Below are 50,525 nucleotides of genomic sequence, written 5' to 3' on the forward strand. Positions count from 1 at the left end.
TGAACACCTTATTCTGTGTTTTGATGTTAATCGTCGTAGTACTGTAGGGACTTTAATTATTTAAAGGGACACTATAGGCACCAATAACATCTCATTGAAGTGGTCTGGGTGCAGTGTCCCTGTCCCCCATAGTCCTGTAATGTTAAACATTGTAGTTTTAGAATAATAATTACGGCCTCCAGTAGCTGTCTACCAGAAATCCAGTGGAGGCGCTTCTTGGACTTTCAATGTGTTTGACTCTGTGAAACGACGCTGGATGTGCATTAGGGGAAATCCCCATAAGAAAGCACTGAGGTGATACTTTAAAGGGACACTATAGTCACCTGAACAACTTTAGCTTAATGAAGCAGTTTTGGTGTATAGAACATGCCCCTGCAGCCTCACTGCTCAATCCTCTGCCATTTAGGAGTTAAATCCCTTTGTTTATGAACCCTAGTCACACCTCCCTGCATGTGACTTGCACAGCCTTCCATAAACACTTCCTGTAAAGAGAGCCCTATTTAGGCTTTCTTTACTGCAAGTTCTGTTTAATTAAGATTTTCTTATCCCCTGCTATGCTAATAGCTTGCTAGAGCCTGCAAGAGCCTCCTGTATGTGATTAAAGTTCAATTTAGAGATTGAGATACAATTATTTAAGGTAAATTACATCTGTTTGAAAGTGAAACCAGTTTGTTTTTTCATGCAGGCTCTGTCAATCATAGCCAGGGGAGGTGTGGCTAGGGCTGCATAAACAGAAACAAAGTGATTTAACTCCTAAATGACAGTGAATTGAGCAGTGAAATTGCAGGGGAATGATCTATACACTGAAACTGCTTTATTTAGCTAAAGTAATTTAGGTGACCATAGTGTTCCTTTAATGTGCTTGCTGCACACACGCATTACATCCCCCAATCTGTATATTTCTAAAGCTGGTGTTCCTTTGTTGCAGGGGTGCCCAAAAGTGGAACAACGTATCTTATTTACACAGACTGATTTATTTTCAAATGTTTTTATTTAAAAATCATAATAAGAAGAAACTAATTTTGTTGTCAACATTCCAACAATCAACAATGTACATACATTATAACATGTATATTGACATAGTGAGAAAATCCTCGTTACAGGAAATGCAGACTGAATTCTAAACACATTTATTGTAGTGTAAAAACATTACTGGGAGTATTATTGCTGTGGAGCTCTGTGATACACTCAGACACATTACTGGGAGTATTATTACTGTGGAGCTCTGTTATACACTCAGACACATTACTGGGAGTATTATTGCTGTGGAGCTCTGTTATACACTCAGACACATTACTGGGAGTATTATTGCTGTGGGGCTCTGTTATACACTCAGACACATTACTGGGAGTATTATTACTGTGGAGCTCTGTTATACACTCAGGCACATTACTGGGAGTATTATTGCTGTGGAGCTCTTTTATACACTCAGTCACATTACTGGGAGTATTATTGCTGTAGAGCTCTGTTATACACTTAGTAACATTACTGGGAGTATTATTGCTGTGGAGCTCTGTTATACACTCAGACACATTACTGGGAGTATTATTACTGTGGAGCTCTGTTATACACTCAGGCACATTACTGGGAGTATTATTTCTGTGGAGCTCTGTTATACACTAAGACGCATTACTGGGAGTATTATTGCTGTGGGGCTCTGTTATACACTAAGACACATTACTGGGAGTATTATTACTGTGTAGCTCTGTTATACACACAGACATATTACTGTGAGTATTATTGCTGTGGGGCTCTGTTATACACTCAGACTCATTACTGGGAGTATTATTACTCTGGAGCTCTGTTATACACACAGACACATTACTGGGAGTATTATTACTGTGGAGCTCTGTTATACACTCAGGCACATTACTGGGAGTATTATTTCTGTGGAGCTCTGTTATACACTAAGACGCATTACTGGGAGTATTATTGCTGTGGGGCTCTGTTATACACTAAGACACATTACTGGGAGTATTATTGCTGTGGGGCTCTGTTATACACTAAGACACATTACTGGGAGTATTATTACTGTGTAGCTCTGTTATACACACAGACATATTACTGAGAGTATTATCGCTTTGGAGCTCTGTTATACACTCAGACACATTACTGGGAGTATTATTACTGTGGAGCTCTGTTATACACTCAGGCACATTACTGGGAGTATTATTTCTGTGGAGCTCTGTTATACACTAAGACGCATTACTGGGAGTATTATTGCTGTGGGGCTCTGTTATACACTAAGACACATTACTGGGAGTATTATTACTGTGTAGCTCTGTTATACACTCGGACACATTACTGGGAAGATTATTGCTGTGGAGCTCTGTTATACACTGACACATTACTGGGAGTATTATTGCTGTGAAGCTCTGTTATACACTCGGACACATTACTGGGAGTATTATTGCTGTGAAGCTCTGTTATACACACAGACATATTACTGTGAGTATTATTGCTGTGGGGCTCTGTTATACACTCAGACACATTACTGAGAGTATTATTGCTGTGGAGCTCTGTTATACACTCAGTAACATTACTGGGAGTATTATTGCTGTGGAGCTCTGTTATACACTTTGACACATTACTTTGGAGCTCTGTGATATACTCAGACACATTAGCAATATGGAGCTCCTAGAAAAGAGGGACATTAGGGAAAGCGAGAGAGAGAGAGAGAGAGATTTGGGCCAATATAGGGACTGTCCCTCCTAATTAGGGGCAGTGGGAAGCATGCATTTCACAAGTTCCAAGCAAAAATAACATCTGATTCAAACCGAAGTTTGTTTTTCTTCCATGACAGTGCCCCTTTATGTTCCTGTAACATCCCATGCTGCTGGTTATTGGTCTGAACATTTATTGCACAATGAGCGCCCTCTTGTGTTCTTCTACAGATCTCCCATGTGACAGCTCAAGCTCACCACTAAACCAACTGCACAACAATGTAAGAAAGCAATATAGAGCATTATAAACACAGCAACAAAAACAAACCCCCCTTCTACGATAGCATTCCCAATTAGTTAATTCCAAGAAAAAACTAAGCTTTATGTGCCCCTTAAGGCGGGGGTTCCCAACCCATGGTATGCATACCCACAGGTGTACAATCAAGTGTCAGACAAAAGCTGATTGGTAATGGGCATGGTGAGATAGTCAGTGGGGTATTTTGAAACTGTGCTGCCCTAGGCATGAAGAAACTCGGGCACCCCCTAATTTAAATTTGCCCCACCACTTCCTCTCAAGGCCACACCTCTTCCTGTTAAAGACTAATAGACACTTTGACTGACAGACACACACTCACTGATTTGACACAATCTGACAGACACACTCACTGACATACACAGAATGACACAGACACACACACTCCCCCACTGACAGACACACACACACTGAGAGGCATTCACAATCAGTCAGACACACACATTCACTGACAGGCACACACACTCACCGACACACAGGCACACTCACGGACACACACTGACATACATACACACTCACTGACACACACTGACAGACACACAATCACTCAGACACACACACATATTCACTGACAGACACACACACACTCACTCACAGACACACACTGACAGACACACAAGCTCCCTCACAGAAACACACTGACAAGCATACAAACACACTCACAGACACACACACAATCACTCAGACAGACACTGACAAACATACATACACTCACTCACAGACAAACTGACGAACACACATTCACTGACACACATTCACTGACACACACACTGACAGATATACAAACAGATTCACTGACAGACAGAAACACACACACTCATTCACTCACACATTCACTGACACACACACTGTGCGCGTTTGATGTCATTTATCAGCACAGAGAACTATAGTCAGGGATACCATATCCACCATGTTTTCTGGGACACGTATAATTTATACACATTGATGGGCAACCTACAGAAAGTGCTGCCCTGCAGTATGTAGAATTCATATACTGCAGGTAGTAACTCAGGTGATAAATGAATCAGGAATCCTGCGGCATATGCATTATCCATAATACAGGGCAGCCAATCAACATGATAAAATGAGGTGTATCCCAGGAAACATGGTGTATACGGCAAGCCTAACCAGAGCCGCCATGGTTTTCAGGGCTGACATCACTTACACATAATGATAGGCAGAACATGGGGGCACTACGGTACAGGATGGCGAATTCAAGGACTGCCGGTAAGAAATCAAACCAAGTTACCCATCAACAGACGCTATGTGTGTCCATGACTCTGGAACCCAAAGCGAAGTGCCATGGACCTGCTACACAATGGAACCCATAGCTCCTGGAACACCAGGATTGGCTGAGAGCCATGGTCCTGCTTCACTAGAGGGCATTTTGGAACCCATAGTATACATAGGGGCTGTATACTGATACTGGTATAGCAGATGGATGAGTAGTTTGGTTCGTTTTAGAGGTTTGTAGAGAAAGTATATAGTGATCATGATTTTTAGCGATATCCAATATTTTTAAGGTGGTCCCAGTGCCACCACTCATATCTGGTGTCACAATAGCTTGCATTTAAAAAAAAACAACAACTTTTTTGTAATATAATAGCAGTCAGTTTCCTTCACACGTGTGCGTTTCAGGGCCTGCCAGGGCACAGTGTCACACCAGTGCAACTCATATCTGGTGTAACAGTAGTGTACATTTAAAAAACAAATACAGGGGGCTTGTTGTCACCTTTCGGGGACCCTTGGTGTTGTACGTGGCTGGGTGGAGGAAGAGAGACCTTCAATTACATCAGTGAGGACAAGGAACGGGACATGGCTAGCTTGGTATCCAACCTTGTGCAAATGGGGAGTTTGCGGTTGTGCAAATGGACTGTTTGCGGTTGTTTGCGGTGCGTTAAACGGGGAGTTTGGTCTGTCACTGTGAAGCGGGCGTAACCCTTACACTACCTGATCGATACAACATCATACCTGATGTTTAAAAGCACGTTATTCCAAACAATTTAGGAATGTTAGGTGATTTATGCCCTTTATGGATTAAAACCAGACTCTGCATCAACTGTGTAATTTTCCATGGGAGTTTTGCCATGGATCCCCCTCCGGCATGCCACAGTCCAGGTGTTAGTTCCCTTGAAAAAACTTTTCCATCACTTTTGTGGCCAGAAAGAGTCCCTGTGGGTTTTAAAATTTGCCTGCCTATTGAAGTCTATGGGGGTTCACCGGGTTCGCCCGTTCGCGAACATTTGCGGAAGTTCGCGTTCGCCGTTTGCTAACGGAAAATTTTATGTTCGCTACATCCCTAATACTGACATGATATAAGGGCTGTATACTGACATGATATAAGGGCTGTATACTGACATGATATAAGGGCTGTATACTGACATGATATAAGGGCTGTATACTGACATGATATAAGGGCTGTATACTGACATGATATAGGGGCTGTATACTGACATGATATAGGGGCTGTATACTGACATGATATGAGGGCTGTATACTGACATGATATGAGGGCTGTATACTCACATGATATGAGGGCTGTATACTGACATGATATGAGGGCTGTATACTGACATGATATAGGGGCTGTATACTGACATGATATGGGCGCTGTATACTGACATGATAAAGGGGCTGTATACTGACATGATAAAGGGGCTGTATACTGACATGATAAAGGGGCTGTATACTGACATGATATAGGGGCTGTATACTGACATGATATAGGGGCTGTATACTGACATGATAAAGGGGCTGTATACTGACATGATAAAGGGGCTGTATACTGACATGATAAAGGGGCTGTATACTGACATGATATAGGCGCTGTATACTGACATGATAAAGGGGCTGTATACTGACATGATATAGGGGCTGTATACTGACATGATATAGGGGCTGTATACTGACATGATATAGGGGCTGTATACTGACATGATATAGGGGCTGTATACTGACATGATATAGGGGCTGTATACTGACATGATATAGGGGCTGTATACTGACATGATATAGGGGCTGTATACTGACATGATATAGGGGCTGTATACTGACATGATATAGGGGCTGTATACTGACATGATATAGGGGCTGTATACTGACATGATATAGGGGCTGTATACTGACATGATATAGGGGCTGTATACTGACATGATATAGGGGCTGTATACTGACATGATATAGGGGCTGTATACTGACATGATATAGGGGCTGTATACTGACATGATATAGGGGCTGTATACTGACATGATATAGGGGCTGTATACTGACATGATATAGGGGCTGTATACTGACATGATATAGGGGCTGTATACTGACATGATATAGGGGCTGTATACTGACATGATATAGGGGCTGTATACTGACATGATATAGGGGCTGTATACTGACATGATATAGGGGCTGTATACTGACATGATATAGGGGCTGTATACTGACATGATATAGGGGCTGTATACTGACATGATATAGGGGCTGTATACTGACATGATATAGGGGCTGTATACTGACATGATATAGGGGCTGTATACTGACATGATATAAGGGCTGTATACTGACATGATATAGGGGCTGTATACTGACATGATATAGGCGCTGTATACTGACATGATATAAGGGCTGTATACTGACATGATATAAGGGCTGTATACTGACATGATATAGGCGCTGTATACTGACATGATAAAGGGGCTGTATACTGACATGATAAAGGGGCTGTATACTGACATGATATAGGGGCTGTATACTGACATGATATAGGGGCTGTATACTGACATGATATAGGGGCTGTATACTGACATGATATAAGGGCTGTATACTGACATGATATAGGGGCTGTATACTGACATGATAAAGGCGCTGTATACTGACATGATATAGGGGCTGTATACTGACATGATATAGGCGCTGCTGAAGAAAAATGGCTGAAATAGGTGTAATAGGTTAAAGACAAGCAGGGGAAAGGATTACATAAAAAGTGAATCAATGTTGCGGTTTCTTTAAACTTGTTTAAACACTAAGCTACTAAGGCAATGCCACAACCTATTTATTTTAACACGCGCTTAACAGTTTAACTGCAGGAAGGCAACACTTTGATGTCCCATTTGGCAACAGAACTAGTTTGATAATGTTCTGCAGGTTTCTATGAATAACCTGTCTTTGTGGATAAGTGCATGCTGTCCAGGCGGCCACAAACAATGAGAGGGCCGGTTAATACAGCTCTGTACAGAGGAGCCCATTGTTTGAATGGGAACCAAAGGTTATTCAAACCTAAGTGAGCCTTTGTAAAGATGCAAGGATTCTGGGTTCCCGGCCTGGGTGCTTGTTTACAGTTTAACTGCTTTATAAACCCTTTATGTGGCCTAGTTACCCATGCACTGGGTCATGGTGTCTCTAAACATGCAGTATATAGAACGGGGACATACAGCGTGCATAATCTACAAAATGATGGAATGTAACAATGTGTGGACTGTGTAAATCAGGCTCCGAACGGGTCTGGATTTGGTCAGGATTTTAGCTGTACTGAACATCACCGGATGACTGAAATCGGGACCCAATGAGTTAAAATGGAGGCTTCAACTCCAGGCCCGGTTTAAAAAAATTAATGGATCGGTCGGCCTGTTGGCAACATTAGCAGCAGTAGGTATGGCTTAAAAACCCTTATCATCACCCACATTATTCAAATATCCTATGGGGTCAGTAAGACCCCCATATTATTATAATAGAGGTATTAAACCTCGCTATGCCATCCGGTAGGTGGGGGCATGTCTGCTAAATGCTTAAACACATTACTAGCCAACCAATCATATTGTCATATTGCAAACTGTGGGAATGTTACCATGCTTTGTGATAGTGAGGGGAATCCTATGTATCGTCTCTTTCTGCTATCAGAGCTCATTGGGCGGCAAGCCCTCTATCAGTGACGTTGGATTGATTTTTTTTGCTGGCTTTTTTTTTGCTGTAATTATTGCCACCAGTTATTATAGATATTAATTTGGCTTTGTTTGAGGCGGGGGGAGAAGTAGATTTAAAAGAAAAAATACTTCTGGTGGTATAATTCCTTTTTATTTTTTTACAGATTTTAGATTTATTGCCCCCTTCGGCTATTATTAGGGGAAACAGGTAGGTATGTCTACTATATATGTCTAAAACGTCTCCCTGTCATTTGACAGGCCCCAGGTCATTTTTAAACATTTAGCAGACATGCTGCAGAAGGGGGCACAAGGAGGTACAATATCTCCATTGTAGTAATATGGGGTCTTTCTAACGCCCGCTCTGAAAGCTGGGCACTGATCCCAACTAATCTACTCATAGTGTGACACTGATCCCAACTAATCTACTCATAGTGTGACACTGATCCCAACTATCCTACTCATAGTGTGACACTGATCCCAACTATCCTACTCATAGTGTGACACTGATCCCAACTATCCTACTCATAGTGTGACACTGATCCCAACTATCCTACTCATAGTGTGACACTGATCCCAACAATCCTACTCATAGTGTGACACTGATCCCAACTATCCTTCTGAAAGCTGGACACTGATCCCAACAATCCTACTTATAGTTTGACACTGATCCCAACAATCCTTCTGAAAGCTGGACACTGATCCCAACTATCCTTCCGAAAGCTGGACACTGATCCCAACAATCCTACTCATAGTGTGACACTGATCCCAACGATCCTTCCGAAAGCTGGACACTGATCCCAACAATCCTACTCATAGTGTGACACTGATCCCAACTATCCTTCTGAAAGCTGGACACTGATCCCAACAATCCTACTCATAGTGTGACACTGATCCCAACGATCCTTCCGAAAGCTGGACACTGATCCCAACAATCCTACTCATAGTGTGACACTGATCCCAACGATCCTTCCGAAAGCTGGACACTGATCCCAACAATCCTACTCATAGTGTGACACTGATCCCAACTATCCTTCCGAAAGCTGGACACTGATCCCAACAATCCTACTCATAGTGTGACACTGATCCCAACAATCCTACTCATAGTGTGACACTGATCCCAACGATCCTTCCGAAAGCTGGACACTGATCCCAACAATCCTACTCATAGTGTGACACTGATCCCAACGATCCTTCCGAAAGCTGGACACTGATCCCAACAATCCTACTCATAGTGTGACACTGATCCCAACAATCCTACTCATAGTGTGACACTGATCCCAACGATCCTTCCGAAAGCTGGACACTGATCCCAACAATCCTACTCATAGTGTGACACTGATCCCAACGATCCTTCCGAAAGCTGGACACTGATCCCAACTATCATTTTGAAAGTTGGACACTGATCCCAACAATCCTGCTCATAGTTTGATGCTCATCCCAACCGTCCCACTTAGAGATGAGTACTGAGTTCAGCTATCCCCACTCTTAGTTGGAAACAGATTCCAACTATCCCTCTCAAGGCTGGGCACCTAATACTTATAAAAGATACAGCATTTTAGGTGGATTACCCCACTATTGTTTTAGTAGACATTCAGGGTCCATGGAAGAATATCTGCAGGATTTTCCTATATTTTGGTGTCATACGCAGGGTGAGCCTCGGCTGGTGTACATTATGGGCCAATCAGTGTCCTGCAAAGTATAAATATTAGGTATATATTTCACAGCACCCTGATTGTGGGCCACTTGGCTCACGGATCAAGTGATAAAAAGTAACCAGAAAAAACGAGGAAGAGCAATAACTTTCTTTCTTTCTGCCTCTCTCTCTCTCTCTATCTCTCTCTCTATAGGGTGCTGTTTGGGGCCAATTAACACCACATACAGAATTCAGCGCCCTCACTCATTCACTAACACTTTAACATTCACTAGCAATTTCTCAACTCACAAAATATTTATTTTAATCACTTAACTCAGGCAAAAATAATGGGGTTTTCGTTACAGTATCTGATCGTATAATCGTGTTTTCTTTCATTGTGTGAGCTCTGAAGTTGCTCACACAGTTTAGTGAGTGCCCTGGATATGGGCGGAACTCTGAATCACAATCAAATGACCAGGTAGACCCATTGTATGAGTCGCTTGGTCTGGTTTATGTCCATATGGCGCTACGGAGCTATGGAATTCAGACAACTAAATTCGGACAAATTCAAGTTTGTTTCAAACCGAATGTAAACAAAGTACAGCAAGTACTATGGAAATCTGTAGCCTGGTTGGCCTGATATAAATCCATCATGCTGAGGGTGCCCCGTATTATTCACCTGCCGTTATTACTGTATTTAATGTAATAGCGCTAAGGGTGCGGGGAGGATTTATCCAGCTTAGTGTGTGGAACATGTGTCTCTGAAGTGTGACTTTACCAAAAGGGTGATTACAGCCCCAGTCACATTACAAAGACCTGGCAGAAGGAGCTCGGCCTTTGATGAATTCTGCTAATTTTCACAGCTGTTGTAGGAAATGAGAGACAATAAAAGACTCTACAAGGCAGTCTTACTACACACGCACCATGCACACTAAGGGCCAAGTACTGATATTTATTTATCTTGTAAATTACCAGAAAGGCCCATGGTGATGGACAGCCCACCAGGGTCAATAGGCTCTGGGGGTTTTAAAATTGGTGGAAAAAAAGCAAAACTAAACCAAATTAGAAAAATGTCAACCAATATACACTCTCAATATCCACCCACATCTGCAAACTTCCATCCAGATTTATCCAGAGTAGTTTCACTTATCGCTCAATGCCCCTAAAAGAAAAAAAGAAATAAATTACAAATAAAATAATAAAATAAATCATGAAACAGAAGTCCTTTGGGTCCCCTGTTAATTCGGAGAGGTTCGGAGGTATCACCCTGTATTCAATCAGATCTGGGTGGCAATGAAAGGGTTAATAGACAAAGCAGTCTCATCCTTAAGGGGATCCTATAGTGCCAGGAAAACAAAGATGCTTTCCTGACACTATAGATTTCTAAGGTCCCCCACTCCCTCTGCGCTGGAAGGGTTAAAACTCCTTCAGTCACTTACCTGACTCCACCCAAGTTCCTCCCCCACAGACGTCAGCTGGCAGGGGAGACCTAATGCGCATGCACAGCAATAGCCACGCTTGCATTAGGATTTCCCCATAGGAAAGCATTCATCAATGCTTTTCTATGGGGAAAAATGTGGCGCTGGAGGTCCTTATGCAGAGCTTGAGGATGTCCAGCATCAGATAACAGACCGAAGGTCAGTTTCGATTCTGGAAGCGCCCCCAATGGCTGTCTGGTAGACCACCACCGAGGGCAGACTTACAGCTCAATGTAAACATTGCAGCACTAAGGCCAAAAGGGACCCAGCACCCAAACCTCTTCAATAAGCTAAAGTGGCCTGGTTGCCTAAAGTATCTCTTTAACTAAGGTGTCCATAAGGATTTGGGGTAGTGCACAAGTAACTGTTTTTTTAATTTTGTCCTATGTATTTTGGCTGATGAGTATTGTAGCCACTGCTGCTGCCAAGGATTTTTGTATATTTCTATTCACTTTGTATCACTCAGCCAATGTTACAACGCTGCCTCTCGCCCCATGTGTTCCTTATAAAGGGTTAATAGGTATGTAGGGGTTTTGTAGCCCCATGTAGCAAAAGCGCAGCTTAGCGGAAAAGGGCCTTGACAGGGGTTAGGAGGCGGCCTTAGGAGGAAGGAAGCAGGGATTGGAGTTATGGGTAAGTGGGCTGGCTATTTAAATAGGCAGCCATTTTAGAGCAATCACTTTTAATTCCTACCTGGCTGAGTTTGTGTGCACTCCTGTGCTCATAGATTTGGCCTGGTGGGGTTTTTCTCTTCTTTTCGTTGCTGCAGGGCCATGGATGATGTGTAGAGGCTGCTTGCAGGGATCCGGCCGGCGGCCCGGAATCAAGGAGCGGAATGGCTGTGGGCCCAACTTGGACCGGCCCTGGCGTTGGCGGCGGGTCCGGGGAGAGGACGTCCTGTGAGGCCACTGAGGAGGCTGAGCTATTGGTACACGCGGACGGGTCCTCCCTGTCCCGCTTCCAATTCACTAAAGTCTTTCGGTCGGGCCTGGGTAAACTGGGTTTACGAGCAGATAGGTTTGGGACACATTCCTTCCGCATCGGGGCGGCCACGGAGTCCACACGCCTGGGGTTGGGGGATGATTTAGTGAAACGGATTGGAAGGTGGGAGTCTGTGAGGTTCCGTTTCTATGTTCGTTTGGGCTTATTGGATTGATATGATGGGCCAGGGGGGATCCCGACGGGGATGGGGGTGTCTTACAGTTTGTTTATTTCTTCCCCAGGCCGCGTCGCATGGATAGTGGGACATTCTTTTGTCGTCAGGGCTGAAAGGAGGGCTGCAGCTCGAGCTCAAGGCCAGCAGCTGGGCTTTCCGATGGAACACCTAACGGTGCGATGGTTTGGGTACAGGGGAGGTTGCTGGGGGATGTCTGTGGGGCAGTGTTCAGGATGGTGGCCAGCGGGCAGAGGCCAGATCTGCTGGTCCTCCATGCCAGGGGCAACGACCTGGGCTTGACACTGCAGCGTCGATTGGTAAAGTGGATGAAGCAGGACCTCAACAAGCTGAGGAACCTGCTTCCTGGAGTGATGCTGGTTTGGTCAGAGATGGTCCCGAGGCGGCGTTGGCGCCACGCACGGGACCCAGGGGCTATAGATAGGTGCAGGAGGAAAGTGAACAGCTTGATGGCAAGCTTTGTTAGGAAATTGGGGGGGGGGGGGGGTAGTAGTGCGGCACAGTGAGTTGGAAGGTGGGCTGCAAGGGTACTACCACCCGGACGGGGTTCATCTCTCGGCAGTGGGATGGGACCTACTGAACTTGGGTTGGCAGGAAGGGATGCAGAAGGTACTTTTTCTTCGGGGTGGCGGAGCTCAGATGGCTTAAGGAGTCAAGGTCTGAGCTAGTGGTGGGATGGGGAGCTGAAGGAGAAGAAATAGGCTCCCCATGAGGAACCGGATGGAAATGGAATATCGTGGTCATTGGTGGTTGGTAGGTTTCGAGTCCTGTCGGTGGCTCAGAACCTGGTGGGGTAGGGGTATCGGTGTATACCCCTGCCGTATTTAATTTATGTTTGGGCACTTTAAATTGTTTCATGTTGGAATAATGTTGGTATATGTTATGTATATATGTGTTATTTATATTGGGGTCATTGCCTTTTATATTGACAAAAGGATACGGGTAAAAGGGCAGAATATGTGGGGCAATGACCCATGTTTCCATGTTAAGTTATTATGGTTATATTATATTATTATTATAATTATTCTAATTGTTATTATTTGAGATTGTTTAATAAAGCTGTGGACAATTTTTCCCATATTCCCTAGTGTCAGTGCATTATTGGGTTAGGTATGTGGGGTGGTTGTCCTGGATTCCGACTGCCCATATGGCGACTATACACCGGTCAAGAAAAATACCCCTCTCTGTCTAACTAGATAATTTTTTTTACCTGAAGCTGAGAGAAGCAAGGTGAATTGTTAGTGTAGGACCCACCTTAGAAGTTTTTTCCTTGACGTGGCAGGTGGGCTCACACCTATTGGCCATTGGAGTGATACAGTTATAGTGCATGGGGACTTGGGATAGCACACAAGTAACTTTTTTCAATCCAGAATATTTAACTCCCAAACAAAATACAGGACAGTGATAATAGTTTAACTTGTAAGCTTGTTTGAGCAGGGCCCTCAACACCCTTTTTGTGCGTCCAGCTCATCTTGTTAAATATTAAATATTTCTGTTAATCCACCCATTGTACAGTACTATGGAATTTGTTGCCATTTATTAATAATAATAATAATAATAATATTACTTAAATTCCATTAAAGGTGTTTATTTAAATCAATCACAGACACCGTTAAAGCACTGTTAGTATTGTATTTAATGATTTCCATAGTAACACACCACTGATCAGTTTAAATTAAAATATATATTTATAAATATATCCATTTGATATAATATAATGTGACATCTGTCCTCTAAAATACAATAAAATCACATCTGTGGATGTAGTAATCAGAGAGTGATCAAGGTTATCCTTTACATTGAGGTGAATCAGTTGGGAGTCTTGGATGTTACCCCATGCCACGCCGAATACAGGTAAGTTAAATTAATGAGACTCGTGTTCCACGTGGCCCACAAGAACCTGGACTAGACCTGCTGCAACTGAACCTCCCAATGCCAGGAACAATAGGCAGCATTTGCTAAGGGGCAAAGAGAACGGGGATAGAGCCAACGGGTAAACTTTATGGCCCCTTCCATTCTATATGTGTCTGCTATTCAGAACTCCTCTTGTAAGTTACATTTGTAATTACATAACTGAGAGGATTAATAGGACGAGTCATTGGACATACACAGGAGAAGATCTGTTTTCTCTCTCAATATTAGATTTTAAATAATCATTTTCAGGAGTTTTAGGGCTGTCAATGAAATGGTGCTAAAATCAGACCTGGGGCTTTTCAGGAACCCAGTCAGAACTTCAGCTCAGGAAAGCCCCCCTTTGTAGGCAGTACAAGCATGGCATTAATCAAGCACAGTTTATGTCTTTCAAAATTAAAAGCGTTCATTCTGACGTACTCTTTTTATATATCTCATCAACATCTCTTATTCCACTATTTAACAGAACAAAACAGCTGCCTTTGCTGTGGTATGAAAAATCTTTTAGGTAGCAGAGGTTCCAAACCATCTGTAAATTAAAGTGATCACATTCTTTTATGTGTTTTCATGATGAATAATGTCATCACTTAGCAGCTGTTTCCCTGAAGAATATGATCTGTTGGTATCTGAGCTGGTCCTCGACAGTCCTGACCTGGCTCAAACCAAACATCCATCCAGCAGGAGCTTCATCCAATGTTACCAGGAAGAGTAACAGCTCCACTATGCTCGTTCCATGTGAACGAGGAAGTGCTCTTTCAGGTGATGGTCACCACCAACTCCTTTTTAAATGCTCAGAATCTGATTTCCATTCCATGGCTGCACTGGAGTAAAGTTCCTCTTCGTTTCTGTCCTTCGACAAAACCTCTTTTTCCAGATGATGGCGAATAAGAGAAGAAAGATGAGGCAGCAGAGGCCCAGAGAAACCATCCCTACTGGAGAAGGCACAAAGCACGTTCCATACGTGAGTGTGATACAAATCAGACGTAGGAGCAAAACCAATAATAATGACATTCTAAAAATACTTACCGGTTTCTAGAATCTGGTATGGGTGGCTAAGCTTGATTGGTTCATCCTTGTAAAAAATATATATATATTTTTTTAATCAGATTTCATAGGATGTTCAGATAAAGTCTACTATTATCTATTAAAGCCATTTATTGAGTCCAATTTTATATAGTAAACAGGGAAATAAATAAATATCAACATGCCACTAACTTGTGGTGATAATGGTAGTAAACATACAGAGAGTTTCAAATTCATATTGATTACCCAGCATAACATTATTGACCGTTGCTTTGTATCTTTTTGAACATACAGGTCCGAAATAATTGGACACTGACACAATGCTCATCTTTTTGGCTCTGTGCGCCACCACAATGGATTTGAAAAAAATGAACAGAGATGCAATTGAAGTTTAGACTTTCAGTTTTAATTTAAGGGGTTGGAATTAACTCCAGACCTTTTGCCTGCTTAACTGATTAAAAAATAACGAAGGAATAGCTCACACCTGTCCATGAAACAGCTTTTGAGTCAATTGACCAATTGCTATTGGTTCCTTGAAAAAGAGGGGGCTACATATTAAAGAGCTAAACCCTTCCTCCAATTTGGATGTGAATACCCTCAAATTAAAGCTGAGGCACTGCACTTCAAGCCATATTCATTATTTGACTGTAACTTAAATTTATTTTGGTAAACAGCTGAAATAACCAAACTTGTGTCAGTGTCCAGATATTTCTGGAACTAATTGCATGTTCCATAACCCTTATTACAATGATCATGCATAAATGTATGGGTATTAAACTCAGCTTTTAGAAATACAGTGACCCACTTACTGTACTGTATATACGTATATTTAAAGTGCTGATCATGAGACTGCATTGGCTCCAAGAACAACCCCACAAAGTACAATAAATAGGGACTGTGCAGATTGTTAGAACTGTGCAAATACCACGAATGGGCCAAATATAGTCCATAATATGTAAAGATATTATCTTACAGCTTCCAGCCAGAAGTAAATATTCATTTGCATATAAAGGATAAATGAGAGCATTAGCAGTGTAGTGTAATAAATGGAGTATTTATAGTATAGTACATTTAGTCTCCAATATTAACATGTCAGAAACTGTCTTTTTCTGTCACTAGTGTCTGCTTTTAAATAAAGTTTAATGACAGTCAGAAACATTCGGAAGAAATAGGCATGTGCGTATTGGCAAAAGAATAGCAAGCAGCTTGTCTGCGAGTGCAGCAGCGTCAACATGTCCACAATCATTTCCCAGGTTATTTGGAGTCACTTTATGGAGAACATTCTAAATCCCATTCCGAATGTGGAAGAAGATGCAGATCCTGGGGAACTCGCGGGGTCAAAACACGTTAACCGACTGGGATTCTACTTTCACTCACAGACCCATTGCCCCATTCTGGGACTTGGCTCTCACCTAACCTGAACTTTCTTTCTGGAATTGTTGGATGGACTTTATTTGGCATGTTTATACTACTTGCACAGTTAATGCAATTTGCACATTCACTAAATATTGGAATTTAAGATTTTCGAGACATTATTTTTTAATTAAGCTAAGCCTGCCTAGTTCCAGGTTTAGCCACTAAACACATTTTTGGACTGAATTCAAATCTGACATCAATAGCCGGTATAGATAAACTCTCCAACTCACTATAGTCACAGATAGGCTATTTATGTTTTTTCTCAATAAATATAATTGTAACGATATTGGATGAGAGCAGGTGTTTTAAGCCTTTGAAATATGAGGCCACTTACAATATATGTCTCCGGTCTGTCCATTAAACAGGTCACATCCTTTTCTTCCAGGAACCGACATAGGAAGCGAAAGCTGCAGTCACTAAAATCCTCATTCATGTTATACCTGAGAGAAGGGAATATATAAAATCACAATGTTAGAAAATGCAATATAACCACTATAAAACCCATTCCTGCCATACATACACCATCCACAAGGTGGCACTGTATCAATGGAACTGCATTCTCCATTCTACTGCTAGAGAGACTGGATCCCAACCTTCCTCCCCATCTTATTGAATAAAGTAACTTTTTTTTTTTTTAAGTATTAGAAACTGAAAACAGACATTCCAAGTGCTTAATGGCCATTAAATCCTGCGGTGAAAATGGTTTGACATTACCTGAAAATAAATGTGTCCACAGAGTCCTTGCACCATAACCACTACAAAAACTGTATAGTTTGGAGTGTCACTTTAAGAAAATAAAGTGTCATTTAACCAGTTTGGCCTAGTTTATCTTTTTAATCTAATTATTCCATATTTGTAAAACAGTTTTTTTTTTTTAAAATACAATAACGCTGTTTAATAACTGATCATATAACGTGTCTAAAATATTCAAATGCCAATAAAAACACAAATCCATGTTGTATCTGAGAGCATTGCTCCAGAGTCTTCGCTGTGATCTTATATGACGATAAAATAATAAAGTTGAAATGTCCTGTTAGGACGGTGACCATCAGAGCCTTAGATAGAAGTTACATATGTAATAACTTATCCAGGAACACGGAGCAAAGTAACCAACTGTGAACCTATACTTGGATTTTTCTTTTCTATTGGTTTACCTTTGGAGGGATCCTGTCCTGCTCCTTAGTTTAAGTTTGATGCTCTCACTGCCTTAGCACAGCTAGAGTTGACAGATCATGAATGGCTTCTTGGTAGTGAATGGGTTATATCAGAACACGACATCTTGTCTTAATGTGGTGATACACGCTTTTAGAATCACTCAGCTGTTTTAATATCTGGTCAGTGATGTTTCTAATGATTTAACCCACTGTGCCTCCCAGAATATTGCCCAGTTTTTATATTATTTGCAGTGTGTTGTGAAAACTGGTGCAGGACTCACTGTAGGAAACCATAGACATGGGTGATAGTGGCCAGAAGGATACATGTTTATGGCAAATGAGTTTAAAACGTTTATTATCATAAATATTAAAACCTGCCTCAAAGTTTAAGACAGGACAGCACTGTATTTATTACAAAAGAAGCAAACATGATGGACCCCAAACATAAGGCCTCTGTAAATCTTAACCCCTTAAGGACCAAACTTTTGAAATAAAAGGGAATCATCACATGTCACACATGTCATGTGTCCTTAAGGGGTTAAACAACTCTAAAATTCCTAACCAGCGTCTGCTCTGGGTTAATGGATCCTCACCCGGTCCGTCTGGACAGCAAGCATTTTCCCGACCCAGCCGGACAGTAACAGGAGTCTGTGTCATGATCCATGCCCAGATTGTGCCCCATCTCGTGCGCCACATACTTTGCCAGCTCCTTAGGGCTTACACCCGTATCCTAAAGGGTTAAAAAGAAAAACGCATTGACTGGAAGACATGGTATTCCAACATAGCCATTGCCAGGCTTTCCCACTTACTCCATTTACATCTTTCATAAAAATGTCAAAAAGCCTCCACAGTTTTTTAATGTATTTATTTTATAATATTCCGCTTAGTTTGATTGCTGCCCATGGATTTCAGAGTTGTGTATGGCATTTCTGCCGAATAGTCACCAGCTCTGCTCCTTCATGTGGTGCAACATAGCAGCCTGTCCAATGGGCGTTTAATGCAGCCTGGTGCTAACGTGCAGGTGTGGGCACTCTGTGTGGCTCATAGTTATATCACAATAACCATAGACACATTTATTCCTGGTGTAGATAAACAGATAATGGTTTGCATGATTACCATTTGGAATAAAAACTTCTTGCTGCCCCTTTTCCATTTATAATATTATTATCACATGGTGACATGGTCTGGATCCTGACTCTGCCGTACACACACTCTGGGACTGGATATCTGTACTATGTAACCTAGATAGCAGGTACTGACCTCTAACTACATACTACGCCTGTATGTCTTTCAGTCAGCAGCCAATCAGGAAAACCTGACCTGGTGACCTGGTGCATGCTGGGAGGGATGAAGGAAGTTTAAATGTACACATTTCTTGAAATAAATAAATATTCACATGGCATGAGTTCTGCTGTTTACCGAGGAGATTGATATATATATAGTAATATAACACTACGGTATACTCATTTTATTCACCTTTATAACTCCACCACTATGATCCGGGGTGCACATTTTTGCAACAAACGCCTCTCCAAGAGCGTGGTTCTTAAACTGTTTCCCACTGCAGGTGACGAAGAAAGAAAACACAGGTTAGTGCTGGAGACACTGTGTCAACTATATTTACACATCATTCATTAAAGCAGGGTCTCAGACTGGCGGCCGGAGCGATATCATTCTCTTACAATGGCGCCTGTCAAGGGGTGGGATATATTAGGCAGCAAGTGAGCAGTCATTTCATGTGATGGAAGAAGAAACAGTAGGCAAGCGGAAAGATCTGAGTGACTGTGACAATGGCCCAATAGTGATGACTAGATACTTGGGCCAGCGCATCTGCAAACAGCAAGTCTTGTGGGATGTTCCCGGTATATAATGGTTAGTACCAACTAAAAATGGTGTACGGGAGGACAACCATTGAACCAGCGTCAGGGTCATGGGAGCTCAAGGTTCACTAAGGTATGTGGAGAGGGAAGATTAGTCTGGCTGGACTGATCACACAGACCAGCTACTTAAATAGCTGAAAAACGTAATGCTTGTCATGATAGAAAGGTGTCAGAACACACAGGGCATCACAGTTTGCTGTGTATGGGACTGCGTAGCTGCAGACCTATCAGAGTGCCGATGATGATGATCCTTGTCCACTGCCAAAAGCAACTTCAATAGGGACATGAACGTCAGAAGTGGACAATGGAGCAGTGGAAGAAGGATGCCTGTTCTGATGAATCCCGTTTTGTTTAGATCGGGTGGATAGCTGGGTGTGTGTGCATCGTTTATCTGGGAAAGAGATTGCAGCAGGATGCACTACGGGAAGAAGGCAGGCCGGTGGAGGGAGTTTTATGTCTGGGCAATGCTCTTCTGGGAAACCTTGGATCCTGGATCTGGAAAACCTTGGATCCTTGACACATGACACCTACCTAGAGATTGTTGCAAACCACATACACCCCTTCATGGCAATGGTGTTCCCTAAAATAGTTTAAGAATTTGAGGAATATGTCAAAGAGTTCAAGGTGCAATAATAAACGTTTCAGCAGAAACTACAACAGGGTTCCATTATATGGTCCCCAAAATAGCCAAACATTTTGACTTATCTCTAGGTCTTCATCAAACCCAATATGTGACATGAGCCTATAAATCAAACACAAACAGCGGAAAGCCGTCCTAACGAGTCGAGTGACAAAATTTGTCACTAGAGCTTATTGGTTCCAATACATCAGATGTAATAAAGAAACTGGTATAAAATAAATATTGTCCCCTAAACGTGAAGTCTCACTCTTCTAGTAACAGAAAAATAAGAAAACTGTGAGAATACAGTTTTATGACACAAAAGCCATTCCTTTTTAAATTATTATTATTATTATATTTATATAGCGCCATCAAATTCCGCAGCGCTTTACAGTGGGTGGACGAACAGACATGTAGTTGTAGCCAGACAAGTTGGACACACAGGAACAGAGGGGTTGAGGGCCCTGCTCAATGAGCTTACATGCTAGAGGGAGTGGGGTAAAATGACACAAATAGGTAAGGATAGTATTAGACTAGTGGCAGTTGCAGAAGAGGAATCAGTCGGGAGCTATTAACAGTTTAATTGATACGCTTTTATGAAGAAGTGGGTTTTTAACGATGTTTTGAAGGAGTGGAGACTGGGTGAGCATCTAATGGAGGAGGGAAGCGAGTTCCACAAGAACGGTGCAGCCGTCGAGAAATCTTGAAGGCGAGCATCAGAGGTGGGAGTACGGACAGAAGATAGACGTAAGTCTTCAGCAGATCGTAAGGGCCTATACGGGACATACTTGTGTATAAGGAAGGATAGATAGGTGGGAGCAGCATTATGTAGACATTTGAAAGCAAGAACCAGAATTTTAAATTGAGCTCTATATTTTATAGGAAGCCAATGTAGGGACTGACAGAAGGGTGAGGCATGGGAGGTGCGGGCGAACAGGAAGATGAGCCTCGCCGCCGCATTCATTATGGACTGTAACGGCGCAAGTTGGGAGCACGTAAGACCACTGAGAAGCGGATTACAGTAGTCAAGGCGAGAAAGGACAGTTGAATGGACCAACACCTTAGTCGCATGTGGGGGCGGATGCGCACAATGTTTTTGAGATGGAAATGACAGGATTTGGCGATAGATAGAGCATGAGGCTTGACGGAGAGGTCGGAGTCAAAGAGAACACCTAGGCAGCGAGCCTGATGGTAGCACCGTAGACTTGGAGAGAGACAGACACAGGAGTAACAACACTTAAGGGAGGAAAGACCAGAATTTCAGTTTTGGTCAAGTTTAGTTTAAGGAAGCCATCCAGTCAGAAATAGCAGAGAGACAGTCAGATACATTAGTCAAGAGGACAAGGAGAGATCAGGAGAGGACAGGTAGATTTGCGTGTCATCTGCATAGAAATGATATTGGAAGCCAAAGGAGCTAATGAGTTTACCAATAACTATAATAGCAAGCAGTTGGCTCAGGGGGTATTGATTTTCTAATAGTTTATATTCATTTACAATCTAATTTCTAGGTAGTTTGCTGAAAAGTGTCTTCTTAAGATTTGTTGTGTGGCAGGACTCTAAAACCATGGGCTTTTCTTTCTATTACCACTGAGTAAATAGTTAGCAGTTTGTTTTTTTCTTGATGGACAGAGGACAAACCTTATGAGTTGCATGTTATCATGATGTTTCCGGGGCAGCAGATGCTGTCTTCTCCACTCTAGGACCTCTAGTAGGGTGGAAGATGCGGTCTCTGAAACATTGGCCTTATTTTCCTCTGTCCAAATTTCAATCCCCACCAAAAAGATTTGAAAGCTGATCTTCAAAAATATCTATAACAATTTAAATGAAATATATCAAATAGTGTTGAATCATATTTCTTCTTTTCCAGGAACCCCATTGAACAATTTATCTCACCACAGACAGACATTCACTCACTGAATTTGTTTAAGAAGTCACAATTGTTATCTTATGGGTCTAACACATTGATTGGGAAACCTTCTGAGTATATAATGCAGTAGCATAACTTGTCCTTAAACCACTGCATGAATCAAATAACTTCTAGTAAGTCTTTCTGTTGGTCGAGCAGTACCTGGTTAAGGTGGTGAGCAATGGTCATCAGATGTTGTCTGGTTTTGTCCAAGTTCTCCCCATGACGCTGAAACTAGATGATACATAAATACCTTCAGATTTAAAATCTCCGAGCTATTATAACATATTTACACAGAAATCACCCAGTATATATCACTGATGAAGCCTAGCACTTTGGTCAGTAAGGTGGCAGACAAGATGCATTATGGATTACAGAATATCCCAACGAGCTCACTGAAAATTAACCAGTCCTGACAGACACATACTATACAATTTCGACCCAGATTTCTGGACACGATTGTTCCACCTTTGCTAGACTTACCTGTCTTATCAGTTTGAATGTATATAAAAAAAACCCACAAAACTCACTTTTTCACTCTCATGACAAAGACCCTTATAAATCATTCCCATTTAAATGACTAAATTATTTAAAATCTCTTTATTTAACTCGTATCCTACCAGAATTCTGAGACAACAGTTGTGCTTTCTTAATTTCTTAATAAAAACTGAAAAATCACAATTATGGTTCTGACCTTTTCTGGTTTCCTTCACAAACTGTTATATTTTGGTGAATAAAGATTCAAACTGAAAACTGTATTGAACTTGGGTTCTGATTGCATGAAACATGCTACCGTGCACTTACCTCTGCTTTATCAGCTACCAAGAACAGCTCAATGTTGTAATTGTCCATCACATCCTTCTAGAAACAAAAAAATCCAAAAATGTTAATATTGTCACCTTGTACACTCAAAAATAAATACATTATAAAAACGTTCACTATAAGGACCTTGATGCTCCGGTCAGCCTGAGATTAGTGGGAGTTACATTCTAGAGTTGAATTAATAGGGTAAAGAGCATGGGTTCTGCATTATCCCAGCAGGATTAAAACTTGCTGTGAACTGGTCGCCGTGAGGAATGGAACACAAGAACAAAATTGGTTTTCCCCATTCCTACTCACTGATAATTTAGGATTACAGATATATTTATAGTTATTATGATTTTCATACCTTTCTGGAAGGAGTCTGCAGGGAGCGGGTCAGACGATGCTGCACCAATTTAGGGTCTTGTTTGTAGGTATTGTGTTTGGTGATCACATAGTCGGATTCAGATTGGCCGGTGGCCTCGATGCTGTATGTGTCATTGCCGTGACAAATATAACCACTGAAATGAACACCACAGAAATGTAAAAAGAGCCCTGGTCCTTAACGGTAAGAAAATAAAAAAAATGGTTGGGTCACTAAAGGGTTAAAAGGAAAACATGACTTCTCTGTAAATTATGTCATTGAATAAAATATACAAATCACTTAGGACTAAAACATATAACTTATTTTGTTTAACATTTTTTTCATTTGATTAAACATTTTTTTTTTTTTTGTTAAACTTTTTTTTGCATAGGAAGCTCCATGTTCTTTTAAATTTAAGTTGATGATTTAGGAAATGACATCACGGTACAGGCACAGCCAGGGCACACTTTGCAAATGAGTTTGAGATTTAGAAACATTGTTTCATTTCTCCTCCTCTCTGTCTGCTGTCTCTGTGCTGACTGCCAGGTGCAATGTTCAGAGCTAATAACAATGACTGACAGGCGCTAAGATGGTGGCGCCCAGTTATATGATATAAAATATACGGTAGCCAGTCAGCTCAAATGAACAATCTCACTGCAGGATAAACTCAAATAATAATTATATCAGTAGAATGGTGATGCTCTTTTCATAAATAACAGAAAATACAGTTTTATTTTGACACTTAATAAGTTTACCTGAGGCCATGACAAGTGCAAACTGAAGCAAAGGATTCTGGGAGTCCTTCCACCTTCCCTGTATAGCAGCAGTGAGCCTGTAGATAAAAGGAATGTCATGTTATTATCCTGTCTTAGCCCCTTCCCTACCAAACACTTATTGTTTGAAAAACTAGTAGCAATATTTGAGGCAAGGGATGCTTAGCTACCACGTAACCATATAATAAAACAACACTCTTGTGTGCCGATTGGTTTTCAGGTAAGCTTAAAAAAATATAAAATATATACATTTACACAATTTTTTTTATACATTCATGCATGCTTAAAACCCATTTTTGGGACATTAAAAATTTACAGCGTCCTTTATCTTGTAAAAATGTTACACAGGCTTTGAAATGTTAGTAAAGTGTCAGAAAACAATTTAACCAAAATACAGTAGTAGATGTGAGAAAAATAGATACATAAAAATGGTCAAATACCGTGCTTCCTTAAGGCATTACCAGCAGCAGTACAGCTTACTGACACTGTAACAGAATGTAAAAAGTATGTCTGCGTTTGACCAGAATGCTCACATACAGAATACCCTCCAACATTAGAGCCCCGTGAAGCAGGACATCGGTGGGCAGGTTCGAAGGGGTGGAGGTGGGCCAGTGATTTGAATTTTTACTTGATTCTGAAAGCGATGGGGTTAACAGCTCCAACACAATAATAAAAAAATACAAAAAAATCTTTTTTTTTAAGGATTCATTCTGTTACAATATAATAAAGGGTGACAGTTGTTGGATTTGTAAGTGAAAGCTTTCACTCTTTCTTTATATGACTGGCCCTAAGCTAGTTATAGGAAGCAGAGTTTATAATAGTGATGGCCTGAGACTCGAGCAGCTACCTGTCATAGCTTGTGTGGTATGCAAAGGACACAGGGAATAATATATACAACGTCACATATATATTTCCTTAGAAAGCCAAGTTATATCCTTTAGGGCTCTAGCATTTGGCCGTAAGGGAAGAGAGATTTGTTTGTGAAAAATAGAGAGTCGTTTTCAAGAGTTAAAATTAAATAATGTTTTTAAAAGCACAACGTATGCAAAAACTAGTCCAAAAGTTGCAACTTTTTCTATGAGCTAGCCGATATATGACTTATGTGGTACATTTGCTGATAAGCAGTTGATTGGTCATGAATAACTCTCATAAATCTCTGGGTCCAATCCAACTCAAAAACATAGCCCGCATCCGCCCCTTTCTTACGCAAGATGCTACCAAGGAGCTTGTCCATGCTCTAGTAATTTCCCGCATGGATTACTGTAACCCTCTCCTGATTGGTCTCCCCAAAAGCCGTACTGCCCCGCTACAGTCTGTAATGAATGCTGCAGCTAGACTGATTTTCCTATCCAGTCGGTCCTCTCACACCTCGCCCCTCTGCCAGTCCTTACATTGGCTCCCTGTATCCTATAGGAGTCAAGTCAAAGTGCTAACCCATACATTTAAAGCACTGAACAATTCCAGCCCCTCTTATATCTCTTCACTGATCCAGAGGTATGCCCCTCCTCGTACCCTCCGCTCTGCCCGCGACCACCTCTCGCACCCGTACGGCCAACTCACGCTTGCAGGACCTCTCACGGGCGGCTCCTCTCCTATGGAATAACTTGCCTACTGCCATCAGACTCTCCCCTAGTCTTCAATCATTTAAGAAGGGCCTTAAAACCCATCTCTTCAGGAAAGCGTATGGCCTCCCAGAGTAATCTCTCCCTTACATACCTGTCTCTTGCTCTCCTATGGGATAGTGCTTTGCTCTCTCCTCCAGCTCTGCTTCACTCCTACTTGATATTTCCTATCCTAATGTTTCTAATACCCCACCTCCTATAGACTGTAAGCTCATTTGAGCAGGGTCCTCTTCAACCTATTATTCCTGTAAGTTTTCTTGTAATTGTCTTATTTATTGTTACATCCCCCCTCTCAAAATATTGTAAAGCGCTACGGAATCTGTTGGCGCTATATAAATGGCAATAATAATAATAATAATAATATATTCTACTACACAAATAGTCATTGCTGTTTTAGCGCCAGATGCTGTGGATAGCGCCACCACCTGGGCATTTCAGGCCAGCAGCAGGCAGTGTTCATCCAAAGATACACAGTCAGTAATGGGACAGCGACAGGCCGCCCTGGTTGTACACAAGGAAAACACTTGCTACATGTCCGATATTGACTGCAATATGGCGGGATGAAGAAAAAAACACAGCTGCGGTGAGGATGGTGCCTAAAGGTGCTGTTTCTGCTGAATGTCCCCTGTGGCGTGATATATTACGTAAACAAATAAAAGCAGTAATGAGCTAAATTCCTCAGTCGCAGCACCTGTTCTCCACCTCAAGCAGAGCCCCCTCTAATTGAGATCGTTTTCATGTTTAGTTATTTTCCGCGGAACTCTAATGAGTTTCCAAGAGGTCCACTGGCCGGATGGAGAACAGACCAAGGCTGGATTAATGTTTAGGAAGAATGTTTAGGATTCTTCTATTATTATACAGTACTAATCTACTGTAAATGTTATTCATATAAATGTATTTTATACTGAAAAGATATAAAGCAGGTATCCAATAGAGTGCAAAAGTAAGCAGTCCCAGGAATTCACAGGGCCTCATCATAGGTAACACCATCTTTAGATAAAGAGAAATAAAATTACTAGACAGGTAGGCATGTGCTATACTCAGAATAACCTGAATTTACTATCTACTGACCATAAGAGGGACTGAGAAGGAAATAATTGCCCTGTTAGGTTGAAGTCATGTACCATGTGAGATCAATTAATTTGTCATTTAGAACATCGGGATCACAGGTGAGGAGGGGAGAAGTCCACCCATCGTAAGAGAAGACTATCATGTTCTGCTGGCAGCTGAGGAGTATAGAAGTGGCCCCATTGTTTATAAGATTTCTGTTACATACAGAGGACAGTTTATCAGACTCTCAATATGATGGAATTGTTAAATTCCTCTCATGACAGATCTCACACAATTCCTAGAGTGCGATAACGGGAGGCCTAGTATCAGTTGTCTTCATCTCTAACATTGGATATTTTTCCAGCTGTCACGTATCTGCCCCTGGTTAAGAACACACAGCAATCACCATGTTCTGACAAACCGTGGCTGATGTGGAGAAGTGAATGGCAGGTTTATTACATTGTACGGAATTACCAGCACAGTAGACAAAAAACATGGACACATGAGTAAATTCACTAAACATTGCATTGTGGAGGCTTCAGAATCATTTTGTAAAATCCAGGATTAAAGACCTGACTTGGAAGAAAATTCAAGTTTGAAAATTGTACATTTCACCAGTCAGACATCTACAAGAATAGCGAATAAACCCGAGCATGTTCTTCGTCCCGCTCTACTTTCCAATGGCACGGGTCCTTATCCCTCATTGCAACTATGTTACGGCACAATACCAGGGATCCAGTCAAGATAACAATTTCACATGTGGAAATATGAAAATAATGAAAAACACAAAATGTCTGTGCACGTCAATTCATCCAAAAAATAAAAAAATATATTTTGGTTGTTTAAGGATTCGGCCATGTGGCATTTCGGTTTGGGCAAATTTTGTCCATGTAATCGTTTTAGGAGAACACAATTTGACGAACCAAAATTCAGCGAATGGGTCGATGGATTTACTGCAATCCATATATATTTAGCACTATACGGATAGGCGCATTTTATCAACATTTGAGTGACAGATCAAGTGAAAAAAAATTAACCAATAGAGGAAGAAACAAGAAGCAGTAAAAATAAAAATCTATGTTTACTAAATATATTCATGACATACCAGGTGGTCCATTTCTTCTGTAACCAACGTCCCATCTCCCTGATAATGTGAAGCAGTAAAATTCAACGCCAACAGGTCTCTGAAATATACATACAGTGTACAAATTATTATTATATGTGCATACATTTAAAAATGGTGTGTGCCTGTGTAGATAGACAGACATAGAACACAGACAAACAGATAGAGATAGATAGACAGACAGTGATAGACAGACAGTGATATACCCACTGTAAAGCGCTGCAGAATTTGTTGGCGCTATATAAATCATAACATAATAATAACAGACAAACAGATATATACACAGACAGATAGATACATAGATATATATATAGAGTGATTGATATATAGACAGACAGACAGATAGATAGATAAATAAATAAACAGACAGATAGATAGACAACACAAACAAACAGACAGATAGAGCTCTGACAATGCAGAAATTGCCGTAATAAACGTGAATCATTATTACAGTTCCCCGCATGGCAGTCCATTTGAAATGCCATTGTTATGGTTAGGGTTAGAGGGTGTCTGTCTGGGCTGTCTGTTAGATGGGCTTAGAGTTATTTTAGGGAGATTTAAAATTAAGGGGCATCTGCTTTCAATATGCTGTGGACTCTAACCCCTATTATCCTCAACCCAGTTTTGGCTGCAATTGATAGGCGTTATAGTTCACACTTGTTAAAGAATAGATCGCTGTTACACCACATTGTATGGACATGAAATTACAGTGTGGAATGTACCATTTACACCTACTAAGGCCTGTAAGAATACTTCATTGACATAAACCATTACCAAGCGATAGTGGCCCAGTGTATAAACGGCTCCATTATAATATCGCTTTAACTGCAGCCGCTATTTAAAGTCAGGGTTTTTGTTGTCCATGTGACACTGGTTAGATTACAATGTAGTATTTTCCAGTCCCAGCAAGTAAAACTCACTACAAAGAGTGGTTTGAAATCCTCCGCTGAGGCCCGGGGGCTTGCAAGCATTATTTCCCCTAACGGCAGTGAAGGCTGTTAACCTCAGGATGTTTTGTACAATCTGAAAGCTGAACGGTTAAACATTCCATCTGGCAGTAAACTCAGAGAATGCAATGCATGTTCACAGGAGGCCCCAGGAAACAGTAATACTTATTCACCAAAGTGTAAAATGTCAGAAATTCACAGATAATCTCAAATGTTAGACTGAAAGAGCTGAATTAGAACGATTCTCTAAATCAGCCAGGTTTTCATTATTTTGGTTTAAATTTACAAATCACTTAACAATCACTTTGATTTCCTGCAAGTTCACATTTTAGTGAATAATAGTGTTAGTGTTTAGCAAAGACACCTCTCGCTCTCGCAGTCAGCGTGCCGGGATGTGAGGCCAGCTGAGCTGATTACATAGCCCCCAAAATCGATTCACGGGACGCTGGAAGCAGGGTAAAAGGAGGCGAGCCAGGGACATGAATGGCATCAATGGCATCGCCCGAAGGGGCTGAAACGGCTCTGTTGGGAAGTATGTGATTGCCTTGATAATAACAGATTTATATCCTAATGAAATCACGTGTTGAATGCAATGTCAAGATTATAAATGTTCATTCACTAAACAGTCAGGGTTATTCACTAGAGTAAGACCTACTGGGAATTCTAAGTGAATTTAAAGGGACACTATAGTCGCCAAAACAACTTTAACTTATTGAAGCAGTTTTGGCGTATAGAACATGCCCCTGCAGTCTCACTGCTCAATACTCTGCCATTTAGGAGTTAAATCACTTTGTTTATGAACCCTAGTCACACCTCCCTGCATGTGACTTGCACAGCCTTCCATAAACACTTCCTGTAAAGAGTCGGCTAATGTTTGCACTCCCTTCATTGCAAATTCTATTTAATTTAAAATGTATTATCCCCTGCACTGTTAATAGCTTGCTAAACTCACAGAAGCATTCTGTGTATGATTAAAGTTCACTTTAGAGAGCAGGCAATAAGACATTTTATAGTAAGTTACATCTAATTGAAAGTGAAACCATTTTTTTCATGCATGGTGTGCGAGTCACAGCCAGGGGAGGTGTGACTAGGGCTGCATGGACAGAAACAAAAGGGATTTGACTGCTAAATTGCAGAGATTTGAGCAGTTAGACTGCAGGATCCTGATCTATACACTAACATTGCTTCATTAAGCTAAAATGGTTTCGGTGACTATAGTGCCCATTTAAAGTTCCTCTTTGTTCCTTTATAAAATGTTTGGATGTATACACCCCCCCTTTCTGACAGCCACCTTTCTGCACCTTTGGTTGGATTGTCAGGTTTCTGAACCCAAACTCACTATTTTGCAACCATTCATTGCTCATTAAAATCACACGACAGAACTTGATTCTAGACAACAAAGCACACGAATTGTCGCATAGGAGCAATATGCATTCTTTCGCAAAATTAAAATATAATTGGGACAAATGGGAAGATGTTAAAAAAGTCTAACGTTTATAAATAATTGATTTATTGTTGAACTGTATCATTGTACAATTTATGTTATGTACATTAGTATTTGTATTGTTGCAATGGATGGACAGTTGGACACTCTTACCCACTTCCAAGTTTCCCTTTCCTCACCTACCCCTAATATAATGTTTGTTAAATCCCCCGACAGAAAATGCTGCACGCATAAAGTGCCCAAAGCTTTGAAAAGCAAAGTAATAGATGGTCATAAATAGTAAGCTTTTTAAAGAGAGAGTGGCACAGGAAGGCATTTCTTCTGAAATGGCAATGTACATGGATTGAAAAATAAAATGAATGAGATGGTATTTTGTAACGTAAATATTATATGAAGATATTAAAACGTGTTGATGATAATGTTCATCTTAAGATGTGACTGTTTTATTATTTAACTACTTAACCTACTAAATGGGAAGGTATCATTTAACAGAATCAAAGGGGCTTTAAAGGGGCACTGTCACTGTTTGGGAACGTTTCCGTACTTGCAAAGACCCCCTATGGTGAAATTGACCTTGGAGTTGGGTGAACGGAATGGGGTGAGGGGGACCGGCAATGGTAAGTTATACTTACCTGAATCTGTCCCTCAAAAGCCCCATCATGTTCTCCCAGTGGGTCCTATGCAGCTCCTGGTGTACTTGCATGTGCGAGAATACAGCATTGAGGTCTATGGACGATCCCGTGAGACCAGACAAGACACTCCTAGATGGCGGTAGGTAGTCCCTACTTTGTCTTAGTATATCTCTTGGCTGGGTTGGAAATTCTAACACAGTCAATATGAATATTTAAAGGGACACTCCAGGCACCCAGACCACATCTGCCCATTGGAGTGGTCTCGGTGCCAGCTCCCACTACCCTTAACCCTGCAAGAGTAATTATTGCAGTTTTTTATAAACTGTAATATTTACCTTGCAGGGTTAACTCCTCCTCTAGTGGCTGTCTACTAGACAGCCACTAGAGGGCACTTCCGTGTCCAGCGTCGCTCAATTCCCCATAGGAAAGCATTGAAAAGCATTTTCAATGCTTTCCTATGGAGAGGTCTAATGCGCGTGTGTGGCATTGCCGCGCATGCGCATTAGGCCTCCCCGGCCAGCGGGCAGGATGAGTCTCCCCCGCCGGCTCACGTAATGAAGAGGAGGAGCGGCGGTGACCCGAAACCACCGCCGAGGGACATCAGCGGGGGTCTCAGGTAAGTGACTGAAGGGGTTTTCACCCCTTCAGCAACAGGGGATTGGGAGGTGGGAGGGAGAGGGCACCTGCAGTGCCAGGAAAATGGGTTGTTTTCCTGGCACTGGAGAGTCCCTTTAATAAAGATTCTATATTTATGAAATACTAATTTTTGGGGTGTGAGGGGGCGGGGGGGGGGGGGTAATAGTTCAGCTTTAACCAACTTTTTTTTAAGAAACCGCAAAAACCCTAAAAGATAAAAAAGAAAAATATCCACTAAGGATAACCGCTGGAGAATACAATAACATATAGCAGATTCAATTTAAATGAGATGGAAAGGTTACCAGGATAATGTGGTTTATTCCAGGGAAAATGCAGGAGATCTTTCATCAAGTCCAAATCCATTTTAAAAAGAACTCGATTTGTTTCCTGTTTCAAGAGCTGAAAATCCCAGCGCTGATAAGAGTTTGGCTATATCTTCCCTGTCTACTATTAGTGATAAGTCCTAACTCCTTTCCGATAATAAATCCTCGTACACAATGATGTCACGCAGATCGGAATCAGATCCAGTGAAAATTGGGGCAAAAATGGGATAAAGAGAAATGAAAGTATATCACACAAGAAATTCGAGAATTACCAGATGAGGAACGTAAAGGATAGGGAAATACAGAAAAGGCAGAGACTCAGATATTCTTATTAATGATGGGGTTTGTATCTGTCACTAGAAATTAGTTGGAAATATTTTGACATTATTCAAAATAGTTAAAGCCATTGCTGTACATCAACACCTTGCAGGGGGCATTGGGCATTTCCGCCAACAGCTTCAATATTATATGAAATGATAAAACAGAAAGTTATGGATTGAAGATTATGAAAATTCTTCAAATCTTTGTCATTTAGACTTAGGAATCAGAAAAAGTATTCTTGACTATTTTGGCCTAATATTTGAATTTCCTGACATATTAATATTTTAGTGAATATTGATAATTGTATCAACATTGCATCAAATGTATCAACATTGATTAATATTCACTTAAATATTGATATGTCAGGAAATCCAAATTCAAATTTTAGGCCAAAATAGTCAAGAATACTTTTCTGATTCCGCTACTTTTGTTTACAGTTTGAAATTCATTTTGACTCCCAGCAAGTCACACGTTAGCCAAGTGAATAACCCTTACATCATTCTAGCAGTGTCACTGTCCTTTTAGAACTTTTCAAAGTTAGAATCGTTTCGAAAATCTCATGTCGAGTGTGTTGTAATTTCCACTGCCACATCCTGTTGGTTGCAAAGGCTGATGGGAACAGGTATCTTCTCACATAAAGTGCAATAGAAGCCTATCATATCTAACTGCAGTTGCACCAGACGATCTATGGAAGACTTTGCTGGAACGTTCATACGCCGCCATTTTGTACTCTCAAAGTACACATCTGATTTAGCTTCAGAAACGTGAGACAACAAACTCTTCCCTATTCTAGAAGCAAATTAATCAAAATAAACAATTAAATATCTGCCTACTCCTAATCTAAAAAAGGACAGAATCCAATATCTTATCTCAAGCAATATATAATGTATATTAATAAAAAATTGGTCAAGGCCGGTAATCAAAGCAAACCTAACCATTTGACCTGACTACGAACAATGACTGCCTCAAGCCTAACAATATGAATTTTAATGACCTTCCTGGGGACTGAAAGGTGTATGTGTAAATATTTAGAATTCTTGTGTATATATTTTTGCATTTTACGTATCCCACCCTTTTGGCTACTTGCTGATCGTGTTAGAATGGTGCAGAACTCCCACCCTCCTTTCATTTCGTTTTTTTTGTTATTTTAGTTTTTCTCACAGCCTCAGAGCTGTATTTGGAAGTCCTACGTTGAGTGGGAGTGATTGCTCCAGTTTTGGCTGACTTTGTCACAGGAGCCGCACTCTGGGGAAAGGTGTGTAACCATATTGTGGTACAGTTGTCCATTGCCAAAGGGGGCGGTTACTGTTTAAAGGTTCATTTGTGAAGCCATGTCACAGAAATTGTCAGCCACATTTTTGAAGGATGTTAAAAATGGGTGACATAGGACCAGGCACGTGTAGCATTTTCTCCCTGTAACCTCTGAAGGTCCGACATTACCATGAGAGCCGTCCCATTGGTTTGAATACTTACAAAATGTTTGGTGATTAATTCTACATCTACATTGGTCATGTAATCCTCCTGTAACCTGTGATCACTATATATGACATTACACACAATACTATACTCTTTGCACTTTGTTTTGTTTTTTTGTTAATGGCTAAGGTAGTCAGTTTTAGAAATATGTCAGCAAAGCAGTGTCTGAAGCCCCAACCAAATTTAATCTGGTGTCACGTCGGTTATTAGCAATGAATTCTAGGTCACCATGGGAGAGTCTGCTGAGGTTTAGATCCAGGTAGGATAGTACTTACTTTGCCTTGGTCAATATGAGACGATGGTCTTTCATTCCAATTCTTATTAAATATTCAATTCTGTTTTCATAATTTGCCTATACAAAAGAACACATATTGGATGTTTTTTTATGCTTCAATAATAATATGAACAAACAATAATGAACTGCAGTGCTCTGGGATTAATAAATGTTATGATAACTCTTGGTTCTAGAACTAACCTGGATAGATCAAACCCGTTCAATATCAAGTTCAGTTTATTGTAAAAAAACAAACCATTTGTTTATACACCTTATACATAGTTAACACATCATGGCATAAAACAACAATTTCATTTATTTTTTCATTTTTGTGCCTATCCTTTAGAAATCATTGAGTGGATAGAAGGCGCCTGGTTTTCTTTATCTTCCAACATTTCAGAGAGGGTTTGCAATACATGTATACATACCTAATTCATGCAGCACCAGAAAAAAAAATAGATAAATAAAAATGGTCAAATAGTATAAATATGGATTTAGTGGAATAGTATAAATGGTATAAATGGAATAGTATAAATATAGGAAAGTGATATTTATTTTTAGAATTGCCTTCAGAATGTAAAAGGAATATCTATATGTGGGCATAGTGCAGAGTTCTGTCAAATCAGTAAAATTTTTCATTTAAATATTATTAATTTGGCTTTAAAGAATCTCGAACAACAATAAATATTAGACCTTTATCAAAACGATGTGTTCTGAAAAATGGTACCAATTATTACAAGTGGGGCAATCAGTCTGGAAACAATTGAACTAGTAGGTACATTCCATTGGTGAGGAAATACAATATAAACAAACAAAATACACCCTATGCACAATATACCAGTGGATAAAACATAAGTGGGTATATATAAAATAATATAGAATAAATTACCCAAATAATATATGGGAGTATGAAGATTCCTCAATATCTTCAGAAAAACACAATATATAATAGAATATCTCCCAATATAATCGCGTCTAAATGTAGACGGGAGGATCGATGTAATCTTCTTTATCCCAATGGTTAACTTAAAGGGAAAAGAGACACAAGAACATAGTGTACTACTTTAAGAATATAGGAAACACTTTATTGTCTGCACATACAAAATGCAAGAAGGTTAAAAGCCCATCAAATGTTGCTGTGAACTTCTCGATGAATCCCAAAACGAAATACAGGAACTCAGGATAAAGGAACACGAACAAAATAATACAAATAAAAGTACAAAATCAAAAGTCCGTTAAATAAAGTACTCCTGCCGCCCTACGTGTTTCGTCCTTGTGTAGTACAATCTGTGATCTTCCGGTCTTTTAAATGTCCCGCCAATAAAAGTTTCTTTACGTCGACCAATAAGAATCGGTCTCGTATCGTAAAGGACTTATTTATTATGTATTGTAAATACAATTTAGATGTATTAAATTTATGTTTTTTTCTGTCCTTTATTTATTATGTATTGTAAATACAATTTAGATGTATTAATTTTATGTTTTTTTCTGTCCCACTTTGCTCTGAATGAACTTGTGTGGTATTCATTCCTTCCGCGAGACCACTCCCACCCAAGTGCTGAAACGCATTTGCGTTCCACCAGAGTGTGAGGACATGGGTCTCTCGAGAGAGGTTTGATACGCTATAGTTCACAGCAGCTTATAGGCTGTACGGACGTATCTTCTGATAGGCGGACTTACGATACGAGACCGATTCTTATTGGTCGACGTAAAGAAACTTTCATTGGCGAACATTTAAAAGACCGGAAGATCACAGATTGTACTACACAAGCCGGATGCCCCTGACGAAGTCTGAGGACAAAACGCGTAGGGCGGCAGGAGTACTTTATTTAACGGACTTTTGATTTTGTACTTTTATTAGTATTATTTTGTTCGTGTTCCTTTATCCTGAGTTCCTGTATTTCGTTTTGGGATTCATCGAGAAGTTCACAGCAACATTTGATGGGCTTTTAACCTTCTTGCATTTTGTAAGTGCAGACAATACAGTGTTTCCTATATTCTTAAAGTAGTACACTATGTTCTTTTGTCTCTTTTCCCTTTAAGTTAACCATTGGGATAAAGAAGATTACATCGATCCTCCGGTCTACATTTAGATGCGATTATATTGGGAGATATTCTATTATACATTCCATTGGTGACTCTTACATTAAAAATTCTAAACTAATGTATTAAAATGTGTAATTAGTCCAAAGTCATTCCAGCCTGAATTGTCTGATTCCGTCAATCACTTACAGGTATTTTCAAACGTAATTTTTTTTACATTTAACGCATGCAAATTTGAATTATTTTTAATGAGAGCACTCTATTAATTTGATTATATCTTATATCATTTTCCGTAATTATATTAATTATGCATGTTTTCATAGGGGGGGATATCTAAAAAAAACAGCTTGTAAAACTGTAGATCTCTTGTCTGCTGCCTTTGCAAGCCCTCCCCTTCTAACCCCACCTAGACTTTCTGTGGCTGACCAATCACAGACTTCTGATGCAGCTCAATGCAAAGTCTTTGCAAGACAATTGTTGCCTCTTGAGTTTAGCTTCACTGAGCTAAACAAACCAGGAAGATACAGGACAAGTGTCTGATTGACAGCTGGGGAAGGTAACAAAGTAACTTATAAAAGTGACAATTTTTATTGAAATCTATACATCTACTAAAATTAAAAAAAGAGGACACACCTTCTACACATGAAGCATTCCAGCAAGCTAAAGTGCTTTAGGGGTCTGGAGTGTCATTTTCGGCACCAAGTGTAATAACAGTTTTTTTTTTTTTAAATATTATAAAAGTAAAGACCCCTTTCTGGCTTTACCTGTTGCATCATTACGGTTTGGTTTGATGAACTTTTAAAAAAAGTTGCACATGTTTTCAATAACTTTGATGGCTATGTGTTCATGCGGTTTGATACCATAGCAACGGCGAAGCCACAGAACTGTAATATTTGTGAGCTACATGTCATGTGATATTTGCCCAGCATAAACGCTGTAGTTCCAAGGCTGTAGAGTTACACATACATCTTGGTTACCTGGTAGCCATTACTGATTGGCGATCCTGGGTCAATCCAGATTCTGCGCTGAATGGACACACTTCGCGCCAGCTGCTGCTTCGGGTTCTTTGTGCCGGGAATGGCTGAAATGGAAATATGAAATTACCAAGTGAAGAAATTCATTGGCCATAATTATTCATTTATTTCTAGAATACACAATTATTCTAAAGGTTTTTTTTCTTCAGGTCCCAGCATTATAGTATCAGATTATTAATTTGTATTAACGTACAATAGATCATTCGGGGGGCGGAGCTGTCCAGACGTGTAATGCTTGAGCTCTGGCATCTATGGCTGAAATTAGGGTGTTCATTTATGTAAAATCTTGTGTTAATTTAGAGTCGGGGGTTTCTGGGTAGGCCGACTGCTACCTTTCACATGAGCCTACCTTGCTATGTACCCAGGGAATCTGGGTAAAAGGGGAGTTTGTCACATATTACACGTCTGGCATTGTTGCCCACCTCCAATATGGACGTTACTGTGGTTCCAGCATAACATACATAGGTACATGATGCCAACCGGAAATGACTTCATATGTGTGCCGTAATGATGCACACACGTGAAAGGAAGTCAACGCCGAAAACCATTTGACCAGGAAATGGACCGGCATTGCCGCAGATGAATGGGATTTCAATCATGAATGGAACATATAAAAGACAAATCAGAATTCCCACAGATTATTTTTGCACTGAGGAAAACTGGATCCAGTCGAAACGCGTTTGCACTTTATCTTTTATTTAACTTGCATATTATGTGTGGTTGTATTTATTTTTTGTAGATCCCAAGAGTGGTACTACTACTTACCTACAGTGGATGTCTATTGGGACGTATATATATATATCTATATATCATTTTACCTTCTAATTCTCAACACTGGGTGTTGTATATGCTTGGTAGTGTTTGGCATTACTAGTCTTTTATTGTATGCATTAAGGTGATTGGGGAAACACCTAAAACTTTTGATACACACTCACTATTACTACATTTGAAGCGCCTAGACACCTACTGATTTTTCAGTATATTTTACTGTACTTAAATGAATAATTGAATAAATGAATGAATGAATAAGTGAATGAATGAATGAATACATGAATGTATATACATTCTGTACAGGATTGAGAATAAAGAATAGCTAGGAGATGCACATCACACTAACTATCACCAGCCCAGGTTGCTATCTCTACACTGTGCTGCTGAAACACAGAAATAAACAACAAACAACACTACGCACAACAAGGAATTAATAGATGTGAACACACAAGCTCGTAATAAATCAGATATAAACAAACGCAGTGAATAAAGTGCAAGACATTAAATAAAAACACAACAAAAGTCTCCTCCGCTGTGAGACGAAGGTAAATATTAGTGACAGACACACAGACCCCAATGACAGCTGCTCCCCTCTTCAAAGGCCCCGACCTGCAGCTGCCGCTGTCACAACACAGGAACCGTTCATTCTGAGTATATGGGTCTGTGTTCATTCACTGCTAGTACTTCCTGACTGTATACATTGTATCCTTTGTAGAGTGTCACTATACTATTACACTTAACCCTTTAAGGATCAATGGCGGAATAATTATATCATAAGAAAGCAAGCTTGAAAGATCCTCATTAACTGAATAACCGCAGAGCTGCACAGAGCTGTACATACTAAATTAACGACTCATTCCATACTAGCAGAAGGTGTTTATGGGTCATATTGCAATGGCGGTACAATATCATGAAATATTCTCTGCAGTCTCATGTTTTAGTACATTCTGTTAGTAAATACTGGGGGAGGGGGTTAGCATATTATTTATTATTATTTTATTATTTATATAGCGCCATCAGATTCCGCAGCGCTGTACAATGGGATGATCTGACCCTGCCTTTATAATACATAAATGAGAGAAATACTCAGAGTTTGACCCAAAACGACAGTTCAAACATTTACTAATATGCCAATATGATTCAAAGATTTTTTCTTATTATTAAACACTGGTTCTAATAATCGAAATATAATAATGAGAGCGAGAGAATAAAAAAACAAACAATCAGAAAACAAGAAAGAAGAACGGACAGAAGCAATCATTACATGCTGTGTTTCTGCTCTCACCCAGTGACCAGGGCTGGAGGAGGAGGATGGACAGCAGGCAGGACACATAGTGCAGGGCTGGCCTCATTCTTCACATTCTGCAGGGAGCAGGAGCTCGGACTGTGCAGGCAATGTATGGACGGTGCTCACATCATTTAATGACTTGCAAGACTAAGGGCAGGTATAGGCAAGTCAGGACGGATATCATTGGCTCACAGCATCTGTCCCCTGGGCACTAAAAACTCCCCAGTGGCTGTCACTGCACAATCTGCCATTGGGATCTGCAGGCGTTAACCCCTTCTCTGCCTGTTACAATGGACTGCATTGACAGATAGCGGAATATGGGGTATAATTATTATTGCCATTTCTATAGCGCCAACAGATTCCGTAGCGCTTTACAATATTATAGGAGGGGGAGATTTAACAATAAAAGAGACAATTACAAAAAATGACAGGACCAATAGGATAAAGAGGACCTTTTCAAAGGAGCTTACAGTATAATAACTTCGATGCACGGTGATGGTGGGACATACTGCGTACCTTTTACAAAGTTTAACACATTATGTCATTTATTTTCTATATTATATAAATTCACTGTTTAACGAATGTCCTGTGAACGGAGTCTAGGAACGTATGGAGAATTTCTTACAGCTCAGGAGAGATCTAACCGCAGAGCACATCCGTTACCCGAACCTAGGCGTAATAATAATAGTAATAATATTAATAATAATTTCTAGGAATATTGGTCAATATACATTGAATCATTTCATTATAACGCTCACTATACGGAGTATCCTATCCGTTATAACTCTCACTATACAGAGTATCCTATCAGTTACACCCAGACACATTACTGGGAGTGTTATTGCTGTGGAGCTCTGTTATACACAGACACATTACTGGGAGTGTTATTGCTGTGGAGCTCTGTTATACACTCAGACACATTACTGGGTGTATTATTGCTGTGGAGCTCTGTTATACACTCAGACACATTACTGGGGGAATTATTGCTGTGGAGCTCTGTTATACACTCAGACACATTACTGGGAGTATTATTGCTGTGGAGCTCTGTTATACACTCAGACACATTACTGGGAGTATTATTGCTGTGGGGCTCTGTTATACACTCAGACACATTACTGGGAGTATTATTACTGTGGAGCTCTGTTATACACTCAGACACATTACTGGGAGTATTATTGCTGTGGGGCTCTGTTATACACTCAGACACATTACTGGGAGTATTATTGCTGTGGAGCTCTGTTATACACTCAGACACATTACTGGGAGTATTATTGCTGTGGAGCTCTGTGATACACTCAGACACATTACTGGGAGTATTATTACTGTGGAGCTCTGTTATACACTCAGACACATTACTGGGAGTATTATTGCTGTGGAGCTCTGTTATACACTCAGACACATTACTGGGAGTATTATTACTGTGGAGCTCTGTTATACACTCAGACACATTACTGGGAGTATTATTGCTGTGGAGCTCTGTTATACACTCAGACACATTACTGGGAGTATTATTGCTGTGGGGCTCTGTTATACACTCAGACACATTACTGGGAGTATTATTGCTGTGGAGTTCTGTTATACACTCAGACACATTACTGGGAGTATTATTGCTGTGGAGCTCTGTTATACACTCAGACACATTACTGGGAGTATTATTGCTGTGGGGCTCTGTTATACACTCAGACACATTACTGGGAGTATTATTACTGTGGAGCTCTGTTATACAATCAGACACATTACTGGGAGTATTATTGCTGTGGGGCTCTGTTATACACTCAGACACATTACTGGGAGTATTATTACTGTGGAGCTCTGTTATACACTCAGACACATTACTGGGAGTATTATTGCTGTGGAGCTCTGTTATACACTCAGACACATTACTGGGAGTATTATTGCTGTGGAGCTCTGTTATACACTCAGACACATTACTGGGAGTATTATTGCTGTGGGGCTCTGTTATACACTCAGACACATTACTGGGAGTATTATTGCTGTGGAGCTCTGTTATACACTCAGACACATTACTGGGAGTATTATTGCTGTGGAGCTCTGTTATACACTCAGACACATTACTGGGAGTATTATTGCTGTGGGGCTCTGTTATACACTCAGACACATTACTGGGAGTATTATTACTGTGGAGCTCTGTTATACACTCAGACACATTACTGGGAGTATTATTGCTGTGGAGCTCTGTTATACACTCAGACACATTACTGGGAGTATTATTACTGTGGAGCTCTGTTATACACTCAGACACCTTACTGGGAGTATTATTGCTGTGGAGCTCTGTTATACACTCAGACACATTCCTGGGAGTATTATTGCTGTGGAGCTCTGTTATACACTCAGACACATTACTGGGAGTATTATTGCTGTGGAGCTCTGTTATACACTCAGACACATTACTGGGAGTATTATTGCTGTGGAGCTCTGTTATACACTCAGACACATTACTGGGAGTATTATTACTGTGGAGCTCTGTTATACACTCAGACACATTACTGGGAGTATTATTGCTGTGGAGCTCTGTTATACACTCAGACACATTACTGGGAGTATTATTACTGTGGAGCTCTGTTATACACTCAGACACATTACTGGGAGTATTATTGCTGTGGAGCTCTGTTATACACTCAGACACATTCCTGGGAGTATTATTGCTGTGGAGCTCTGTTATACACTCAGACACATTACTGGGAGTATTATTGCTGTGGAGCTCTGTTATACACTCAGATACATTACTGGGAGTATTATTGCTGTGGAGCTCTGTTATACACTCAGACACATTACTGGGAGTATTATTACTGTGGAGCTCTGTTATACACTCAGACACAGTACTGGGAGTATTATTGCTGTGGAGCTCTGTTATACACTCAGACACATTACTGGGAGTATTATTGCTGTGGAGCTCTGTTATACAGTCAGACACATTACTGGGAGTATTATTGCTGTGGAGCTCTGTTATACACTCAGACACATTACTGGGAGTATTATTGCTGTGGAGTCCTGTTATACACTCAGACATATTACTGGGAGTATTATTGCTGTGGAGCTCTGTTATACACTCAGACACATTACTGGGAGTATTATTGCTGTGGAGCTCTATTATACACTCAGTCACATTACTGGGAGTATTATTGCTGTGGAGCTCTGTGATACACTCAGACACATTACTGGGAGTATTATTGCTGTGGAGCTCTGTTATACACTCAGACACATTACTGGGAGTATTATTGCTGTGGAGCTCTGTTATACACTCAGTCACATTACTGGGAGTATTATTGCTGTGGAGCTCTGTTATACACTCAGACACATTACTGGGAGTATTATTGCTGTGGAGCTCTGTTATACAGTCAGACACATTACTGGGAGTATTATTGCTGTGGAGCTCTGTTATACACTCAGTCACATTACTGGGAGTATTATTGCTGTGGAGCTCTGTTATACACTCAGTCACATTACTAGGAGTATTATTGCTGTGGAGCTCTGTTATACACTCAGACACATTACTGGGAGTATTATTACTGTGGAGTCCTGTTATACACTCAGACATATTACTGGGAGTATTATTGCTGTGGAGCTCTGTTATACACTGAGACACATTACTGGGAGTATTATTGCTGTGGAGCTCTGTTATATACTCAGACACATTACTGGGAGTATTATTGCTGTGGAGCTCTGTTATACACTCAGACACAGTACTGGGAGTATTATTGCTGTGGAGCTCTGTTATACACTCAGACACATTACTGGGAGTATTATTGCTGTGGAGTCCTGTTATACACTCAGACATATTACTGGGAGTATTATTGCTGTGGAGCTCTGTTATACACTCAGACACATTACTGGGAGTATTATTGCTGTGGAGCTCTATTATACACTCAGTCACATTACTGGGAGTATTATTGCTGTGGAGCTCTGTTATACACTCAGACACATTACTGGGAGTAGTATTGCTGTGGAGCTCTGTTATACACCCAGACACATTACTGGTAGTATTATTGCTGTGGAGCTCTGTTATACACTCAGTCACATTACTGGGAGTATTATTGCTGTGGAGCTCTGTTATACACTCAGACACATTACTGGGAGTATTATTGCTGTGGAGCTCTATTATACACTCAGTCACATTACTGGGAGTATTATTGCTGTGGAGCTCTGTTATACACTCAGACACATTACTGGGAGTATTATTGCTGTGGAGTCCTGTTATACACTCAGACATATTACTGGGAGTATTATTGCTGTGGAGCTCTATTATACACTCAGTCACATTACTGAGAGTATTATTGCTGTGGAGCTCTGTTATACACTCAGACACATTACTGGGAGTATTATTGCTGTGGAGCTCTGTTATACACTCAGACACAGTACTGGGAGTATTATTGCTGTGGAGCTCTGTTATACACTCAGACACATTACTGGGAGTATTATTGTTGTGGAGCTCTGTTATACACTCAGACACATTACTGGGAGTATTATTGTTGTGGAGCTCTGTTATACACTCAGACACATTACTGGGAGTATTATTGCTGTGGAGCTCTGTTATACACTCAGACACATTACTGGGAGTATTATTGTTGTGGAGCTCTGTTATACACTCAGACACATTACTGGGAGTATTATTACTGTGGAGCTCTGTTATACATTCAGACACATTACTGGGAGTATTATTGCTGTGGAGCTCTGTTATACACTCAGACACATTACTGGGAGTATTATTGCTGTGGAGCTCTGTTATACACTCAGACACATTACTGGGAGTATTATTGTTGTGGAGCTCTGTTATACACTCAGACACATTACTGGGAGTATTATTGTTGTGGAGCTCTGTTATACACTCAGACACATTACTGGGAGTATTATTGTTGTGGAGCTCTGTTATACACTCAGACACATTACTGGGAGTATTATTGCTGTGGAGCTCTGTTATACACTCAGACACATTACTGGGAGTATTATTGCTGTGGAGCTCTGTTATACACTCAGACACATTACTGGGAGTATTATAGCTGTGGAGCTCTGTTATACACTCAGACACACCAACAATACAGAGCTTCTAGAAATGAGGGACAAAATAGGGACACTTGGAAGGTGTCTAATCAGAGTTTCTTTAAATCTTTGCCAATGTTTTTTCCATGATTAATGCTGGGAATATTAGGCACAGAGAACCAAGCAACACTAAACTGGTGGTCTCAGACTCAGGGCCGATCCTGGGCGGGTGCACAGGAAAATTAACTGTAAATGTAAACTGTAAATCCCCGGTAGATCTAGCAGTTATTCATACCGAAAATACTATTCTGTCCTAATTCCATTCACTAAGTTTACATCCTCTGTATGAGATTGACGCTTTATTTGTAATTATTTTTCTCAGGGTTTTGGCAGTATTCAATATTGAATGTGCTTATGAATATATACTTTGTAACAAAAAGTGAAATAAAAAGTAATATAAGCCAAATAAATGTAAGGGAACCACATAAAGAATCTTAGAACGCGTGTCACAGCTCAGCCCAAGGAGACTGAATGGGTCTAAAAAAATAAAATAACAAGAAGTAACGTTAATTTGTGTGTCTGTCAGTGAGTATTTCAAATCAGTGAGTGTGTGTGTCTGTCAGTGAGTGTGTGTGTCAGAGTGTGTGTTTCAAATCAGTGAATTTGTGTGTCAGTGTGTCTGTCATTGAGTGTGTGCCAATGTGTCTGTCAGTGAGTGTGTGTTTCAAATCAGTGAATTTGTGTGTCAGTGTGTCTGTCATTGAGTGTGTGTCAGTGTGCTTGTCAGTAAATCTGTCAGTGAGTGTCTTTCAAATCAGTGAGTGTGTCTGTCAGTATATGTGTCAGTCAGTGTGTGTGTGTCTGTCAGTCAGTGTTTCAAATCAGAGAGAGTGTGTCTGTCAATGAGTGTGTGTATCAAATCTGTGAATGTGCATGTCTCTCTCACCGTGTGTGAGTCTCAGTGAGTGTGTGTTCCACCATAACATCATCCAGGAGGCTAGGAGGCATTCAGAACACCACACTATTTCTGAGCATTACTGGGTGCCACCAAATCTCAGAAAAGGGTCCCTGAAATACACCAATTATTGGCAACCCATGACATCACAACCAGAATTGACAATTGGTAAAAATCATTCAGCCTATTTATAATGGTTGGCATGTTTGAGCTTATAACTGCACAAAGTAATTTGTATGCCAGTCAATATCTCGCTGCTGATCCCGACTCACACTACAGCATACAGAATATGTGGCACAGAGGATCTCAGTCCTCTACACAACACAACAAAACCATATGTAGACACCCAACCTAAATTCAAGAGTTCACATCGCACCACCAGCATTGGCAAAAGATATGTGACTGGACACAGCATTGTGCATTCTCAATCAAATTCCAAGAGTCCGCATATAAACTCCTGTCTTGTTGGTACAGTCCTTCACAGCTTCTACACTCCATAGACCCCCTCAATCGACATCTGCTGCTGGAAATGTGAGAAAGAGGATTGTACACTCCTTCACATATGGTAGGACTGCACCCTAATCTGCTCCTACTGAGAAAAAAAATGCATGGGGTCCTCAAGAGCTTCTCTGATAAACCACCTCCCTTTGAACCTGTCTCATTCTTGCTCCATCATACAACAACTAAATCTTCTCATTATAAAAAATCCCAGACGAACTGCATTCAGGAAAAAGAACACCCGTCCACTGTGGTTCCAACGAATGGGGGAACCCAGTTCTATAGAAGACCTCATACTAAGCATTATGGGTCTTACCTAGCGACCTGGACCCACTGGCTTCTTTCTACAGAATGTCTCTAAATACATATATATATATACCTCTTCTTATAATGTGTTTAAGCTAGAACTTAAATGATCCCTGTGAATGCCTGAGGGTTCATTGCGTGCGCTTCAGTCTCTGCACTAACTATGCAGGGGTTATAACAGCTGTAATCGATGTTTACACAGCACCACTTTTTTATTTTATTTACGTTGATTATTACTGTTCAGACATGAAATATTATAAGCTTGTTACTTTATTATTGTATGGCCAATAATTGGCTTAAAACATAATAAAATCTGATTTACAAGAAAAAAACAACATTTCAAACAAAAAATGCATTTATACAATTACACAGTAATAGCAGAAAACAAGTTAGAACACATTTGTGGCAGCACACCACCAGTAAGTGCCATGCCCACTGAGTATTCAGATGTTTTGGTTTTGTATTTTGTGTCACCAATGTATTTTCTCATGATTTTCCCTTGTTGAATGTGTGTTTCCCCTTGTATTTTTACAGTGTACAATGCATTCTATTTTTCAACCACGCGGGGGTGCTGCGCCGCACGGAGCCGTGCCCTGGACCATCCCGATACCCTCACTAATGAGGTGTGAAAACCGAAGACGCATGGGAAACAAGCGGTGCGTGCTTCCCCTGGGTGGCCGCCGGTTCGTATAACGGAGCTATAGTCACCCCTACCTGGGAGCTACGAGGCTTAAGTGCTCTCTCCACAGAAGAGAGGGACCCGCACCAGCAGGGAATCTCTGGAGCTGTGAGTTGGTCTCACGGCCGCAGAGTCCCGCTGGCCGCATGGAATTCCGTGCCGACCAATGGGAGAAGGAGTTCCCATTAGAACTGGGTTCGCACCATTCTCCTGGTTGGTTGGCACGAGTAAGCGCTGATTGGTCGCTGCGGGGCGCAGGTGACCAATCAGAGAAGGAGCGCCCGTTCAAACGGGATTTCACGCTCTTTCTCCTGATTGGGCGGCGAAACCCCCCTCCTCCCCAAGTGCCAATTGGTGCAACTGGGTTTCGCGCCCTTTCTTCTGATTGGGCGGCAAAACCCCTCTCCTTCCCAAGCACCGATTGGTGCAGCCGAGTTTTGCGCCCTTTCTTCGGATTGGGTGGCGAAACTCCTTTCCTTCCCCGAACTCTGATTGGCGCGATTTGGATTGCGCCCTTTCAGCTGATTGGTTGTTGTTTGGTTTAGGCGCTGATTGGTTGTTGTTTGGTTTAAGTTTGAATTCACCTGACTAAATCAAGCAACGCCATGGAACTAATTTGGGGGGTTTTACAGAGCCTCGAGCCCCAGACTTCAAACAGGGTTTCGCGCTCTGTCTCCTGATTGGGCAGCGAAACCCCCCTCCTCCCCGAGTGCCAATTGGTGCAACTGGGTTTCGCGCCCTTTCTTCTGATTGGGCGGCAAAACCTCTCTCCTTCCCAAGCACCGATTGGTGCAGCCGAGTTTTGCGCCCTTTCTTCGGATTGGGTGGCGAAACTCCTTTCCTTCCCCGAACTCTGATTGGCGTGATTTGGATTGCGCCCTTTCAGCTGATTGGTTGTTGTTTGGTTTAGGCGCGAAGTTTGAATTCACCGGACTAAATCAAGCACCGCCATGGAACTAATTTGGGGGGTTTAACAGAGCCTCGAGCCCCAGACTTTTGACGCTGATATCTCGGGCTCTGTGCATCCGATCGTAACCCCTTCCCTTCCCGGGATGCTGAGTCACAAAGTGTAACCCCACTGAATGTAATATGTTTTCATGTGTATCCCTGTGTACTGTTGGTATGTCCCACGGCGGGAGATGGGGAGATGGCTATCTGTAACCCAGCCCCCTCCTGCTTGGGACTAAGGGAAGTGTATTGTGTGGAATGGAGACCCCCTATGGGGGTCTGTGCATAAAAGAAGCCTGTTTTCAATAAAGATTTGCAGAGTGCAGTGTTTTAACTTCCAGAACTGTGTGTCGTCCTGTTACTGGAGGGAAGGAAGGTTTAACCCCTGTGTCTGCTGTTCTAGTTTGCAGGGGATGCAACGGGGAAAGTCCTTGTAAGGACTAAGAGCTCCCAGGCAGTGGTGTATCTTGGTTTTGTGCTGCCCTAGGCAGGACAAAACTCAGACACCACCCCCCGCGCGCGCGTGCGCCACCCCCACCCAACCCTTCCCCCCTGCCCCGCCTTCTAAATACACACACATTCACTGACAGATACGCATACACTAGCTAACAGACACACACAGTCAGACACACACAGTCGGACACACACACACTAACAAACACACACAGTCGGACACACACACACACTAACAGACACACACAGTGAGACACACACACTAACAAACACACACAGTCAGACACACACACTAACAAACACACACAGTCGGACACACACACACTAACACACAGGGGCGTATTAGCCGCGAGGCAAACAAGGCATTTGCCTTGGGCGGCATTTTCCAGGGGGCGGCAAAAAACGCCGCCCCCAAATGCCCAAGGCAAATGTCTTGTTAGCCTTGCGGCTAACAGACATGCTGGGCTGGTTGCTGGTTGCTGGGCGGCCGGCGAGGGAGCTCTTCCCCTGAGCTCTCTGCTCAGCTCCCTCGCGCGCCGCCCACAGAGTGAGACTGGGAGCCGGAATATGACGTCATATTCCGGCTCCGCCTCCCAGCCTCACTCTGCGGGCGGCGCGCGAGGGAGCTGAGCAGAGAGCTCAGGGGAAGAGCTCCCTCGCCGGCCGCCCAGCCTGCCCGCCAGTGCCGTCCTGCAGCCACTGGACCACCAGGGAATAGGAGAACCCCCCCACCCCCAGCATTCCCAAAGGTAGGGGGGGGGAGTAAATAATAAAAAAAAAAATGTGTTAATGTGAGTGTGTGTGTGTGTGTCTGACTGTGTGTGTCTGACTGTGTGTGTGTGTGTCTGTTAGTGTGTGTGTGTGTCTGTTAGTGTGTGTGTGTGTCTGTTAGTGTGTGTGTGTGTGTGTGTGTGTGTGTCTGTTAGTGTGTGTCTGTTAGTGTGTGTCTGTTAGTGTGTGTCTGTGACTGTGTGTGTTAGTGTGTGTGTGTCTGTTAGTGTGTGTATGTGACTGTGTGTGTTAGTGTGTGTGTGTCTGTTAGTGTGTGTGTGCGTCTGTTAGTGTGTGTCTGTTAGTGTGTGTGTGTCTGTTAGTGTGTGTGTCTGACTGTGTGTCCGACAGTGTGTGTCTGTTAGTGTGTGTGTGTCTGACTGTGTGTTTGTTAGTGTGTGTGTGTGTCCGACTGTGTGTGTTTGTTAGTGTGTGTGTCCGACTGTGTGTGTTTGTTAGTGTGTGTGTTTGTTAGTGTGTGTGTCTCACTGTGTGTGTCTGTTAGTGTGCGTGTGTCCGACTGTGTGTGTTTGTTAGTGTGTGTGTCCGACTGTGTGTGTTTGTTAGTGTGTGTGTCTCACTGTGTGTGTCTGTTAGTGTGTGTGTGTGTCCGTTAGTGTGTGTGTCTGACTGTGTGTGTTTGTTAGTGTGTGTGTCTGACTGTGTGTGTTTGTTAGTGTGTGTGTGTCGTGTGTGTTAGTGTGTGTGTGTCCGACTGTGTGTGTTTGTTAGTGTGTGTGTCCGACTGTGTGTGTTTGTTAGTGTGTGTGTCTCACTGTGTGTGTCTGTTAGTGTGTGTGTGTGTCCGACTGTGTGTGTTTGTTAGTGTGTGTGTGTGTCCGACTGTGTGTGTCTGACTGTGTGTGTCTGTTAGCTAGTGTATGCGTATCTGTCAGTGAATGTGTGTGTATTTAGAAGGCGGGGCAGGGGGGAAGGGTTGGGTGGGGGTGGCGCACGCGCGCGCGGGGGGGGGTGTCTGAGTTTTGTCCTGCCTAGGGCAGCACAAAACCAAGATACACCACTGCTAACACACACGACACACACACACTAACAAACACACACAGTCAGACACACACACTAACAAACACACACAGTCAGACACACACACTAACGGACACACACACACACTAACAGACACACACAGTGAGACACACACACTAACAAACACACACAGTCGGACACACACACTAACAAACACACACAGTCGGACACACACACACACTAACAGACACACACAGTGAGACACACACACTAACAAACACACAGTCAGACACACACACACTAACAGACACACACTGTCGGACACACAGTCAGACACACACACTAACAGACACACACACACTAACAGACACACACTAACAGACGCACACACACACTAACAGACACACACACACTAACAGACACACACACACTAACACACACAGTCACATACACACACTAACAGACACACACACACTAACACACACAGTCACAGACACACACTAACAGACACACACTAACAGACACACACTAACAGACACACACACACACACACACTAACAGACACACACACACACACACTAACAGACACACACACACACACACACAGTCAGACACACACAGTCACACACACACACACACACACTCACATTAACACATTTTTTTTTTATTATTTACTCCCCCCCCTACCTTTGGGAATGCTGGGGGTGGGGGGGTTCTCCTATTCCCTGGTGGTCCAGTGGCTGCAGGACGGCACTGGCGGGCAGGCTGGGCGGCCGGCGAGGGAGCTCTTCCCCTGAGCTCTCTGCTCAGCTCCCTCGCGCGCCGCCCGCAGAGTGAGGCTGGGAGGCGGAGCCGGAATATGACGTCATATTCCGGCTCCCAGTCTCACTCTGTGGGCGGCGCGCGAGGGAGCTGAGCAGAGAGCTCAGGG

General features: G+C 41.5%; 1 protein-coding gene across 1 annotated transcript; it reads right to left on the bottom strand.

Annotated features, from left to right (window-relative positions):
• Positions 1-14,672: 14,672 nt before the first annotated feature.
• On the bottom strand, positions 14,673-39,114 carry ADAM33 (ADAM metallopeptidase domain 33). The gene is made up of 14 exons (XM_063459778.1): positions 39,003-39,114; positions 36,890-36,993; positions 33,871-33,947; positions 27,799-27,877; positions 24,004-24,080; positions 23,252-23,405; positions 22,888-22,944; positions 22,246-22,317; positions 21,816-21,985; positions 19,155-19,239; positions 18,272-18,408; positions 16,859-16,964; positions 15,112-15,157; positions 14,673-15,017 (listed from the first exon to the last, which is right to left on the bottom strand). The coding sequence occupies exons 1-14, from the start codon at positions 39,067-39,069 to the stop codon at positions 14,869-14,871; spliced, it is 1,380 nt and encodes a 459-aa protein (XP_063315848.1). The 5' UTR covers positions 39,070-39,114; the 3' UTR covers positions 14,673-14,868.
• Between the last annotated feature and the right edge of the window lie 11,411 nt (positions 39,115-50,525).

The sequence above is a fragment of the Pelobates fuscus genome, chromosome 6 (assembly GCF_036172605.1).
Source record: "Pelobates fuscus isolate aPelFus1 chromosome 6, aPelFus1.pri, whole genome shotgun sequence".
NCBI classification, from domain to species: domain Eukaryota; kingdom Metazoa; phylum Chordata; class Amphibia; order Anura; family Pelobatidae; genus Pelobates; species Pelobates fuscus.

Bases quoted from the DNA above. Each gene is read 5' to 3' on its own strand.
- ADAM33 (XM_063459778.1), bottom strand. From the start codon at position 39,069: ATGAGGCCAGCCCTGCACTATGTGTCCTGCCTGCTGTCCATCCTCCTC. The intron at 36,994-39,002 runs GTGAGAGCAGAA...TTTCCATTTCAG, and splicing joins CCTCCAGCCCTGGTCACTGG to CCATTCCCGGCACAAAGAAC. The intron at 27,878-33,870 runs GTAAGTACTATC...TGTATATTTCAG, and splicing joins CTCATATTGACCAAGGCAAA to AGACCTGTTGGCGTTGAATT.